Source organism: Mizuhopecten yessoensis, unplaced genomic scaffold (genome assembly GCF_002113885.1).
Source record: "Mizuhopecten yessoensis strain PY_sf001 unplaced genomic scaffold, ASM211388v2 scaffold9133, whole genome shotgun sequence".
Lineage (NCBI taxonomy): Eukaryota > Metazoa > Mollusca > Bivalvia > Pectinida > Pectinidae > Mizuhopecten > Mizuhopecten yessoensis.
The window spans coordinates 229,375-299,553 of record NW_018407895.1 but is presented as its reverse complement, the minus strand read 5'-3'; the positions used below and the strand labels follow the sequence as shown (position 1 = coordinate 299,553).

The following is a 70,179-nucleotide window of genomic DNA, read 5'->3' as shown; positions in this document are numbered from 1 at the left end:
CGCGCTTTCTATACCGACATCAGCTTTTAGGTTTGAACTAAACATAATTCCCGCGTAAACCTTTGTATCAGTCCATTCGATAATCGCGCCTCCTAGAGAACATACAGCTGATGGTTTATTGGCGATTCGTCTCTTATATGAAAATTCCATCAGCGAAGATTTAGCAGAGTTATAATTTAGCCTCCAAAGATTAGCATACGCATTTACGATATCTAGTTGAGCTTGGAGATTCGTGATGCTTCCAGCTAATAAGAGCGTGTCATCAGCTAATACTACGCAGGGGATATGTAGCTTTTGAATCTGTAAACCCTGTTCCGCTTCATCCAGAGCACGTGCGAGACCATTTATCATAACGAGGAATAGCCAGGCTGATAAAGTTCTCCCATGACCGACCCCTTGCTTAACTAGATAGTCTTTGCTAATTTTGCCGTCATACAGTACACGCGAGGTCACGGTTTGAAACGAATTTTGTAGTATTCTCCAAAAAATTTACCATTAAAACCGAGTCTGTACACCTTATGTAATAGCCCGTCTATCCATACACTGTTAAATGCTTTTGCATTGTCCAAGAAGGCAGCAAATACCTTTGTCTTATTTTCGATATAATGACATATCGATTCCTTGACAGTGAACGCTGCCATAATACTTCCACATTCCGCTCTAAATCCCTGTTGTAGTCTATGCGGAAACTGCAGTTAATATATTATCATGGTATAGTAAATATGTGGTGAAAGTTGACAAAGTGACAAAAGTCGAGTGCAATCTAGGATATGGTCAATTATAATAGCATTGATGGGCTTTTTTTTTATTCCACATGTACCATGGGAACGCATTGATTGTTTTATCATAAGTTACAATAATATAAAATGTAATTTTTTATTTTAACTTTAAAGATTCATTTGCATTTTTCGATGACGAGAGTTCAATTTCAGATCAAATTTTGCCGGCACACCGTTCTAAAGTTCTCAACGAATATGGATACTGTGTGTTTTAACGATTATAATCTACTGAAAAATATTAAAATCATCTGTAGACGAGGCAAAACAACTACTTGCTACTTTGACAGTCACACAACAGTAAACAACAATGCAGTTATTGACCATTTAACGTCTGAAATCAACCTTTTTTGGAAAATTGTAACGCAACAATCACGTGACCATGCGTATACAAGTCATGTGGCCTTGCGATATTTGTCAATTATGAGTTATTCCTATATAAAAATAATACGGTTACATATACTATTTTCATAAAATCGTTTAAATCTCGTCATCTCAGGGGTACTCCCTCCCAACATAAATCAACATATATGTGGATGATTTTGTGGCTCTATGGACCTGAATTGTGCCACAAAATCATCCACATTTATGTCCTTAATTAATGATATAGATACAATTCTTTTGTTTCTTGTCAATCATCATGTAATTTACATGTTTTTTTTATGAATCGCGCGTGTATTTCCTTATTTCTACTCTCATACGTAAGTGATTTAATTGAAAGGTCAGTCCAGTTATAACTGTTTATTGACAATGAAATGATATTGACGGAAAAGGGTTCTGGTTATCTAGGTCATATCAGTTCAAAGCAAATATTCAAAGTGTAATTTCAAGTGTAAGGCGAAGCGTCAAAATGACATATACAACAGCGTCATTACAAAATCACCTGACATATTTTATTGTGCTGAAAACACAATTTCACTTTGGTTGTTTATCTAGAGAACATGCAATCAATATGAACAAGTTAATACAAAACACAGATGTATAAAGGAAGGCTACTGAACGATATCTATGATTTATGTAAACAGCATGTTAATGCACGTCTTTTTTGAGAACATCACTGCCGTCGTCTTTTAGTGAATCTTTTGCAACACACGATAAGGGCCATCAACAGGAATTCCACCAGCTCTGACAGGGTAAGAAAACTAGCGCCAAGGAATATCCCCATCTGACCTCCAAGAGTTGCTGAAAACAATATAACGCAATTATACTATATTATGTTTTACCGATTGCTTATCTTATAAGCATCCCTACACAACCGCCCAATTCCTTTAATTGCGCAAGCAAATGTGCATAAAGATTTCTTTTATACTAAATTGATGAGCTGTGTTGCTTAGATAATCATTTCATTTTTGATAAACAAAATACTACACAACCAGATGTGGTAATAGGATTTTGAGCAGTAGGAAATCAAACGGGAAGATTTCTATATTTCAACTAGCACCTGCACTATCATATGTATTTATTGACAGAGTTGCCTTCGTAACTCACAAAACAACGTTTGATTGTGATTAAATATTTACTTTGGCAATATCGCAAACATGTTCCTATTTCATATGATCTTCATAAAACGTGCTTCATATAGCTTAAAACAAGTAGTGATACTATATATCCCACACAAATCATAATAAAGAAACCTCACACTACCATTTTCTGATTATCAGTCCCAACCCCATCCCTTGTTAGTGTTACTGAAGGGAAAATAGTTTGTCCCTCTGTTCTTATCCCTTGTTCAGTATTCCTAATCTGTAATAACGTCCTTTTGCCACAAAACAAAAAATGTCTAGCGCATATTGTTTATACCACCTCACATGGCGCTGTAAACTCGGTACGCAGGTAAATCTTGGAATAACACAATGTCGCCTGCATAAGTACGCCAGTTTGTCTCCTATACTTCTAACTTTGATCCTTATCATTTCACCTTTTCTGTATGTAGGTACATTTGGTATTGACCTTTAGGGGTACAACAATAGCATTGTTCCCTGTCTCGGATGTTGGCCTTTCATTTTTTGAATCTATGGATCATCTTTAGTTATGTTTAGTTTCTCTCCGATATAACAAAACAAAAATCATTGAATATGATTTAGTGAAGCGTAAATTTCTGTTTCTCCTCGATCAGATAAGATCTAGGTATGAATCCAAAATAAACACATCTGTACGCCTTCCTAAAACAAGGTTACGTTAGCAACCTTTTAGAAGGGCAAATGGTGCGGAATCTGTTTACTTTGTTCGACTTGCTTAATTTTTTAACGGATGCTTCTTTCATCACTTACTTTCAAGACGTTGTTTCCTTCGTTCGTATTTTTAATGATTATTGTACATACCTATGACCTTTTCGATGTTATACTCAGGCATGTACTCCACGTTCAAGTAGCTGAGAGTGTCGAAGAAAAAACGTACCTCCATGTAATCTCTCCTGGCGATATAACGGACATATGATAATGAAAAGATATAGAAATGTACAATTACAATATATTATATACTAGAAAATCAAATGATGTCGACAGTGTGGAAAAAAAATATGTCGAATTGTCGGAGCAGTTCGCTCCTTTTTCAAGACATACAAGAGACAAACAAAGACTTTACCTAAAATATACGTATTGCTACAAGTGTAAAAATTAGAGTTAATGTGAGAAAAGTCTACCTTCATTGCGATACTCTTTTTATATATACTTTTATGCAATCATATTAATTGTTTGTTTGCCCAGAAAGTTGCTCTCCTCAATTTTACTATTTCTTTTATTCTAATATTTTTTCCATGATAAGGATATTAATATAGCATTTTATTATTGATGTTCACAAATTGTACGGATTATAGAAGAATAAACATAACACAGCGTTAAAACACGAGAACAAAATATCATAACGCGTATACGACAAATATTTTACAGCGAAAATAACAACTTGAGATAAGATTTCGGAATCTAAGACATACCTCAAATTTTCGAAGCCCGCGTTGTTCAAAAATATTTCATTAATCTTGGAGGGGAAGTACCCGGATGTAACCGATGTGCCGTACACGTTGAACTCACATGGAAGGTCACACTGACACGTCTGCTGGAATGCTATATTTTGTAGGTAGCCACCTAGATAAAGTAAAGGTAGTATCACTTTGTTATGACGGGCTACGCTACTGTGTAGCCTTAAAATCATGACTACAGCTTAACTCTAAAAAAATAGAAGCTCTTCCAGCTTATGGACAATAGTCTGCACTAACTACCTATAAATGCAGTTTACACTCCCAACCTGCGGTTGCTTTCCTCATGGAATATGTCAGTATACAATAAACACATATTGCATGCAATGAATATGATTAACATTCCTATCAACAGTATGAAGTCGCCGCGTCTCCCATCAAACTTCCCACCGAATGGAGGATTTGATACCTACCTCGGTTATGAAGACGATAACATTCAGCATACTCCCGAAATGTACAGGTCCTCTCCGGGCCTGTTAGAAATGTCATAATTATATCAAAAGTACTGTGAAACACATTATTAGACGTTCCTTAATTTACAACAATTAAGTAACAAGTTATTTCAACTTTTATTAAAATTCCTTGAAATCAGAGAAATAATGTGAAATTTGAATATGCTATCATTCTAACTAGTAATTGGACGTGAGCAAGCACATAATTTTAATTTAAACATGGGAACGGTTTTTTGAATACGGGCCCTGATCTTTATAAGTCATCAAAAATGAAGAACATATAGTAAGCCTTTATAGAAGAAATCCAACACTTTGGCGATTGAACAGCACGTGCAGGATACATTAACAGTAAAATGAAACAAAATTGATCGCCAACTGTTTGCAACTGTACATTTTGTTGATGTCAAACTAAACAAAAATAATGAATATGCTGGTAATGCGTTTTTTTTAATTACATGACAGTTACCTGTGTCTATAGGAGCATAGTTAGCCTACCTGTGTCTGTAGGAGCCTGACAGTTAGTTAACCTGTGTCTGTAAGAGCCTGACAGACAGCCTACCTGTGTCTGTAGGAGGCTGACAGTCAGCCTACCTGTGTCTGTAGGAGCCTGACAGGTAGCTTACCTGTGTCTGTAGGAGCCTGACAGTTAGATAACCTGCGTCTGTAGGAGCCTGACAGTTAGCCTGCCTGGGTCTGTAGGAGGCTGACAGTTAGCCTACCTGTGTCTGTAGGAGCCTGACAGGTAGCTTACCTGTGTCTGTAGTAGCCTGACAGTTAGATAACCTGCGTCTGTAGGATCCTGACAGTTAGCCTGCCTGGGTCTGTAGGAGCCTGACAGTTATCCTACCTGTGTCTGTAGGAGCCTGACAGTTAGTTAACCTATGTCTGTAGGAGCCTGACAGTTATCCTACCTGTGTCTGTAGGAGCCTGACAGGTAGCCTACCTGTGTCTGTAGGAGCCTGACAGTAAGCCTACCTATGTATGTAGGAGCCTGACAGTTAGCTTACCTGTGTCTGTAGGAGCCTGACAGTTAGCCTACATGTGTCTGTAGGAGGCTGAAAGTTAGCCTACCTGTGTCTGTAGGAGCCTGACAGGTAGCCTAGCTGTGTCTGTAGGAGCCTGACAGTAAGTTAACCTATGTCTGCAGGAGCCTGACAGTTAGCCTACCTGTGTCTGTAGGAGCCTGACAGTTATCCTACCTGTGTCTGTAGGAGCCTGACAGTAAGTTAACCTATGTCTGTAGGAGCCTGACAGTTAGCCTACCTGTGTCTGTAGGAGCCTGCCAGGTAGCTTACCTGTGTCTGTAGGAGCCTGACAGTTAGTTAACCTATGTATTTAGGAGCATGACAGTTATCCTACCTGTGTCCGTAGGAGCCTGACAGTTAGCCTACCTGTGTCTGTAGGCGCCTGACAGTAAGCCTACTTGTGTATGTAGGAGCCTGACAGTTAGCCTACCTGTGTCTGTAGGCGCCTAACAGTAAGCCTACTTGTGTCTGTAGGAGCCTTACAATTAGCTTACCTGTGTCTGTAGGAGCCTGACAGTAAGCTTACCTGTGTATGTAGGCGCCTGACAGTAAGCTTACTTGGGTCTGTAGGAGCCTGATATTAGCTTACCTGTGTCTGTAGGAGCCTGACAGTTAGCTTACCTGTGTCTGAAAGAGCCTGACAGTCAACTTACCTGTGTCTGTTTGAGCCTGACAGTTAGCCTACCTGTGTCTTCAGGAGCCTGACAGTTAGCTTACCCGAGTCTGTAGGAGCCTGACGGTTAACTTACCTGTGTCTGTAGGAGGCTGACAGTCAATTTAACTGTGTCTGTAGGAGTCTGAAAGTCAACTTACCTGTGTTTGAAGGGGCCAGACAGTTAACTTACCGGTGTCTGTAGGAGGCTGACAGTCAATTTAACTGTGTCTGTAGGAGTCTGACAGTCAACTTACCTGTGTTTGAAGGGGCCAGACAGTTAACTTACCGGTGTCTGTAGGAGCCTGACAGCCACACATCCTGACTAGGTAGCGATATTTACACTCCCTTATACAGGCGTTGCGGCTGTACATGTCATGGTATCTCAAGGGACTCTGAAAACCTTCCACGTCAGTGTCCAGACAGTAGCGACCACCCGCGCATTTGTATGGGTAAGGTAAGTACTTGTACTACAGAACAAGGTAAAATCTGTTGTCATGCTGGTATCAAACGTACTCTAAAATCTTCCGAGTCTTGCCAAGTGCAAAAGCATGACATGCTTTTTTTTTTTATATAATATACCATATACCGGGGCATCAAATGAATGTGAATGGAGAAATTAACACTGGGCGAATATTGATCTCATGGACGAACGGCGAAAATTTCCAAGTATACAGTATAAGATTATGTAAAATATTCACTTATTGTTTACATTATCATTGCACTTTCCAATCCGAAACATTTAATTGACATTGATAGCGCTATGATTGCATTAAGATTATCCTTCGCGTGATTCGTCATGTGCCATTTTCTTGTGTCACATACGCAAATTATGAATTGGCATTTATGTATTTGCATATTACGAAGGCTATAATGCGAAAGCTAGTTTTCTAGAGCGAGTATTAATATGTAAACAGGTTCACAGCCCTGATCTTTAAAGCTAGTGTTTATATTTTTGATCGTTTTCGCTGTATGCCCCTTGATTCCATTTACACTCAAATTATTTGTCAACACCTTGTTCATGTACAATGTATGAATTAAACCACAGAGGTATTAACGTAATCAATATGATAGATAGCATTGATTGCAGTACGATATCCAAACAACAAAACACCACATTTGATTTGTAATAATGCTCTGAAAGGCACTGGATATTTTGTAGTAACACACTACTTATCTATGGCCTTCTACCAACAGCCATAAGTAAAGTAGAAAAAACAAAACAGCGAGAAATGAACTTATGCATGTACCTGAAGGTGAACTTGCGATCAATTTCAACTAAGTAGACGAGTATTAGCTTGCTGAGATGATGCATGACCTACCTTGGTAAGAGTGAGGGAGGCGTAGACCGAGAAACCCGGGGAGGCAAAGAAACCCTGATCGGTGTCGGGTTCCTCGTTAGGGTCATGGACAATTATCTGGTGGAACACATATCAATATAGGATAACAATAATAATAATTCGTTCCTTCGACCTAGCATAGGTATTTTCTAATCGTTTGTTTACAACATATTAGGGCAACAAAGGATCTTTCATGGTACAGACAAACGTCCCTAAAATCGAATTCGGAGACACATAAACATTGAAACCAAACAAGTCGCCTTGTCGGACCTCTGTCAGTTAATATATATGACCCTCTTACCTCAAACCAGCCACCCACATGCATGTATCCATTGCTAAGAGATGTAAGGGGACGTACTGTTTAAGAAAAAAAATGAAAAAGACACTGAGGACTCGAGTACTCCTCAACAAGTTTATAGGCCCCGACTCTTTACTTTTCTCAGGAAGTCCACAATTCGATCATCGTACAGTAACCGGTCAAAACTCTTCACACGTGTAGAAGATTGACCATCAGAACGAAAAAAATAAATAATGTATATATCTGGAAGGAATGTTTCATACTTTCATGCCGTGTATAAATAATAGAATGATTAACGAAAGGTAATTTGGTGACAGCATACAAAATATAGTATGATTAGGTAAATAATCTTTACGCTAGAGACACGACGAAGTTTCCTCGCCATTACGCTTGTTTTCATTTTTAATTTACTTTTAATTATTTCCCTTTGTCGTTCAAACTTGAAATATAAATTACTGTAAACAAAGATACCTTCATTCCAGCTGCTAGGTTATCGTTGTAAACGTACTCGTCTTGGTCTATGTGGGTGTAAAACGCCAGAGACTTTGCACTTCCGGTTGTGCTCGTTACGAGCGGACCATGACTTCTTATGTATTCTTCACTATTAAATGTGAAACACAAGCCGATCTCAGTGAGCGTTGGGGTGAGAACCTCGCTGCAGTTTAACATGACATTTTGCATGTCGACGCATGCGTAGAATAGGTCATTGACAGTGAATGAAACGTTGTGTATCCATTCGTCCGGTAGGGGGAGCGACAAGTTACTATATATTGGGTAGTCATAGTCTAGGGGAGGTACAAAATTTGTCATCCTACTTATCGTAAGAAGGTAATGTTCCATCGCTGCATCAGGTCTCAGTGAAGATCTCTTGTACGGTGATAAATTACAGAATGTGATGGCAGGGAACGGTAGCTGGTTGACAAGTTCCACTTTGATGTTAGACATGGTTGTGTGCTGGGTGTACTTGTTAAATAGGCCGACGCACGTGTATATCAACAACCCAGCCATACAAAGCAACGCTAATATCCAAAGACCCCTGAAATTACATATATATTCTACTTGCATAAAAGCATGAAGTTACCTTTGGATAGAAACACGTTGCTAAGTAATTTCAAACTTATGCTAAATATTTGTACACTGTTATCTTGTATTTTTTATGATTAGGTAGATACTCGTGTATATCATCCTACCAAACAAACAAAAAATCAGCCAACTTCCGGATCGTGATTAATTATAAGGTGCAAGCATGAATGTTTTTTTCTTTTTAAAGCTTTTAAGACATGCTATTATCACTCTGTTAAAATGCATTTATGAATGAATAATAGGTTGTAATGGATGACTGTTTTTAAAACAGAATGTTTTTGCAATCACTGGATGTAATTCGTAAGTACTGAATCATCCAGCTTTTATCAGACAATACTTCCTCAGCTTTGGTTTGGGTAAACGACAAAAGAAATCAGGACAACAGGACAGAGAAGCGATGAATTAAAAGGTGTTTAATTTCTTATTGAGAGCGAGTCATGGTTATCTTTTATGATATATGAAACCACGAACTATGTTTCATAAGTTTCAAAGATACTAAATAACATCTGTCAAATCTGAAAGTAAGACATGTGATTTCAATTCAAAACAATTGGTAATAGACAAAGTAAGCCAAAATATATCACAACACACTATACAGCCATTTCATCCTTCTAGGACTCATCGATGAAGCTAGGGGCCATACTGTTGGAAATTCAAATTGGTCTAAACAACTGTTGAACCGGAAACAGAAGCGCGTATAACCCTTAATTTGACTAATAATATGAAGATAAATACAATACTGAGTAAAGTTTGAGTATAAACACAATACTGATTAAACTTTGTGTATAAATACAATACTGAGTAAAGTTTGTGTATAAATACGATACTGAGTAAAGTTTGAGTATAAACACAATACTGAGTGAAGTTTGTGTATAAATACAATACTGAGTAAAGTTTGAGTATAAACACAATACTGATTAAAGTTTGTGTATAAATACGATACTGAGTAAAGTTTGTGTATAAATACAATACCGAGTAAAGTTTGTGTATAAATACGATACTGAGTAAAGTGTGTGTACTAATACGATACTGAGTAAAGTTTGTGTATAAATACAATACTGAGTAAAGTTTGTGTATAAATACAATACTGAGTAAAGTTTGTGTATTATGAATTGTGCTACTAGTTTCAATGAAAATTAAAAAAAAGAATTATTTGCCCAAGGTTGCATCAAATATATTTTCAAAACAACGCGTGACAAATCATACATGTTACCGGCATGCTTTTGGTGGTATCGAACACCTTTTTCCAGGACATCACAACCCTATTATATTGGGTCTGGGGACTTTGGGGGCCAATATAACATTTGGGTATTGTTTTGTTTGATTAATTGTCTGCTGCCATGCCGAAGTGGAGTTTCATTTTCTTCTTGGAAATTTACACCCGTCCCATAACGGGAAAGTGGGATAGCGACAAGTCTCAATACTTTATATTGATAACGAATCCGAGTCAAATTTGCATTGACCACAACTAAAAGGGAGTATTGCAATATTTTCCCAGTCCTCCTTTAGACTCTCAGCATACCTAACCGTTGGTTTTGTAACTTTTGTGATTTTCAACTGATCTGACCAACCGCCCTGGGTTTTGCTTCATTTTTTAACGGGGAACACGCTAAGTGTGGCAGAAACCCTTCTCTTCAAGAATAAGCCAATGATCGTAACTCATAATTTAATAATTCTATGTAAGAAAAGATCTCCGATCTGCAAAATCTACCCCATCCTACATGTACTACAAACAAAAAACAACATCTTACGAAAAACGGGTTACATTTGTTTTCTACAGGGAGATATTAATGTATCGTTTTTGTAGAGGTTATTGCAATCACTGAAACAGTTATTCCATTTGTAACGATATATGATAAATAACTGGAGTCTTAATGAAGGTCTTAGGAAAGCCAGACAATAAATACTTAACAACAGTTTTGAAGTAACGGCAAAAGGCAGTCTTGGTTTTACACATGAGCTAACATTCAGAACTAATGCAATGTAAACATAATTTGTTCTACCACCAATTAAAACCAGGATTTTTAGTTCAAAAACGTTTTCGACAAATTTCTCATTGAAACAATAGCAATAACAAATAACAGTCTGATGTATGCACTGCAATTATTCCAATGGTTTTATAGGTATGGAAATGTAACGCACAAACCTAATATGATAAGGAGCAGTTAAATATGTAATATAAGAACTTTAGAAAGAATTCAACTTATATTGTTTTAAATGTAAAATATTATTTTTAATACTTACCCTCGAAGTTTGTAATTGCTCATATCAGTTGCATATTTCAGTCCGTGCATGGTCGTGTTTGATCGGAACGAATGCCACAATGTTTGAACGTTTGTGTCTGTAAGATGAGCACCGGACGGCTCATTTGCTCTTCTGTTTACCAGTGAAGGTTTCTCTGATAGTTTGGTAAGCACTGTGTTTGATCTCTGCTCCTTCTGTAAATTGGTATCTAGAGGAGGCCGACTAATCACTGATGTAAACAAACCATCTTCTGAAAGGTAATCCCGCGTCTTCATCTGGTGTTTCTTATTCGTTGAAAAGCTCCGAGTTATGACTGATATTGATGGTTTAACTTTTATTGTTTTCATTTTGCTATTATAAAACTAACATTTCAGCTTATGTTCCAGTATTTGTAATAAAGTAGCCAGTTCGTAACGTAGGGTAACGTTTGGTAACATATGCGAAAAATTCAACTGTCAAAATAGCATATTGGAACCTTTAGTAGCTTTATACTGTGACTTTGGTTACAAGACTATTTTATGTGTTTAAAATATTCATGATGTAATCAATAAACATTGTCTTTTTATATGTTAGATATACTATTGTATACAATTACCAGGCGTATTTGATCCACTGCTTGTTTTAAAACACATACGAAAATAATATTTGTATCGCTCCTTTTTTAAGAGTGACATGTCAAATAAGTCATATAATTATGTCCTCGAAAATACATTGTAGTTACGGAAGGACTGTCATATCATCGTTGGTTTCATACGAGGTTATAAGTGTGGTAGTTCAGTCTATTACACCAATCATTAACAGCTAGGTTCGGTTTGTCCAAGCTTTCTTCACAGAGGAACGTCAATATACCTTAACGCACTAGTTTTGTACAGTAAGAGTCCCAAACGAGGATTGATTGATTTCATATGTAAACTGAACGATGATCCGAGCTGTCTGAACTCTAGAACGGTAAATAGAAAGTTCATCTTAGCAAACATAAATCGGGTTCTAGAATTCCATTGAATAAATGAATATCCGATTCCATCCCGTTGGAAAAATAGTTCACTGGCGTACTATTTCAAAGAACAAAATAGCTAAAATTTCGATTTTCCTAATACAAAGCTAATCCAAGCAAATAAACTAGCATCATCAAGATGAGTCCCAAGTGGCTTTGTGATTACCAATAATGAAGTCGGCCCGTTTATATCAACACTTTACGTAGGATCGATTATCTCTCACAACTAGTTTTATCGATTTTTTATCTTGTAATATTTCAACATCAAAGCTGCTTGAAGATAAATATCTATTTAACATTAGATTTACAATAATTGGCTGTATACCGATAAATATCCACTATTTAACATTAGAGTTACAATAAGTGGTTGTATACCGTACAATGCTGACATCATGTGAACAATCTGCTATATATGGAACACCACTTGAATACAGTCCGGCAAAAATTGTTGCATGGCACGGAAATATTTTAAGAAGATATACTCGTTATTTTTATTTGTGATTCATTCCTAGCGCCTATTTTGTGCATACATAGACGATATAAATCGTGTTCATGCCCAAATTAATAAAAAAAGAATGTACATGTACAAAGAATAAACAAATTACATATACATGCTCAGCATACAAATTCGAAAAGGAGTGTAAATTTTAAAGTTGTATACGCAGAAAATAAGTACATAAATATGGCGTGTCAAGCGTTGCAAAATTTTATGATTTTATATCAAAGCTCGAAATTTTACATTTGCTTTCAATAGTTTATTCGAATACCCCTTATTCGTCGAACAGTTCGATTGGTCCTGATCGAGTTCGTACATATTCTTTGTAAAGTAACACCGTATTCCTCGAACACAAATTTGTTCCCGACTCTTCATGGCCAAAGTATTATTGGCACAGGTGTGACCTGTCACGCCTGACATACATTTTACCTGTGTATCTCATGAGGCACCACACTGCTGTCGACGTGTCTCAATGTTTCAAGGTTTTTATTTATACACTCTGACACACGTTAAGTGCGTAACAAGTGGTCATCATTTCATAAATATCATTATGATCACCATATTACAAATTACAAAATTACATGCGTGTATCTTATACAAATACATACATATGATTAATAGATAGTATAATATTTAACCAATATTTTTACCGTACAAGCTTTATAACTTATTAAAACCTGCCATACATTACACAATGCAAAAGGAAATTTTCTAAGGAATATACAAATATTTTCATACAGTTTAACATGACATATATTAAACATACATTTCATTTTATAAGATGTAGGATTACGTGTATAGTATCCTGGAATAACTTTCCCCTTAATACACTAATTGAGTTGTTTGGACATTTAAACAAGTAATGTAATTCATCCCCAACAGATTCACGACATAGACTACATATTTGTTCTTCCCTAGGTATTCCTATCCATCTCCCAGTTTCAATTGGGATTTTATAGTTTGCAGTTCTAAATCTGCATATTAATATGCTTCCTTTTTATTAAGTTTCAATAAATAGGGTTCGGGACAAAAATTTGATATAAATAAGGAATATGTTTCAACTCTGCTGCTATTTTCTATATCAGCATACCACTTTTGAATATATTGGTCTTCAAGTGTTTGTTGTACTAAAAAAAATCATTTGTTGTCTTACCATTGTATAAACCTGTTGAAATGTCCATAGGAAATTCATACCTATATCATTTAAAAAAATCTCAGAATGTATCCATTTAATATTATACCCCTCTTCATGGTTTTGTAGCATTATTCTATACATATAGCTGGCTATTTTATTATTGTTTGTTATTAATTTATGCTAAAACAAGATCATTCTCACTTTAATTTCTATTTCTAGAGGAAATCTTCTCGTTTCTCCATATACGATAAAGCTAGGAGTACTCTTTGTAATATTAGGTATTCTTTTTTAAAAACTGCAGAAGGATTGTCTCCAATATTTTGATATTTTCATAGCCCCATATCTCAGCAGCATATAATAATATTGGATTAACTAAAGTATCAAATAATTTCAGTTGTAGATCAATAGGCAAACTAATATTTCTTATCTTTCTATATAAAGAAACAATGCTTTTTGTGCTTGCTCAGCAATTTTCTTTTTAGCTTTACCATAGTTACCTTACACATGGGAACCATGATATAGAGGTATGTGTATGAATCTACAATTTCAATTTCACTATCATATAAGGTAAAAGTAAAATTTAGACGTATTTTCCTTTTTTGAAAGATAACAATTTTACTTTTTTGCACATTAATTTTTAGCCTCCGCATTTTACATATGTAAAAAAACACATGAAATATATAGTTCAATTAACGATTGTATTACAAAAATGTTTTCACATGTTGAGTATCCATTTAGAAACCCCGCTTGGTTACCATGTATAAGATTATTTCATTCGATAGTTGGTTAACATTCATTTAATATCGATGTGAAGTGTTTAGCGAGACAAGCCCTACAATTGTCGAGATCATTTACGTCCCCTTTATTTTAATAAATTGGTTTAATTAACCTAATGGTCCATGCTTCTGGGATTATACCTGTGTCGAGAATTACATTAAAAAGTTTTACATATATAGGTAAAACAGTCAGTAGTAGTTTTCAAATATTCATTGAGAATCCCGTCCGTTCCACACGCTTTATTATTATGGAGCTTATTTACCGATTTATTTATGTCTATTTCAGCAATTGTACCGTTTAAGATGATGTCATAAATACTATCTTCTATAACTGGTAGGTCAAAGTCTCGAGGCACAGGCTGCGGTCCACACTCTTTGTGCTTACAGGTGTCGGCTGGTTGTCATATAATTACAGGATTAACGGCAGTCTCATTAAGTAACTGTAACGTTATATAATTACCATGTTGTAGCTTCATTATCATTTTGTGTGCATATTTTTTCCCCATGCGATGTTTTGATTTGGCGGAAGTGTTAATTTACTTGTTTCGGCAAGGCAATATTAAGTGGAATCCGACCAACTTTAAAGATAACCAAACTTAAATACGTCGTGATTGTTAATTTCGTTATCAATCAATAATATGATTACAAGGATTAAAGATTTTCTTCATTTAAGGATGAAATCGACCAAAGCAAGATTTCATCCTTTTATTTCAATCAAAGTTTTTTCCCCTCAATAATTGGAACTTTGAGAAGTCCATTCTGATCGTTTATCCCAGGTTCTGGAGCTTGTGCAAGTCTACGTATTAACGTAATATAAAAAAAATATAGTCCGTCATTGAAAGACCATCATACAACATGATGGTGTACGTTGATATGTCAGATATGTAGAAACAAAACACAAAATCATATTTTAAACGTCATACATGTATTTATTTTTTGTCGATAAATTCATAGGTTATCAAACGTCATCGCGGAAGAACAATGTCTAGACGCGGTGCAGAGGCTCAGCATTTATATAGCGCCCTATATAATTTGTAAAATAACTCGAAGCGATTTGCAATATATGTTGTATTAGTTATAATTGTGAAACAAAAACAAAGGCGTGCAATCACTTATATACGTTTAAGCAAGCAACGTGCACATAATTGAACAAATAAAGGGTAGTATTTACATGACGTCTTTGCAAGGATTTTGTTTTTCCTAGCTCGAAGTGGAGAGCCGCTAAATTTCGAGGTTCTTCATCTTCTGGAATGTGAAGCTGCAGTCATTGAATGTCGAATTAGACAGGAATCTAAACGCAGCTGAAAGGACTAAACATTTGATATGACATTTGGCTGTTCGACTGTAGTTCATATAAGACGGGACCATATGGATCTACCACAGGGGTTCGTTACAAATGTCTGAAATGCTATACTGATCAGATATGGGTTACAGCACACATAAAAGGCAGAATGGGTAGCCGGAGGGAGAACTTCCAGGGCATTACATGACTTGTCACTACCGCTAGCAACCGTGAACTGATAATATTTTGCTGATTGATCGTTTGTGATTGTTTGAACAATTTCTTTTGTTGCTTCAATAAAAAATGTAAAATCTCATCAAGTGGTATCTTTGTTTAAACATGTCAATATTTATCTTCCTTCGAAAAAACATACGCACAGTCAATGTTAATCTGGTCAAAGTCATCGGCAAATGAAACAGCAGGCCCTTCCTAACCGCCCTGGCGATATTATTCATATCATTATACAAGAACGATAAAGTTTTTTTCGGCTGACAATATTATGTATAATCGACTAAACATATCCATTCAAATATTTTGGTATTATGTATATTGTGGGAACTGTTTAACTATCTTGTATGTACAACATAATATCTCATTGTGGTACTTATAGCTTACCATCGCAGGGGCGGGTCTAGGTGAGGGCGTAATGGGCGTACGCCCCCCCCGCCCCCCCCCGCCTCCAAAAAAAAAAAAAAAAAAAAATCGTAATCTGCTAATATTGTATTGAATATGGAACTTCATCATATTCATTAATTAAACACATAAACACCCTGACACTTTAACTATAAAATATACATGCTCCAAGTCAGGAACCGGTACATTAGTGCATTTCACAATTATTTTATGCTTTTTAGCCAAAAAAATGTCCAAAATGTTTTTCGCATCGCTCCGCTCGGCGAAAGATTTCATTCTACGCCCCTCTTTCAAATATACTAGAAACGCCCCTGCATCGTGTACGTACAAGAAAGTATCTTCACACAGCATACTATTGTGTACGTAGTAATAAGTTGTACGTACCAGAATGATATGATTCGCTGTACTTACAAGTATGATAATTTTAAATTAAATTTAAAGGTGACGCGTATGTACCTCCTAAGTTTTACCATTTTAACCAGATAGCTTGGCAAATGTACCACTGTTGGTAATATGCACGCCCTTACATGAGTTAATCAGCGTGGACAAGTGAATTAGTCAACAATTATAAAACGCGAGACTATATAGCTAGTGGCCTTGGGTGTCGCCCTGCCGTTTGTTTAGCAACTTAGTGATGCCAAGAGTAACTCATTAATTAAACAGCAACGATGTTATGGTGTTATTTGTTCTTTTGTACGACAAAGGTACAATGTCTGAAGACTAGATATTGTGCGTCCCTACGTTTATTTTTTGACGGTGGACCTCTCGTATCCCCCTTGCGGGCGGGACGCCAAGTAAGGTAATAATGAACAAGCGCCCTGTACATGTGGATTCATACATTTTTTTCATCACCAGGTTGCCCCTATAATAATACCATCTGACTTCTTAAACACGCTGTTGATAGAGAAATTGAACCGAAACTGTAATTTTCTTTCCAGTACACAAAAAAAGTCTTTGGGCCATACTTAAAATATGTTATTTTCTTCATGATAATTAAACATAAAAATAATCCTCAGAACACGGGAAATCGCTTCTGAGACGTTCTACAAAACAGATTTTTTTGGGGCAGATCCCCCAAACCCCCCTTACGGGAGGGGGAATACCCCCTCCCGTACCCTCCCCCTTCTCGCTACGCGCTCGGGGTGCNCATTGAGTCCAACTTGAGTAGGAATCGTTTTGATATTTTGTAAAATTAACGTAGCCGATTACAGTATGGCGAACTATATCAAAACACAGGTACTAGCCTCGTCTGTCAATACACCTTAAATATGATCTAATAGGTGTATTGACAGACGAGGCTAGTACCTGTGATCAAAACGACAAGTACGTTACACGTGCAACTTTTAATTTTATTACTTTTAATACCTAAGTCTTTATGTTTTCATATAATAAAATAATAATAAATTTTATTTATTTTACAACAATTATGAAACAAGTTATTCAACTTATATTAATCACTCTTGTTGGCCCGGATGTTAGCGTGCGGGGGTCTTTGTGTGGGAGGAAACCGCAGTACCCGGAGAAAACCCACTATTGATCTGGACCCTACCAGTTCGAGTAAACGGGGTTTTACCATTGGCATTAAATATTGAAAATATATGTCCAATATGTTAAATTTGTATTCAGTAGGCTTCATGTTTAATATGGATGTAACCGATTTGCGTTCATACCGGCATGACAATTAAAAAAAAACGCCGTTCAATCAAGTGGCCACCCAAGGGACCGGCAGACATTGGCCGCTTAAGACAGGTGGCTGCTAAAACCAGACTCACCCGAAAATCACAACCAGGTTTTCATACATCCACGGGTTATAATGACATTATCCCGGCAATATAGGTTGCTATGTTATTGTAAATGTTTATCCCATCATCAACAGGGGTAGGATTTCATACTTGAATATAAATGCATAATCAATAGAATACAAATGCGTTTTGGTAATTAATTTCTTGAAATGATGAATTTATTTTTGTTTGGCTACACAAGTGTTTCACATACGTTTTGCGCTAGCAGAAAACCACCAGTACTGAAATCTACATGTAGATCTACTTTTAATGAAAATCTGCATTGCGATGTATTCTGATCGATGTGATTCAAATAATTTTCTAATGAAATTATCTATCAGTATTTAGTTAATTCATCACTTATAAATAAATCACTCAATAAATCTAGAACTTTGCAAAAATCTTTGAGCTTTCAACTTAGCGTAACGATTAATCATGTACTTGATTCATACACAAAACCCTTACATGATGAGAATGTGTATATAGTATGAAACTGGATTAATCCCCCTTGTTTAAAAAAAAACAGTCTGCCTTACTGCTTATTGAATTGCACCAAATTAAATTAAACATATAAATTGGAGCTCCCTCCACTATTTATTGAGTTATGCCCCTTCATTTAAAATTGTGTTCGAAAGAGCTATTCCTAAAGTTCTTCATACAGGCAGGGGATATTAGGCTGTCATTCAGGCACCAGTTCTAGCAATCCAATGCTAAAAATTAATTTCCAAAGCCACTTATCAGTCAGGCTAATAATTTGAAACTTTACTAATAGTCCATGTGTAAATTTCACTTTTCCAAGTTTGAATAAGTCAATCAGGCTTGCAGTTTTTAGAACTATTATTTCAGCTGGAGTTACTAGTCTCAGTTTATCGAGGTACCCTTTATATTTCCAAACTCTGAATACCAAAACTCCTCTTATCTTTTTTCATCATCATATTGTTTGAATTTTCTGTTTTTGGCGTTATGATTTTTCCTGTTCGCATCAAATAAGTCTAAGGATCTCTCGAAATGTGGTAATGAAGACTTGGACCTGTTATATCAGCACGTAGCACTATAGACAAGAGAAAACATGTGTATGAAAAGATGAAGGAAACGAAATTCGCAAAACCCCTCCATCTTTTATAAGCAAGGAAGGAAGATGTTGGGAATAAATGTGCACTCCTGGAGAAAGACGCATTAGCTGAACATTGCCCTAGGGCTTCCATGAGTTACTTATTGGGGTTTATTCAACAGTATTTTGCTAATGATATTCATGATTTGCCTGTTTCATTTGGAACTTACACTTGCCGTTCATACCACAGTAGTGCACATATTTTGTTAATAAAAAATCATACTTAACTTCCTTACGAAATAGACTAGGTCTTGAAAAATAGGAGACATTCATGCTCACGAGGCGAGTAGTACACGTCAAAGATGTAGGTTTAACAATATGCAGAGACTTTGGGGGAAACAAGGAAGGGAGGCTATACAAGTATGGCTGTCAAATATTGTTATGGGACTGTTTTAACTTCAAATCAACGATTTAATTGATGTGATCTTTAACAAAACTGCGATACAGAAACAAATAAACGACTCATTAAATTAATTATGGTACCATCAAAACTAATGCTTAGTAAACCTGTCCAAATCACAAATGCTTAATTAGCACTTCAGTTGTCAAGGAGGACGTTCAGAAAAGCATGTATAAAGAGATATGTTCACACAGTTTTATAAATTCTTGATATTGCACACATATTGAAGCAAATGGAAGTCTGTTTTTTTAGGTCCCAATTAATAAAACTCGATGTAAATTTCGTAGGAAACCAGCGATGCTATTTTGTCTGCTTCCGTTACTGGTATGAAACTGAGCTCATTGAATGTTGTGTCAACATCCTTCTTTGAAATGGAGAAAAACAAAGACAGCAAATATTATTGTAAGATGCTCTGAAGCTAATAGTTTATCAGGATAAACTTACTATTCCTTTTAGGCTACTTTGAATTTTGCTATTTTGGTCTATGTTGAATCATACGCTTATGGTTTAACTGTATAAAGTTTTTGTAGCTCAAAATTCCTTTCTGGCATAAGTTAAAATTTGACATTTTCGTCTATGTTGTATTTTGAATCCCATTGCATTGCTTCATCGCAAAGCCCATGGACCTTAGTATACCCCCGCAGCAAATTTAGGCGGTATGCTGGAAACAGCTTATCTGTTAATAGATAATTTTTGTCCAGACAATTCCATCTAAAGTTACGGACCTTTTTCAACGAATGCTTCCAGACATGATAACTACCACCTGATGTTGTGCATTCAGGCATTAATTTTGCCTATCCTTTTTAAAGGAATTAGGGTCCCTTTTAAAAAAGAAAAACATTATCAGAGATATTTATTGTAATTACCTCCGTGAAGTCGTGCACCTAAGTCGTATTTTGTTCATTTCTGACCCTTAATACAGAGTGTTTGCCCTAAAATAATCCTTGTGTGGACAACTCTTCCTTAACTATTGTCCGCTTTCACCAAAACGGGTTCCTCTGGGCTAACAAAATTTGGCATGCAAGTATGTTTTGGCATGGCGAAGGAGTACATGAAGTATATCATTGTGACCTTTATGCTAAAATAAGTGTACACCTCAGTAAATAAAGAAATCATAACTGGTGGCCTCCTCGATACTCCAGGGTTACGATCACCTTCACTCTCTGTACTCCTAGAATATGTCATAGGGAGGAAACCGGAGTACCCGCAGTATACCCATGTGGATGGGCCAGGTGATCCCGTGCCTTTTCCAGTCGATCTGGGAATGGAGCCTCGACCGCCTTGGTAAAATGCCAATGTATCCACTTTGCCATCTGACCACCCAAGGACTATTGGTCAATAAAGGTTAAACATATTTGAGCCAAAACATGTATACGCCCCTAAATCCGCAACAAATAACCGTCGCTTGGCCTCATACTGAATGCAATTATCAATTAATATCCATTGTTGCAATATAAACATTATATTTAGAGTGTAAATATAAGCACGAGTGCGGGGCACAGGGGCTCGTTAGGCTTAGCCGTGGGTGTAGACATTTTGAATGAACCCATGTGGTCTGTCAAACAACTTTAGTTGTCCATCCACAGGTATCTGCCTCTCGAATTAAATAGGGGGAATATATGAAAGCCAAAGAGGTATAGTGTATGTTTATATCTTTGTTGTAGACCGAACGGATTTGAAGCTCATTTCCTTATCATCGACCATTTTACCTTTTAATTTCTGATGGTTTATTTCAATATGATTTCTTAAAGTACGCATGAAAATCAGAAAATACAATGTCCGATATATGACTAGACCGCAAGTAGGTTACTCGTATGGTAGACAAAGCGAAACCCGAACCTAGATTTCAGTTGGGTCCCAATATCGTGAAACATTCTTAGATTTACATTTGTCTTAAGCAAACATTTTAGATATGCTGTTGATGAGAGAAATGGTGATTAACATAGATATGTTTAAAACACTAATACCTTATGTACTCAACAATACACGAGCATATGTCATCCTATAGTAAACCTTTGTTTTGTGAATAATTTTGTTGAACTCACTCATGTGTGACTCTTCCAGTCTACCCATAGGACTTTTCACCACACAGAACGTGTTACTTGATGTAACGTGATGTAAAACCCATCTGTAGGTTATCATAATAGTCCTCTCAGCTATCACATTTTATCAAAGTTAGTCAATGTAGACTGTCGACTTTTAAACTTATAACCAGATTATTTAAATAATAATTATATATTCCACCGTAATGCACGCACATAAGTTGATTATTTTTTATTCTACCACGTCAAATGTAACTCATTGTAAAGTTTTGCTGTCTTATAAGGCGACATGACCTAGATAATTCGATATGCAAATTAGACGCTGTTCTTTTGCGCGTGCAAGATTAATCACGTGATCGTGTTGCCTCGTTTTAACTTGATCAATGTCGCGCCACCATTTATCAGTGCGTAGGGTTGGGATTCCTTGGAAGTGCCAGTGATGAAACATCATCCGATAGGCCTGACATGAGTTGGCATATTTAGTTGGTTGCCATGACGGGATGGAAAGTCGCGGACTGGCTGATCATGACGCGACCTTTACCTTCACCGGACAGCTGTGGTTTGCAACCGCTGTTCAGACCGATGCTACTTTTTGCAACATTATTCTTCACACACGGTATCTACACTAAAGGCGAATGCTCGACATCACTTTGATTTTTTGAAAGCAGACGACGTTTTGCAGAACAGAAACAACTGAACACGTGTGACGTCAGATACGATGTTTATTTCAATCTATCAAACATTGGCACGCTATCGACATCGTTCGTCAAAACATGAAATCAACACTTGACAGTACATACACACACTGCACACATCGTGAAATGTACGGCACTACCCAGTGAAGTAAAAACAGAGGTAATTAATAATTTACCATTTTGTCTTCAGACTTGTACATTTTAAATGTCAATAATTAATAAACCATTTTCACTGCACGGACCCACATACTTTAGGTCTATAAATCCGTGTTATCTTTTGAATGGCAGGCCTGTTAAATATTTTGATCCCGCCTGACAGTTATGCTATTTTTGTTAATTCATGATAAAATACGGGGAGGTTGTTGGAACAGCATGCGTGCGCACTATTTCACGTGCATTGGTTATTGGCACGTGCATGATATATCGCTCAATAATGCACTCTTTTCAACCAGTGAAAACCGTCGTTACATCACAGACGTGGTAGAATATCACATATTCGATCAATTCCTCGATGTAACGGCACTTTTATTTGATTAATGATCATGTATTATTGGACAATTGACCATGCGCGTGTAATGTTTATTCTAACAGCCCATGCACGTGGAAAGCTCTTCCAAAAAACTCCTCCGACATTCTAAACTAGCGAGTCACGGACTGGTTTTTTTTGTCGCACGATGGTACACGCATATGGTTTTGTATGTATTTGAAATTTTGCAAGCGGACTAACAAAGTTCCTATTCAACCCCTTTATCTACTTTAAACCTGTCAGGATCACGGTCAAAATGTTTCATGGAACTAACTGCGAAGGTGACATGAAATAGCGTTTGCAATCTGTGAAATGCTGATTTCATTTGTTGACAAGAAATAATGTCGATAGTTTTGCAGTTTTGAATGATCAAATTAAACACCTGATACAAAATGTGACGTCAGTGTTTATTTTTGTCGTCTGTCGATCAAATGGCAAAACAAACATTCAACATATACTTGGTTAAATTGTCAAAATAGGACAACTGCCCATACGGTCAGAAAAGACAAAAGTGCCTGCTTGTTGTGAAATGAAGATATATTTGAACCACATGCGGTATACTTGCACACTCAAAAGAACAGTCTAATCTAAATAAGTTAACTGTCTTGTCATTATAGGTGCATGGACACAGAGGAAGACGCGAACAATACTTTGATAATATTTTACTTGATAGAATAGAATACTTGAAAATATAATTCGCGCACGAAAATGTTGGGAAAATAATCAATTCATGCCGAAGGGGACTTCATTTGTTGTTATGTTTTATGTTCTCAATCTCGTCATAAATTCCACCATATTACAAGAATATACGTTGCTTATGTCCTAATCAATTACTGAACTCTAGATATTTAATATAATATCTTCATTCATTTGTCTAATTGCGCGTAACATTTTCTGCAGGTTTGGAGAAGGATTAGGTCTTCTACTAGGAAGGCATCGAAGAAATCAAAATTAACCTGCTGTCCCCATTGCATCATTTTGGATCTTTATATTTTCTCTCATCTTTCCAACAACCTTTTTGTTTCCTATCGCCTTCCTTGGTAATACGTCACTTTTCGCCTTAGTGTTGAGTGTTTTCCTTAATGAAGTGGGAATCGGTTCAGTCCTCCGTCCCTGTATGTTAGAAGTTTTGATTAAAACTATTTTGTATGTGACTGAAACGAACTGTCTGTCTGTTTTTTTATATTGAGGTTGGTTTGCTTTATTTGTGTTTTATTTCCTATTAACAACAATGTGGTGGAGGGTTAATTATAGAAGGTGGCCAGGCGCCTTAACTACTCGGCCATCGCGGATCATTAAACAATCTAACACCTATGTTTTGGCTTAGCCAGTCACGTATGACGTCAATATTCATGACGATATTTGTAATTGGCTACGACAAAGCAGAACACGTATTAAGCTTTGTTTCATGATATTAAAAGCTTTGTAAGGAGGTCATAGGCCAATCAGACCATAAATAAATATCGATCACTATGACGAACTTTTCACCATAGGTCAAGATGACGGTCAGTAAAGATCTTAAATAAAATCATCAATATACATGTAGATCAATGTTGCATATCTTTATTTACACAGTTCATAATAATATACACCTGTAAAGTTGTATCAAAGGTCAATATATTGTATACCAAAGTAATAAAGGAAACATCATTATTATCGATTTAAAGTGGGTTTTATTCCCCATTTTCATAACTTTTAACAAAACTACATTAAACAAAAGGCAAATAATAAGCCTCAAAGGTCAAAATTATTATTAATATCGATCAATGAATATGGCGAAAAATTTAAGAGTCACAGCTACTGGGATAAACTTGGCTTTTAGTCCATATATATATATATATACAGTGTTGATCTACAATAAACACGGATGTTTATGTAGACAAACAGTTGTCTTCTAAGGGTTCCTCAGAATAGTCTCCGACTCTCAGGCTGCTGACGACAGTGTTTAATGAAGTATACATTATATGTTTAGTGTCTACATGCTGCTTGTTTTGGACCCTTTCAATAGTATCTCTGCCCACTTATGTATGAAGGCTATTGTCATTTTCAAAAGAGATAATTTTAGGTAGAATATGGTTTTATGCAATCAAGATTTCTCAAGACTTTATTTTTAAAAGGATTTTATCACCATGAACACAGTGTATTCAGCTAAATGCGATACTTGAATAAAGCAGTGCTATACAAATCTGCTATTTCACACAAAAGCTTAACCGTGCGTACTGAACTCAAAATATTGAGGGCATTTCTATACCTTCTAAAACTGAAACAAGGGAGGTAAAAAAGCTGGCAAGTTTCGCCATATTTATAATTATTACTTTTACGCCAAATGTAGAATTAGAAGCTAGATCTCCAAACATGACCAACATTATACATCTGGGAGAGGGACATAATATGCTTGATTTGACCGGGAACGAGGAAATATATATCACATGTTTTACATATTAAGAAAGGTTATTTACATAAGAAGTATATAATAAGCAGCATCGATACATAAATATAATTTGTAGAAAAAGCAATACTTTGAATCCTCCGAAATTTTATGATGAGCTAAAAGCAGTGTTATTACCTGATATCGTTACACTGAATCACAGTATAAGCTTATCAAGTCCGTCCACGGAAATCTCGTTACTTGATATATATGTTTATGTACATTACACATTTATTAGGAGCTTTGTATCCAAATTTAAAGAGAACGAATGTTATATATATGGGTTACAGGACTAAAATGGTACAACTAATGTTCTACGAGAACAAAAATTGATACCCAAATAACAAAATACTAAATACATCACAAACGCATTTATTTATAGTATTCTATGTATGCACTAGTTAGAAAATGTATATGAAAAAATGAATCACATCTACTTGATTGGATATCAAACATATTCTCGTCAATGGGAAAAGACTTGCTGGTATTCGGTGGATATCAAACATATTCTCGTCAATGGGAAAAGGATTGCTGGTATTCGATGGATATTAAACATATTCTCGTCAATGGGAAAAGACTTGCTGGTATTCGAACATATCTATTTGTCCATAGCTTTGTAGCTAGAAGATATTCAGGCAAGGGTGACATTAAATACTAGCTTGAATAAAAGTATCTGTTGTAGTCAAAAGTATCTGTTGTAGTCAACAGTATCTGTTGTAGTCAAAAGTATCTGTTGTAGTCAAAAGTATCTGTTGTAGTCAAAAGTATCTGTTGTAGTCAAATGTACATGTATATGTTGAAGTCAAAAGTATCTGTTGTAGTCAACAGTATATGTTGTAGTCAAAAGTGTATATTGTAGTCAAATGTACATGTATATGTTGAAGTCAAAAGTATCTGTTGTAGTCAACAGTATATGTTGTAGTCAAAAGTGTATATTGTAGTCAAAAGTGTATATTGTAGTCAAAAGTATATGTTGTAGTCAAACGTATCTGTTGTAGTCAAAAGTATATGTTGTAGTCAAAAGTATCTGTTGTAGTCAAAAGTATCTGTTGTAGTCAAATGTACATGTATATGTTGAAGTCAAAAGTATCTGTTGTAGTCAACAGTATATGTTGTAGTCAAAAGTGTATATTGTAGTCAAATGTATATGTATATGTTGAAGTCAAAAGTATCTGTTGTAGTCAACAGTATATGTTGTAGTCAAAAGTGTATATTGTAGTCAAAAGTATATGTTGTAGTCAAAAGTATCTGTTGTAGTCAAAAGTATATGTTGTAGTCAAAAGTATCTGTTGTAGTCAAAAGTATCTGTTGTAGTCAAAAGTATCTGTTGTAGTCAAAAGTATCTGTTGTAGTCAAAAGTATCTGTTGTAGTCAAAAGTATCTGTTGTAGTCAAATGTACATGTATATGTTGAAGTCAAAAGTATCTGTTGTAGTCAACAGTATATGTTGTAGTCAAAAGTGTATATTGTAGTCAAAAGTATATATTGTAGTCAAAAGTATATGTTGTAGTCAAACGTATCTGTTGTAGTCAAAAGTATATGTTGTAGTCAAAAGTATCTGTTGTAGTCAAAAGTATCTGTTGTAGTCAAAAGTATATGTTGTAGTCAAAAGTATATGTTGTAGTCAAAAGTATCTGTTGTAGTCAAAAGTATATGTTGTAGTCAAAAGTATATGTTGTAGTCAAAAGTATATGTTGTAGTCAAAAGTATCTGTTGTAGTCAACAGTATATGTTGTAGTCAAAAGTATATATTGTAGTCAAAAGTATATATTGTAGTCAAAAGTATATGTTGTAGTCAAAAGTATCTGTTGTAGTCAACAGTATATGTTGTAGTCAAAAGTATATATTGTAGTCAAAAGTATATATTGTAGTCAAAAGTATATGTTGTAGTCAAAAGTATCTGTTGTAGTCAAAAGTATATGTTGTAGTCAAAAGTATATATTGTAGTCAAAAGTATATGTTGTAGTCAAAAGTATCTGTTGTAGTCAACAGTATATGTTGTAGTCAAAAGTATATATTGTAGTCAAAAGTATATATTGTAGTCAAAAGTATATGTTGTAGTCAAAAGTATCTGTTGTAGTCAAAAGTATATGTTGTAGTCAAAAGTATATATTGTAGTCAAAAGTATATGTTGTAGTCAAAAGTATCTGTTGTAGTCAACAGTATATGTTGTAGTCAAAAGTATATATTGTAGTCAAAAGTATATATTGTAGTCAAAAGTATATGTTGTAGTCAAAAGTATCTGTTGTAGTCAAAAGTATATGTTGTAGTCAAAAGTATATATTGTAGTCAAAAGTATATGTTGTAGTCAAAAGTATCTGTTGTAGTCAACAGTATATGTTGTAGTCAAAAGTGTATATTGTAGTCAAAAGTATATATTGTAGTCAAAAGTATATGTTGTAGTCAAAAGTATCTGTTGTAGTCAAAAGTATATGTTGTAGTCAAAAGTGTATATTGTAGTCAAAAGTATATGTTGTAGTCAAAAGTATCTGTTGTAGTCAACAGTATCTGTTGTAGTCAAAAGTACATGTATATGTTGTAGTCAAAAGTATCTGTTGTAGTCAACAGTATATGTTGTAGTCAAAAGTGTATATTGTAGTCAAAAGTGTATATTGTAGTCAAAAGTATATGTTGTAGTCAAACGTATCTGTTGTAGTCAAAAGTATCTGTTGTAGTCAAAAGTACATGTATATGTTGTAGTCAAAAGTATCTGTTGTAGTCAACAGTATATGTTGTAGTCAAAAGTGTATATTGTAGTCAAAAGTGTATATTGTAGTCAAAAGTATATGTTGTAGTCAAAAGTATCTGTTGTAGTCAAAAGTATCTGTTGTAGTCAAAAGTACATGTATATGTTGTAGTCAAAAGTATCTGTTGTAGTCAACAGTATATGTTGTAGTCAAAAGTGTATATTGTAGTCAAAAGTGTATATTGTAGTCAAAAGTATATGTTGTAGTCAAACGTATCTGTTGTAGTCAAAAGTATCTGTTGTAGTCAAAAGTACATGTATATGTTGTAGTCAAAAGTATCTGTTGTAGTCAACAGTATATGTTGTAGTCAAAAGTGTATATTGTAGTCAAAAGTGTATATTGTAGTCAAAAGTATATGTTGTAGTCAAAAGTATCTGTTGTAGTCAAAAGTATCTGTTGTAGTCAAAAGTACATGTATATGTTGTAGTCAAAAGTATCTGTTGTAGTCAACAGTATATGTTGTAGTCAAAAGTGTATATTGTAGTCAAAAGTATATATTGTAGTCAAAAGTATATGTTGTAGTCAAAAGTATCTGTTGTAGTCAAAAGTATATGTTGTAGTCAAAAGTATATATTGTAGTCAAAAGTATATGTTGTAGTCAAAAGTATCTGTTGTAGTCAACAGTATATGTTGTAGTCAAAAGTATATGTTGTAGTCAAATGTACATGTATATGTTGAAGTCAAAAGTATCTGTTGTAGTCAACAGTATATGTTGTAGTCAAAAGTATATATTGTAGTCAAAAGTATATGTTGTAGTCAATAGTACATGTATATGTTGTAGTCAAAAGTATCTGTTGTAGTCAACAGTATATGTTGAAGTCAAAAGTGTATATTGTAGTCAAAAGTATATGTTCTAGTCAAAAGTATCTGTTGTAGTCAGCAGTATCTGTTGTAGTCAAATGTACATGTATATGTTGTAGCCAAAAGTATCTGTTGTAGTCAACAGTATATGTTGAAGTCAAAAGTGTATATTGTAGTCAAAAGTATATGTTCTAGTCAAAAGTATCTGTTGTAGTCAGCAGTATCTGTTGTAGTCAAATGTACATGTATATGTTGAAGTCAAAAGTATCTGTTGTAGTCAACAGAATATGTTGTAGTCAAAAGTATATACTGTAGTTAAAAGTATATATTGTAGTCAAAAGTATATGTTGTAGTCAAACGTATCTGTTGTAGTCAAAAGTATCTGTTGTAGTCAACAGTATATGTTGTAGTCAAAAGTATATATTGTAGTCAAAAGTATATATTGTAGTCAACAGTATTTGTTGTAGTCAAAAGTATATATTGAAGTCAAAAGTATCTGTTGTAGTCAACAGTATATGTTGTAGTCAAAAGTACATGTATATGTTGTAGTCAAACGTATATGCTGTAGTCAAAAGTATCTGTTGTAGTCAAAAGTGTATATTGTAGTCAAAAGTGTATATTGTAGTCAAAAGTATATGTTGTAGTCAACAGTATCTGTTGTAGTCAAAAGTATCTGTTGTAGTCAAAAGTACATGTATATGTTGTAGTCAAAAGTATCTGTTGTAGTCAACAGTATATGTTGTAGTCAAAAGTGTATATTGTAGTCAAAAGTGTATATTGTAGTCAAAAGTATATGTTGTAGTCAAAAGTATCTGTTGTAGTCAAAAGTATCTGTTGTAGTCAAAAGTACATGTATATGTTGTAGTCAAAAGTATCTGTTGTAGTCAACAGTATATGTTGTAGTCAAAAGTGTATATTGTAGTCAAAAGTGTATATTGTAGTCAAAAGTATATGTTGTAGTCAAAAGTATCTGTTGTAGTCAAAAGTATATGTTGTAGTCAAAAGTGTATATTGTAGTCAAAAGTATATGTTGTAGTCAAAAGTATCTGTTGTAGTCAACAGTATCTGTTGTAGTCAAAAGTACATGTATATGTTGTAGTCAAAAGTATCTGTTGTAGTCAACAGTATATGTTGTAGTCAAAAGTGTATATTGTAGTCAAAAGTGTATATTGTAGTCAAAAGTATATGTTGTAGTCAAAAGTATCTGTTGTAGTCAAAAGTATATGTTGTAGTCAAAAGTGTATATTGTAGTCAAAAGTATATGTTGTAGTCAAAAGTATCTGTTGTAGTCAACAGTATCTGTTGTAGTCAAAAGTACATGTATATGTTGTAGTCAAAAGTATCTGTTGTAGTCAACAGTATATGTTGTAGTCAAAAGTGTATATTGTAGTCAAAAGTGTATATTGTAGTCAAAAGTATATGTTGTAGTCAAAAGTATCTGTTGTAGTCAAAAGTATCTGTTGTAGTCAAAAGTACATGTATATGTTGTAGTCAAAAGTATCTGTTGTAGTCAACAGTATATGTTGTAGTCAAAAGTGTATATTGTAGTCAAAAGTATATATTGTAGTCAAAAATATATGTTGTAGTCAAAAGCATCTGTTGTAGTCAAAAGTACATGTATATGTTGTAGTCAACAGTATCTGTTGTAGTCAACAGTATATGTTGTAGTCAAAAGTATATATTGTAGTCAAAAGTGTATATTGTAGTCAAAAGTATATATTGAAGTCAAAAGTATCTGTTGTAGTCAACTGTATCTGTTGTAGTCAAAAGTACATGTATATGTTGTAGTCAACAGTATCTGTTGTAGTCAACAGTATATATTGTAGTCAAAAGTATATATTGTAGTCAACAGTATATGTTGTAGTCAAAAGTGTATATTGTAGTCAAAAGTATATGTTGTAGTCAAAAGTATCTGTTGTAGTCAACAGTATCTGTTGTAGTCAAAAGTACATGTATATGTTGTAGTCAAAAGTATCTGTTGTAGTCAACAGTATATGTTGTAGTCAAAAGTATATATTGTAGTCAAAAGTATATATTGTAGTCAAAAGTATATGTTGTAGTCAAAAGTATCTGTTTTAGTCAAAAGTATATATTGTAGTCAAAAGTATATATTGTAGTCAAAAGTATCTGTTGTAGTCAAAAGCTGTAATTGTATAATCTCGTTAAAGGCTTTTGTCGGAACGCCACCGATGAACCCTATTTGGGGAAAAACAAGGACCCTATGGAGCAGAAACAATTTTTACGCTGACTTAGTTTGGATTTGTACATCATGTTTAACTACTTTAGTACATCATGACGTCGTATTTCTTATAACATTATTAAAGACCATAGTACACCATACAATGCTATAACTGAGTGGTATCTGAGGACTTGCTTTGTTTACTCGTGTTCCATTCATAGTAACTTCTGCCAGAAAACGGTTTGTCACGTGACTGGTCTTATAAGCGATGGATACACACACACATCCTATCTGTTTCTTTACCCAAAACATTAATAACATCCATTGTAACAGTATATATGACGTAATGAGAATGTTATGTTGCTACATAGACAGGAAATCGAAATGGAGACGATGACATATGTAGAATGATGATAGAAAACATGTTTTTTGCGAAAAATTCACAGATATTTCTGGGCATCTTAAGTTGGTTTACAAGGAGACTTGTTCCATATTTATCACTTTCTGTTGATGATTCTCTTGCAGCACACAAGAAGGGCCATCAACAGGAATTCCACCAGCTCTGACAGGGTTAGAAGACTGGCGCCCAGGAATATCCCCATCTGACCTCCAAGAGTTGCTTTGAAAATAAATATTCATAGATATATATTCACTCGGTCAACAGAAAATATTGATTTTAATGTTTACGGATGCAATATAGTTATTGCTTCGAAACAACGAGTAGCAAAGCCGAACAATAACTTCCGCTTTTTAGAACCTTTCTGTTTTCTTTCCTCTTAATAAAGAATAAATTGAATAAAACATGTATATTTTCACAATAGATGTCTCTATGTTCCTCCGTTTATAGTGTACTTTAGTACGGATACCCCAAAATCTCAATGAAAAAGCATAGACATAGCTAGCCTAACGCTAGTTATGTGAAACGAAACTGCAACTACAACTTACCAAGGAAAATGATTTTTTTTCATTTAAAAATATTATTTATGACATTTTCCCACAGCTTCATCAAGTAAAAAAGCAGTAAGCAAAATACCATAACATCAATTTACAAGGACGTTATATAAATTAATTTAATACGAAAAGTCAACAGCAAAGATGAAGGAAGAAAACATTAAATACTTATATCAATAGCAGCATGGCACTGATTTAGTGTAAAATGAAAATGAGTTGTCATACAGGGTCGTATTAAGAGATGATTGAAAGTGTAAGATATCATTATTGTGTTTCCGATAAGATGAATTTCGCGGTTTTGGTATAAGTACAGTGCGAGAACACCTTTAAGAGTCTGCACTTTAACTAGTAGTAGAAGAATAAGAATTTATACAATAACTAGTAGTGCAAATACTTATGGCACCTGTTTTAGTATACCTATACAGGATACAGCAGAGTTTTCGGTTAAACATGGTCGATACTTTACTCTAGGTCTTATTGCAGTAGCCATTGATTCTTACAAAACAAATCAACTCAACAATATCCTGTGGCTTCTATGTGTTTATTTGATACATGAAATGAAACTGATTTATATAAAAAAAAAATGATTATTATAAACTCGTTACTATCAGACGATCGGCATTCTCTGTATTATATGAATCAACCAAAATCTGTTGTCCAAATGACACTTATTACACAACTAGAGGTATATTTTCGTAACAATTTTTAGCACTCAGGACCTATGAAAGAGCTGGAGGTAAAACTGGTTGTTATGGGATAACAAGCGATGCCTGTTCCTTGTGTGGCACCCATAAGTCTGCCACCCTCACGGATGAATATTATTGGAGGAATACTACAGTACATACCAACTATTTTTTCCACGTCATACTCCGGTTGGTACTCGACCTTCAGATAACTCAGGGTGTCGAAGAAAATTCTCACCTCCATGAAACTTGTCCTGTTGAAAACAAGTGGTTATGTACGACTTAGGATTCACCATTCGACACGTCTCGATATTTCTGAGAGCTGACGTTACACGCTCGGCACATTGTGGCTTAGTGAGAATGTTTTCAGTGGTTTAGAGTCGAGACATCGATCATTTGCACTCTTTCAGTTCGCTTGAAACAGACATTTCCGAAAGCTCGCAAAATCAGTTTTCAATTGCTGTTTGTGTTCAAAACAAACCTATCATTTACGTGGTAATATATCTTAATATGATACAGCATTGGAGTCAATAAATGCTGCAATAGGTATATAACTATATAGGATAGAAACAATCGATAAATTTGAGTTGATGTTTATGCTCTGTGCGGTTTGTATAAGATCACACAGTATATTGACAACTAATTTAGTTATTGCTACTAAAATATTTTATTAAAGAAAACGGATTGATAAAAGAACTTGATTTCACCGTTGAATAACGTCATTTGAAATTCAAAATGCACGTTTTTCCTGAAAATTACTATATGTACAGAAAGTGTTAGCATTGTTATGTACAGATTTACTATATATGTACAGATAAGGTATGGGAAAAAAATGGTATTATACTTGCGTGTTTGTTATTTAAGCCATGAATGCTTTAGCAAATGTTGTTTTGGTCCTATAACACACATTGCTATTGTTGACAAACGAGATATAGCCCAGTAGGATTTTATGTAAGTAATATCAATATGTAATTAATAACATTAATTATTGATATTTATATCTTGATAGAGTAGTTATGCTTTATGAAGTTATTTCGAACACTATTTTATACAGTAAATTAAGTGTTGACAACCATGAAAGTGATGACGTCACAAAAGAGATTAATTACGTTACAATAGGCAATGTTGCTACAGTCTCACAACAACATTTGCCTCCCCGGTGCATGGCAATGGAAGGATTTATTTATGTGGTATAAAACTAGAATTTTGTTTATAAAAAACGTTTATAATTTGGATAAAACAGTTGTTTGATGTTATGCGTAAGTTGATACTGTTTACCTCATATCCTTGTATCCCATTTGAGTGAAGAAGTCTATGTTGGGCTTGGACGGGAAGTAGGCCGTGGTGACGGAGGCGCTGTACATGTTAAACACACATGGAATAGCACAATGACACTCCTTCTGTAAGGTCATGTTCCGTGTGTAGAAATCTGACGAGAAAAGAAACACATAGAAAGTTTTAGGTACATTCCACAAAGCAAAACCGTAACGGGTAAATATAGTTACGTTTGAATAGTAAAATAGAAAGGTTCTGGGTTTTTTTTAAATCCAGTAATTCAACATATCATCTGGTTGGTACGTGTTTCAGTAAGGACAGCAATTCTCCGATGGTAATGTATATGAATATGTTACGTGTTATACCCTAAGCCTACATATCTTTTAAATTAATTGCTACATGATATAAATATTTGTTCTCCCTGTATGCACCCTGCAGTTCGAGGATTGTGGAAAAATACAGCTGCTGTTACTTTTTGCATATTGTAAGAGGCAGCTAATGGTTGAACCCCCTGCAGAATTGGGGAGTTCTTTTGTGCCCTCAGGTAGGAACACAAAAGCAGCCAAAGTAAATCCTAACAAACTTTTTGTTTCCTTGTACCTTATTTGAAAACATCTCCCTTTTCCTCGTTTGTGTTGATTGTTCACCAAGTTTGGGAAGACAATGCGTTCTGTCAACATGCCGGAGCATACCAAAATCCTATAAAATCTAGTTCTTATTCCCTGCTAAACGGTCAACATGTATGGTTCCGGATCAACTGGTTCACCCGTTGTCAGTATAATGTGACTGGGTGGATTACCGTGCCGGGTACCTTCGGCATGGTATTTCAGTGATGTAGCACTATACAGTTGGCATCAGATCTAGATCTGCTATATTACTAAGAGGTAAATACATCAACATACCGCCTCTGGCAATCATGCACACATGCATTGATACATAACGCTTGACTTGAAGTTAGCGTGAACTGATTATATGACGTTAACCGAAACCAAAATCCGGTTCACATCTTCACAATAAATAAATGAAAATCTTAAGTTGTTCTTTTTAATAGGAACATCTGGTTTATTACTTAACATGAAGTAACTAAGAAAATTTCCAAGATAAAAGTACTTATTGCGTGCGACAGAAACGCCTTGTGACGTTAGGATTACAGTGACTTGATAAAGATGATATTTAACTGCCGTTTCTGAAATGTTATCGTCGAGTCCATTTTACCAATCAATGATCCCCTCGTGATATATAATCCGATGAATGATAATGAAGGACGATTGATGTTATATAATATATCACAACATGCTGTAAATATTTCTTCATAAATAAGTTTATTTTATTTTTACATGTCATCGAGATATACTAAAATTACAGTAGGTAATGCAATGCTGTATAATATCATTTGGGAATAGCGTAGTAGACCTACCTGCATATACATCATAACATTGCGCATGCTCCCTAAACGTGCAGATTCTCTCTGTTCCTGCAATGGTTAAAGATAAAGGAAGTGTTATAAGTGAATGTCATTAATAGGGAACATAGGATAAATGTACAACATACAGGATCTTAAATATCTGACGTAATTTATATTTATACCGAAATCTATTATTTATGCAATTTTACAATTTCTTATTTAACCGTATCGAATCACTTATTTGTCTGAAAGATGGTACACTGCTCTGATAAATCGTAACATGGCCGTGAAATACATTTGTGTACTGCACGGTCACATGACCAATATATTTGCAGTCCAAAAGGAAGTAGATTTCAAGCGTTTTATTGTCACTGATTGCTCTGTTTTCTAGTGACCGCTGGCTGTCAAATGGCAGTTGGGATTTCTTTCCGCTATGAGTCGGAAGAACTTTTAGTAGAGTATTACATCATAAACACGCATACACGTATCAGTGTTCTGTGAGGATTGTAAGCGAGTTGATAAAGTTACAGTTTCGACATTATTGTTAAACATGTAATGAAATAACTATCAAATGTTTGTTCGTGGAATAGCGAAATTCATTTCACCTACGGATCTGGTAGCTGACCATGTGTCACATTACAGAAGTTCAAAGGCCAAATGCAATATTACACATGGTCAACAACGACATTACCCCTAACGAGTTCGTATTACAGGGTGACAGGCCAACGTCAAGATCATTGTAAATACCTCGAACGTGTTCGTGTTCCATGATGTTAAGCCATTGTCAAGGTTGTCATTATAATTAACTGTTTTTATGATTTATCAATTTCGCCATTTTATTCCGGAATGCTCTTCACATTGTAATCAAACTTCATCTATCGATGAAGGGAACCAAGGTCAACGTCACTTTCCATTTTGTTAAAAAACTCTTTGTCGTAGATAGTTTTTTTTTATCAAACTTAATATATTCAGCATGAGAATACCTCAAGAACAAGTTTCTGTGTTAGATCACGGTCAACGTTACTATTTTATATTATTTTGTCATCATTTTAGCAACCTAATCCCTATTTCAAACACCGCACACAAGGGAATCTGTGTCTGTTGTGATGCCTTGTTTTTAGTCTGGCTTAAGAGTATTCCTGCTCACCAGCATGTTATAACCGGCCGTTTATCTGACACTGCTGACATATTGTACTTAATTATTGACACCATTCATTGTTAAACATTCCTTTTACACGGAATCATTTAGTGAGATGTTATCCTGGTTTTGTTTATGAGGGTCATTTATATACAGAACAAAGACAGAGCGGACGTCATCAATATAAGACGACAGACACGCGGAACCTGCTTTAAGTCTATAATATTGAGCTAAGACGTGAAGTTATTGATGAAACAAAGAGGTCATCAATGCAGATATAGTTTAAGTATGTTGAAATAAATGCAGACGACATCGTTGTTCACCTAGTGGTATTATTTCCATCCGTGTTTACAGTATACGCTGGTAAGAATTTAAGTGTTAGTTCATGGTTACCCAGTGGCAACCAAACGAGGCTAATATCAAGAAATGTAAAATGTTTAATATGTCTAAGACAAAACTTTTACAAGGACATATTCTGGAAAGTGAAATTTTACTCCATTACATCTACACATTCACAGCCAAACGTACGTGACCAGGAAACGATATCACATATATACATGTATATACTTACCGATGTCAGCCAAAAGTATTTACCGATGTCGGTATTCACTTGGCATCCTAGAGTTTTAACTGATGCCAGTTTTTATCTGGCAGCCAAAAGTACTTGCCGATTTCAGATTTTACATTGCAGCAATAAGCTATTACCGATGTCATTGTTCACCTGCCAGGCTACACGTGTTCACTAATGTCTATGTTTATGCGTACCTACCGATGTCAGCGGGCGCCTGGTAGTCGGAGGTTCTAACCGATGTCAATGAGCGCCTGGTAGACATACATATTTACATATGTCAGTTGGCGCCTGGCAGTCACATATTCTAACCGATGTTAGTGGGCGTCTGGCAGTCACAGGTTCTAACCGATGTCAATGAACGCCTGGTAGCAATACATATTTATATATGTCAGTTGGCGCCTGGCAGTCACATATTCTAACCGATGTCAGTGGGCGCCTGGCAGTCACAGGTTCTAACCGATATCAATTAGCACCTGGTAGCCATATATATTTACATATTTCAGTTGGCGCCTGGCAGTCACATATTCTAACCGATGTCAGTGGGCGCCTGGCAGTCACAGGTTCTAACCGATGTCAATGAGTGTCTGGTAGCCATATATATTTACATATGTCAGTTGGCGCCTGGCAGTCACATATTCTAACCGATGTCAGTGGGCGCCTGGCAGTCACAGGTTCTAACCGATATCAATGAGCGCCTGGTAGCCATATATATTTACATATGTCAGTTGGCGCCTGGCAGTCACATATTCTTACCGATGTCAGTGGGCGCCTGGCAGTCACATATTCTTACCGATGTTAGTGGGCGTCTGGCAGTCACAGGTTCTAACCGATGTCAATGAGCGCCTGGTAGCAATACATATTTGTATATGTCAGTTGGCGCCTGGCAGTCACATATTCTAACCGATGTCAGTGGGGGCCTGGCAGTCACATATTCTTACCGAAGTTAGTGGGCGTCTGGCAGTCACAGGTTCTAACCGATGTCAGTGAGTGTCTGGTAGCCATATATATTTACATATGTGAGTTGGCGCCTGGCAGTCACATATTCTAAGCGATGTCAGTGGGCGCCTGGCAGTCACATGTTCTAACCGATATCAATGAGCGACTGATAGCCATATATATTTACATATGTCAGTGGGCGCCTGGCAGTCACAGGTTCTAACCGATGTCAATGAGTGTCTGGTAGCCATATATATTTACATATGTGAGTTGGCGCCTGGCAGTCACATATTATTACCGATGTCAGTGGGCGCCTGGCAGCCACAGGTTCTAACCGATATCAATGAGCGACTGATAGCCATATATATTTACATATGTCAGTGGGCGCCTGGCAGTCACAGGATCTAACCGATATCAATGACCGCCTGGTAGCCATATATATTTACATATGTCAGTGGGCGCCTGGCAGTCACATGTTCTAACCGATATCAATGAGCGACTGATAGCCATATATATTTACATATGTCAGTTCGCGCCTGGCAGTCACATATTCTTACCGATATCAGTCGGCGCCTGGCAGTCACATATTCTTATCGATGTCAGTGGGGGCCTGGCAGTCACAGGTTCTAACCGATATTAATGAGCGCCTGGTAGCCATATATATTTCCATATGTCAGTTGGCGCCTGGCAGTCACATATCCTTACCGATATCAGTGGGCGCCTGGCAGTCACATATTATTACCGATGTTAGTGGGCGCCTGGCAGTCCCATATTCTTACCGATGTCAGTGGGCCCCTGGCAGTCCCATGTTCTAACCGATGTCAGTGGGCGCCTGGCAGCCACAGGTTCTAACCGATATCAATGAGCGACTGATAGCCATATATATTTACATATGTCAGTGGGCGCCTGGCAGTCACATGTTCTAACCGATATCAATGAGCGACTGATAGCCATATATATTTACATATGTCAGTTCGCGCCTGGCAGTCACATATTCTTACCGATATCAGTCGGCGCCTGGCAGTCACATATTCTAACCGATGTCAGTGGGCGCCTGGCAGTCACAGGTTCTAACCGATGTCGGAGGGGCCCTGGTAGCCACAATGACTTACCGATCTCAGAGGTCGCCTGGCAGCCACAAGTAGTTAAATATGTCAGTGCGCGCCTGACAGTCACAAATACTTACAGATGTCAGTTGGCGCATGACAGTCACATGCTCTTACCAATGTCGGAGGGGCCTTAACAGCCATAAGTACTCACCAATGTCAGTCGGCGCCTGGCAGCCACAGGTACTGACCAAGTAGCGATATTTACACTCCCTCAGACAGGCTTTACGACTGTACGTGTCGTGATATTCCAGCGGGTTCTTAAAGTCGGAGGATTCGGTGTCGAGGCAGTAGCCACCCCCACTGGACTGGTACGGGTACGGCATGTACTTGTACTGGTGACAGAGATATTTAGGTCAATACATGTTCCACTTAATACATAATGTTCTTGTGCCAAATGTCCATAGGGGTTAATAAATTAACACAATCTACATGTATAAGATTGTATGTCAGATGCCATCTTGTGAGTTACAAAATAATCATACTTTATGTCTTTATAATAATTTGGGATGCTCCTATATACCCCTTACATGAAGAAATTGCATTCAAAGGGCTATGAACTCAACGGGATCATTGTCAGTTTGTCACTTCTCCTCCTATCTCACACTCTGTTTCAATATCTTTGCTGGTATGAATGCAAGTCGGTCACGTTCACCCCAGCATGAATATCAAACAAAATGCATTTGTTTCCGGTAAACATTCCCATCATCGTGATGAATGCACATATTTATTTCAATATCGATTGACATTATTAAAAACACGTGATTACATTAACATCTGAACTGTCTCGTGACGGTTTTTCCAAACGAAGAAAGTATTGAACAACGTGGGTGTAAGTCATGGGTAGTCATGTGTTTAGATTACTATCTATCCTTTTAGCGTATTTCGTAATCATGATGGTTCCGGTTGGCCGTGCTCCCACCATTGTTTCCTCTAGCTGTCGAGTGGTGTCTACTAACTGCCTCTATTTCGTCAGACGTGTATTTCACAATAATCAATTACTAATGAGGTGCTTTATCAGGGAGGTCAATCCATATATACTTGTAAACAAACAGTAACACGCATAGACGGATTTGGTTTATCTTAACACACAGATTTACATACGTATACAGATATCGGCACTCTAACATAACCAGAACAACTACATGATAGCACACGGGTACATTAGCATAATAGCACACAGTCACATAATAACACGCACACACATTTACATAAAAATATACAGGAATAGTTATATAAAAACTAGAACACAAAAGGAGTTATATAACAATAAACAGGCACATTTACAGTACAGTAGCACGTGAACTAATGTCATGATAACAGATACATAATTATTACATTGTCTTTCAGGTTATGGTAAGAATACAATATATGTATTTATCGCATAATGTACTGTGTTATCCAGTGATTGTTTTTTTTTTGCGTATTAACCCATGTAATATGACCTATCAGCCCTATGATTGGTTTTAAATTTTAATTGTTTCAATTTTGACGTCACGCCTAGGACAAGTATTTATTCGTGACATATGTGCGATACAATGTATGTAACTATATTAATCCAGTTAACATTACCTGTGACGTACGTCATTGAAAGTTACCATAGTAGTAGTATCATTGTAATATACTGTTGCTATGATTTCACTGTATCGGAACCTTACGATGTTGGTGTATTTCAGTGTAAAATACTGTCTCTTATTATATGTCATTTTGTAGTACTGCACGATTAATGAGTTATCACGTTTGCCATTGTACAATATGCATCATATTTCATTTGACTATTATTGTATACATGTATCATTGTAAATTTGTAATATACTGTACTATTTGTATGTCTACTCTCCGAAGTGTCTTACACAAGGAATAAAACAATCGGAATCTGAATCTGAAGTACATGACGTCACAAACTTACGCACTGGAGTCGAAAAAATGGCTTTTTACATTTCAAGGTTGCATGACAATTGTCGTTTTAAACGAATATATGCAACAAATCTTGATTACGTGATAAAAAGGATCTAACACTCGTTTTCATTCATATGAAATTTATGAAACTCGTCACGAATTGTTCATTTTAGCTCTTCAGAGGCTCACTAAATTGAAAAATTCTAAGACTCGTTTCATAAATCTCATATTAAATGGAAACTCATGAAAGATCCTATATATATCACTCTGTATTATTTATAAATATTATACAACATTAATAAAGTGTTCTTTATAATCTAAAATCTTTCTAACATTATATAGTGTCGTGTTAGATTAAGGAATGATATACAATATTTCCATACCGTCTTCTATATACAATATATACATAATAATCAATAGGCGATTATACTATTCAAAAGTACACATCTTCAACATGTATATATAACGGTTATTGACAGGATCGCAAGCCAGAGGTATCAAATGCAGACAGGTTGGGATTTACATCGTTTAAATGGTGGGAGGTTATTCAATAAAATGGCTGCTATATTTTGAAACACGAAATGATGCGTATCTGTTTCATCTAGTACGTATGTTGTGTGTGTGTATCAGAGCCTCGTACTGAGACGTGTGTCGTACTGATGACCAAAGACAGGAATACAATACTGGTGTAATATACTCTTTCTTTCGATTAAAGGTAACAAGTCGATCTGGTGTATTCTGGTGTATCTGAAAACAGCCAGGTACTTTATCAAATGCAGCCAAAGTATTCAGAATCGATAGTAACATGTGTTCACAATGGACCATCTATGACCAAGTATTAAACAAAGCGTGGCGGAATCGAGTCATTCGGCATCGATTTTTGTGGACAACTCGTACACATTTTACACCTTTGTGTGCATACGCTTCGCTTGTCATTTGTCTGATGAAGGTGGCATTGTACTTATCATTCTAGTCATCGAAACGTCACATACAAAATGTTACTGGTTGTGTAAAAAGAACTTTTCATAATGTTCACAATGGAGTTTTAAACTGTAGCTTCAGAACTGTTGTCTTTTTGCCCCCGTGTGTGTTTGTTCAGCATATGGGCTATCATCATAGCCATTCTTTTGTCATCTGACATGTTCCAAGACTATGGCGTTTGATTTTGTAACAATAAACCTAAACTGAAATACTTTGTAATTTACTTTATGTTAAATCTTCTTTAATACTTCAGTAACAATATGATTTTTATTGAACACGTGTTGGAAAGGTCTCTATTGACATAATGTACCTGCCTGTCCTATACAAACAAAAGACTAACGTTTACGCTACCAGAATAGGTACAAGAACAGAAATGGTTCGCATAAAACTAAATTTGTGTATTTACCTCTGATTATTATTATTCTCTTTATTTCCTCCTTTAAGAAGATTTTACAAACAGAATAATGTAATTATAATGATATATAAGATAATAGATACAAAATCAAATAGATGGTAAGGCAAAAATTATTGCACAACATAATAAGTTAACATAATAGAAATAAGTTAATCAATTTGAGTACAGTTTACAAAAGAATACATAATTAATAATGTTAAGAATGATATACCCAAAAGTATTGAATAATCATTCGAAGTATACATTAAGCATTTTTGAAATATGATTGACTGATGCCATACGAAATTCTGTTAACTCTAATGTATTCAGTTCATACGTTATATTGCCACCAATCAGTAGGTGAAATAATTCATAGTCTGAATGAGAGTGTAAATATACACTAAACATAAGTTCACATGTATTAATGACTTGACACCATAACTGATCTCGTAAGTCTTCAGTACAATCACATTGTAAAACTATGTGGGTATATATATCGTTATACATTTGTCCACATTTATGACATAATTCAGTTTTTTCTGAATGTCTTAGAGATACAATCAATTTCATTATACTATGTATGGCTTCTCTGTTTTGAGGAAATTTTATTAACAATTTCCACAATATATGAGGAGCCAAATTATCATGAACAAATATAAATCTGCAGAAATCGCGGTCACCACTCATTCTCTCCTTCCATCCTTTTTCTTCATATAACTGTACATTATGCTTTACTTTCGCTTTCCATATACTTTTCACTGGAAATATTCCATTTGATAAACATTCTTGTACTAATTTGTATAAATCATATTTCTTTAGTACCCTAATTACTTCATTCATAAATCCATTATTATACACATTGGTCCCTATAACTGCCATACAAAGACGAGTAAAAAACACAAGATAAGATATACAGTTTTTCTCCAAGTTGCATAATCTTCCAAACAATAATAATTTCTTGGTATCTATGTATGCTTCTAAACTTAACCAACCCAGAAGGCCTGTGCACATATCTGTACGGGTTCTTGTATGGAACCCCTGAATTGACTTTAAAATGAAACGTTGTGCTCTTTCTAACATTAAAATTTCGGTTTTTTGAAGACACCATAATTCACACCCATATAGGGCTGAAGCATATACTTTTGATTTCAGTATTTTACTAATCGTTAAAGGATTTAATGCACATGGATGAGCACCACTTTTAATTAAACTCATGACACCACTCTTAAGCTTATTACATGCGCGTACTGTACGTTCCATACTATTAAAATTATAGTTCAACATCACGCCAACATGTGTTATATCCTCAACTTCTGGAAGAAGATGCCCATATAGATATAATTTCGTACTAAGATTTCGCTTCTTTTTTCTAGAGAAATACACTATTTTACTTTTAACTGCAGAAAATGTGAAACGCCACTTTCTGCTATACGCTTCGCACATCTCGAGCATGTATTGTAAGCTTTTACGCTGTGTACTAACCAGACATATATCATCTGCTTGTGTTGGTATATTAATTCTTAAATCGGCAATAAGTGCACCCTTCCCACATTTTTCAATACTGTCTAATAAACTGTTTATGAATACAAGATACATTTTGGCAGACAACGCACTCCCCTGTAAAATCCCCCTCTCCATACGGATCCATCTTGAACTTAAACCATTAAATATAACACTACTTCTTATATCTGTGTATATTGATTTCAAAATATGCCATGTCTTTGAAGTGATACCGATCTCATTTAGCTTATACAACAAACCATCATGCCATACGGTGTCAAATGCCTTGTTACTATCTAAAAAGGCCACATAAACATCTTCTTCTCTTTCTAAATTATAATGTATACATTCTTGCAGATTAAATGCAGTTAACAAACTGCATAGTCCTTTTTGATATGCTGACTGTTGCTTATTCGGAAAGTTGTTACAATTAAGAACTGAATCTAATCTTTTAGCTAAAATCATTTCAAAAACTTTAAAAATGNACATCGCATTAACAATTTCAGACATATCTGTGCTCACTCAAGAAAATTTCGCGTGGCTGCCATTCCCTCATTCGGATCCCTTCGGGCCAGAACGAATCATCGCTGATAATATCTGCGTCCTCCGCTACTATGTTCAATTGCGCTGATGCCGTGTTCTTCCATCGTTTCTCAAAATACCTTAACAAAGTAACGCGCACATTAGCTTCCTCAAGATAGCTTCGCATGGCAGCTTCTGAGGATATTTGTCGGTTTATTCCATGTACGTAGAATCGCCTGATTCTCCTTCTTTGTTGCTGCTGGAATCCCACAAATCGCTTTGCCATCGGATTACACACAGATGTTGGGAAATGGACCTTTATCGGGTGTTGAGTTGTCGTTTCAGCTGATATATAAGATGGATTCTCAGTATCCACGGAACGCTTCTCATTTAGAGACTCCGATTGTAACATGTCGCTCCAAGTTTTTTGTCGCGTGTCGTTTCCTTGGCAGAGTCCTCTAGCGTTCCGATCGGTTTTAGGATCTAACGTGTCTGTGAAATAATTCGCTGTTTTTGTGCTTTCCAAGTTATCCACCTGGTTTATCTGATTGTTCGATGATGCACTCAACACACTGAATCTGTTAAACGTCTTTACGGCTGGTTCTGTCTGACTCTCCTCGATAAGATCCACACTCCTGTTGGTCATGTTGTGTTCACTCTTTCTTTGTATGTCCTTCCTTAATTTGTCAACTTGTTTCTTTATACCAACTACCGATGCTGCACATGTCTTTAATGATTCCCTTGTCTCACTCAGGTCTGATTCGTAACATTTTGTGTAGTTAGTCACGCGGTCTGATACCAGTTTCATTGTCTTTTTAACACTTTCAACACCATTCAATTGTTCGTTATCGTATCTTTTTGCCATGTTCTTAAAGTCTGTTGTGGCTTCTACCGTCTCCTTAATATCCATTTTCATCTTTACAATCTGTTTCATCGTTTGTTCCACTTGTCTTTTGTTTTCACGTAGTTCATCCTCAATACATTTGATCGTTGAACAGCTTTTCTTTCGGATCCTCCCATTTTCAGTTTTCAAGGAATTTATTTCCGTCCTATCCTCGGTCTGCTTTAGTTTCAGTTCGCTGACAGTTTCTTGCAATGCTTCATAGGATTGCTGTGCTTTTTCACGTGAAATCTTGATCTCTGCTACCTCCGTTTGCAGTTGCTTCAAGTCTTCTTTATACTTTAACGCCCTGTTTTTAGCATTTTCTTTCTCTTTCATTAAACCATCGATTCTTGATGTAAGTGTTTCTATTTTCTCGTTGTGGTCACTTTTCACAAAGTACATATCGCGTTTCAAGACTGCTATGGTTTCCTGTAGCACACTAAATCCTGCCAATTCGCTAGCACCGCGATTTCTATTACTGTAAGAAAGTGATTGAGTCGACGAAATGTTGGAGGATTTTGAAGGGGTTATATATAAGCATGTTTAAATGTTGTTTTCTGGTCCTTATATCCAAATAATATTAAAAGTGTATATACAATTGTAGTTCAGTATGGTATACATAAAAGCAATATATTTTGTTGCAATTGGCACATCTACTATTAGAAATAAATATAAGCTTTATAGCCTGTAATATGGTGTACCAGTTTGGGTACTCATCATGACTGAAGAACGAACGAAATCTCAGTCCGAGTTTAGCGTATTATTTTTAAAAACAAATTACTTAGAGTCAAAACTTTTCCTGAAAGTGAATCAATTAACTTTCCAGATAAAAATCAGGACTTTTAAATATAACTGAAAAACTGTCAAAATTGTGCTAATTGTGGAAGCGTGGCGTTTCAAGAGAGTAATTATATACAAATTGGCATTAGTGTATACCTTGGTAAGTTGTAGAGAGGCATAGGACGAGAATCCCGGGGAGGTGAAGAAACCTTTGTCGGTATCGGGCTCCTCGTCTGGATCATGGACAACTATCTGTTAGAAAAACAAAAAACGTCAGAGCAACTGGTCCGTTTATCTTATATATTGCTTGGTAGGTAGAAACAGGTACAAGATATAAGATACATGAATTATTAAGTCGCAAACAGGTAAACAAAAATAGTAGTTCATGTGAGCAATTACTGCGACAAACATAGGTAAAATATCACACATTAGAATATCACATATAAAGGGAGGTAACCACTGAAACGATATTCACAAAACTAATTAAAAACTTGTGAAAATACAACATGTATAAATCATAACGAAAAAGGGAACGGTAGCAAACAGATAAATGTGACATTATATTCTATTACTAAACGGAATAAATTTGTAGTACTTTAAATAACCTTTCTTTTCAAAAGTTGTCAGGAAAAGATTTTAAAATATCATTTCTATGATAGTCTGAGTAAGTACAAAGTTGCCCAATTGAATCTTAAACAGATAGAACCTACTTTTCTGTATACAAATAGTTTTATTACCTCCGTTGTTTACGATCTTGTCGGTGAAGGATACAGTGTACTCTCTTTGACACACAGTTTTCCAATCATTATGTAATAAAATTATAAAAAAAATCGTTCTAATAGTTCGAGTATTATTGCAGCTTGATACATTAATTCAGTAAAAACCCTTCTCAAAATGTGAACACTGTGATATTGTATCAAACATAGTAAGTCTATGCAGGAATCCAACAAAATAACGATTTTCTAAGTTCCTGTTCCATATGCCACATCTTCTATAAAGAGCTCTGTGGTTATATAGGTCAAAAGAATGAAACCCCGTCTTCCGAAACATGTGTTGAAATATAGCCAATGAGAACAGTGCCAATAAACCATTTTATAACGTTACATAGTGATAACTTTGCCTGAAACAGATACTTAAACCGCAGAGGTAGGACTCGCCATTGTGATTATAAAGTACATACATATACAACTTTTAATACACCAGCGCCAAGTTCAAAATGTACATGTAATTTGCGCGCGAATATTTCAAATAGGTTACAGACATCCTCACAAGACATTTTGTTTAACTTTGGCAAAATGGTGTTTACAGGACAATATCCACATCAATACATTCAATACTAAAACAAAGATTACCTTCATTCCTGCCGCCATGTTGTCATTGTACACGTACTCGTCTTGGTTGACATGGATGTAAAACGCAAGCGACTTGGTACTTCCGGTTATAGTTGTGATCAAGGCTTCATGTTCCCTGATATATTCTTTACTGTTGAAGGTGTAACAAAGGCCGATGTCGGTCAGAGTTGGAGTGAGAACCGTCATACAATTGTTCATAACGTCTTTCATGTCAACACATGCCCCGAACATGTCCAATATGCTATATGATACGTTGTGAAGCCATCCTTCCGGTAGGGGGAGCGACAGGTTACTATACCAAGGGTGGTCGTAGTCTATAGGAGACACAAAATCTTTCATTCTGCTTAATGTTAGAAGATAATGCTCCATCACAGGGTCGGGTTTCAGGCCTGATTTCTTGTACGGTGACAAATTACAGAATGTGATGGCAGGGAACGGCAGCTGGTTGACGAGTTCCACTTTGATGTTAGACATAGTTGTGTGCTGGGTGTACTTCTTAAATAAGTCGACGCACGTGTATATCAACAAACCGCCCATACACAGTAACGCTATCACCCATATGACCCTACAATCAAATATATCGTACATTGTATTAAAAAAGACATAATTCAAAGTTGAAACTAACTTCTTTCTCGAGTGTTTTAAAGTCATATCACACGCGCCGTTTCGCTTTCCTAACGCCAATATTGATAGATATTATTTTTTTCTGATGTAAGTAGTATCCGACGGATAAAGGAATCAATTCTTCTCATTACAGAAGAGTAGATACCATTTGCCAATACCAGGTTATAGATTGCCGAACTTCGATTCGCTGTTGGATAATCACAAACCACGTGAACAGTAACAGAGACAAAATACAACGGCAAAATGAGAACCAAATTTTCTAAACAACGGGAATTTCTCTGAAAGCAAAATAGAAATAAAGACATTGGGATCTTTAAACGAAAGGAGAGCCCATTGGACCAAATTATTCGTCACAAAAACATAAAATGTCATAATCTTCTTTAAAAAAACTAAACCATGTTATCTGTAAATACTGAATTACAAATCTTATTATAAAAATCTCACCAAAATTGTCAAAACAGGGGCAGAACTTACGCTTGGAGTTTGTACTTTTTAGAACTCGAGCATAACGTACCCTCGAAGCTTGTACTTGTCAGAACACTGGAAGAACTGACCTGCGCAGTTTGCACTTGTCATACAATGGGCAAAACTTACCCTCGGAGTTTGTACTTGTCAGACCATAGACAGAACTTACACTCAGGGCTTGTACTTGGAAGAACACGGACAGAACTCACCCTCAGAGTTTGTACTTGTTAGAGAACAGGTATAACTCACCCTCAGAGCTTGTACTTGTCAGAACACAGATATAACTTACACTCAGAGCTTGTACTTATCAGAACACAGGTATAATTTACACACAGAGCTTGTACTTGTCAGAACACAGATATAACTTACACACAGAGATTGTACTTGTCAGAACACAGATATAACTTACACTCAGAGCTTGTACTCGTCAGAACACAGGTATAACTTACACTCAGAGGTTGTACTTTTCAGAACACAGATATAACCTACACACAGAGCTTGTACTTGTCAGAACACAGATATAACTTACAATCAGAGCTTGTACTTGTCAGAACACAGGTATAACTCACACTCAGAGTTTGTACTTGACAGAACACATATATAACTTACACTCAGAGCTTGTACTTATCAGAACACAGGTATAATTTACACACAGAGCTTGTACTTGTGAGAACACAGATATAACTTACACACAGAGCTTGTACTTGTCAGAACACAGATATAACTTACAATCAGAGCTTGTACTTGTCAGAACACAGGTATAACTTACACTCGGAGCAGGTACTTTTCATAACACAGATATAACTTGCACTCAAAGTTTGGACTTGTCAGAACACGGGTATAACTTACCCTCGGAGATTGTACTTGTCAGAACACAGATAGAACTTACACTCAGAGATTGTACTTGTCAGAACACATATATAACTTACACTCAGAGCTTGTACTCGTCAGAACACAGGTATAACTTACACTCAGAGTTTGTACTTGTCAGAACACAGGTATAACTTACACTCGGAGCATGTACTTTTCATAACACAGATATAACTTGCACTCAAAGTTTGTACTTGTCAGAACACGGGTATAACTTACACTCGGAGATTGTACTTGTCAGAACACAGGTATAACTTACACTCAGAGTTTGTACTTGACAGAACACATATATAACTTACACTCAGAGCTTGTACTTGTCAGAACACAGGTATAACTTACACTCAGAGTTTGTACTTGTCAGAACACANTGACTCGCATATTTCAGTCCATGCATGGTCGTGTTTGATCTGAAGGAATGCCATAAAGTTTGGACATTCGTGTCGGGTAGGAAAGGACTGGACTTTCCTTCTGAAGCATTTTCCTGAAGAGGTGGTTTCTCAGATGTCGGGGCTACTATCACCTCCGTACCATACTCGAGAGATATCAAGGTTGTCTGTGGAGGCGGGTGAGGAGGCGACATCACAGAGTAAACAGGAGGCTCGTCTGACGTCATGGACGGTTTCTTGGAAAGCTTTTTTTGCGAACTTAACTTCCTAACGATGGTATTCACTGACGGTTTTACTTTTATCTTTTTCATGGTTAGTAATTTTTGTCACACTTCTTTAAAAACACGTCACAACCATTCATGTCATCTCAAAGAAATGTATAAAGTAATTCTGCTGTTTAATAACAATTTCCTGTGCACCATATAACACTTGTAAAATTGTTTGTGGTGTTAGTGTGGACACTTAAGTGACTTCCAGCGAGTCAGTCTGTGAGAACACCTCAATGCGACGGGGCGTCTGTACGGATACAGCAGCCACCAGGAACTGAGAACTATCCTCGACACAGATCAATACTGTTGACTGGTGACAGAGCTGCGCTTGATCCATTATCGTCCGGGTGTTCACAGAACAATTAATTAATGTAAACATATAAACGGGTAGCGTTTCACTTCACGTATTAACATCAATTATATTTCCCCAGAGCATGCCCATTATTATTGTATTAAGTAACATTTGAAAACAATAAACAACTCCCAAACGAATCTATTCACAAAGGAAATGTTAATGAATTCCGTACCCTAAATAACCTGATCTCCCGCTACATGACGTCATGATGCAAAACGTATTCATTGTACTTAGGTTAAGAGTGATAAATAACGACGGAAACCCCATGTCGTGTTACCAAAAGTGCTAACAAAAATCGCCAGCTGAGTACGTCTCTAGTGTTCTATACAATTGTAAAAAACTTGCAGAAGGGCTGGTTACGTTTAGCATGATCTATAAAAAACAACTTGCAGAACGACTTGATCTCATCTGCATTCTGTAGAAGGAACTTGTTACATCTCCAGTGTGGTGTAAAATACCGCCTACTTTGTCAGAAAGACTAGTTATGTTTCCGGTGTTCTGGGGAGGGATTCCACGGCGTCTTTCTTGTATGTTTGTTTGTCTTTTTCTCTACAGCAGATTTTAAACTATGACCTAGAGAAATAGCATTTTATAATTCATATTTTGTTTTGTTTTGGCAACTGCAACAATAAGTTAAAGTGTCTTGTAAGTAACTAACGTGTCTTATAAAGTCACATGCCAAATTTAAGGGTCTTAGTGAGAATTATATGTACAGACGCTTAAGTGTAAGACCAACAAAACTACAACCTATCGTCTCAAAATGAGTCTATAACCGCCTCAACAAATCTATTTGACTCGGATTTCAACTAGATTTCTCACAACATGCTTTCTCGATCCCAGATAAAATCTATCCTGGTTGACCTTGAGTCTACATTCTATCCTTGAGTGTTATTTTATTTTATATATTTTACTTGTGTTTTTACACTATCGTATATTTCCTAGTGTGTTAACACTGGAATATTTTCCTTTCCTTGTGTGTTAACATTGTGGGACATTTCCCTTATGTGTGAACACTGTGGAGCATCTTCCTTGTGTGTTAACACTGTGGACTATTTTGTTGTTGTGTTAACACTGTGAACTATTTTGTTGTTGTGTTAACACTGTGGAGTATTTTGTTGTTGTGTTAACACTGGGGACTATTTTGTTGTCGTGTTAACACTGTGGACTATTTTGTTGTTGTGTTAACACTGTGGATTATTTTGTTGTTGTGTTAACAATGTGGAGTATTTTGTTGTTGTGTTAACACTGGGGACTATTTTGTTGTAGTGTTAACACTGTGGACTATTTTGTTGTTGTCTTAACTCTGTGGAGTATTTTGTTATTGTGTTAACACTGTGGACTATTTTGTTGTTGTGTGAACACTGTGGACTATTTTGTTGTTGTCTTAACTCTGTGGAGTATTTTGTTATTGTGTTAACACTGTGGACTATTTTGTTGTTGTCTTAACTCTGTGGAGTATTTTGTTGTTGTGTTAACGCTGTGGACTATTTTGCTGTTGTGTTAACACTGTGGACTATTTTGTTTGCGTGTTAACACTGTGGAGTATTTTGTTGTTGTATTAACACTGTGGAGTATTTTGTTGTTGTGTTAACGAGTATTTTGTTGTTGTGTTAACACTGTGGATTATTTTGTTGTTGTGTTAACACTGTGGAGGATTTTGTTGTCGTGTTAACACTGTGGATTATTTTGTTGTTGTGTTAACAATGTGGAGTATTTTGTTGTTGTGTTAACACTGGGGACTATTTTGTTGTAGTGTTAACACTGTGGACTATTTTGTTGTTGTGTTCACACTGTGGACTATTTTGTTGTTGTGTTAACACAGTGGACTATTTTGTTGGCGTGTTAACACTGTGGAGTAGTTTGTTGTTGTGTTAACACTGTGGAGTATTTTGGTGTTGTGTTAACACTGTGGACTATTTTGTTGTTGAGTTAACACTGTGGACTATTTTGTTGTTGTGTTAACTCTGTGGAGTATTTTGTTGTTGTGTAAACTCTGTGGACTATTTTGTTGTTGTGTTAACACTGTGGATTATTTTGTTGTTGTGTTAACAATGTGGAGTATTTTGTTGTTGTGTTAACACTGGGGACTATTTTGTTGTCGTGTTAACACTGTGGACTATTTTGTTGTTGTGATAACACTGTGGACTATTTTGTTGTTGTCTTAACTCTGTGGAGTATTTTGTTATTGTGTTAACACTGTGGACTATTTTGTTGTTGAGTTAACACTGTGGACTATTTTGTTGTTGTGTGAACACTGTGGAGTATTTTGCTGTTGTGTTTACACGGTGGACTATTTTGTTGTTGTGTTAACACTGTGAACTATTTTGTTGTTGTGTTAACACTGTGGAGTATTTTGGTGTTGTGTTAACACTGTGGACTATTTTGTTGTTGTGTGAACACTGTGGATTATTTTGTTGTTGTGTTTACACTGTGGACTATTTCGTTGTTGTGTTAACACTGTGGAGTATTTTGTCGTTGTGTTAACACTGGGGACTATTTTGTTGTCGTGTTAACACTGTGGAGTATTTTGTTGTTGTGGGAACACTGTGGAGTATTTTGTTGTTGTATTAACACTGTGGAGTATTTTGTTGTTGTGTTAACACTGGGGACTATTTTGTTGTAGTGTTAACACTGTGGACTATTTTGTTGTTGTGTTAACGCTGTGGACTATTTTGTTGTTGTGTTAACACTGTGGACTATTTTGTTGTTGTCTTAACTCTGTGGAGTATTTTGTTGTTGTGTTAACACTGTGGAGTATTTTGTTGTTGTGTTAACACTGTGGACTATTTTCTGTATATTTTGTTCCTGTGTATTCACATTGCTGAATATTGTGTTTGTGTGATAACACTTTGGAACGTGTCGTCTTTGTATGTTGATGTTATGGTATGTTTTATTCTTTTGTATGACCGATGCAGTATATATTGTCCTTTTACATTGATGTTTGTGTAAAATTTTGTGCATGCGTTTTTACGCTGCGGTTTATTTTGTCGTTATAGTTTTACGCTACCGTATGGTTGTTCCTTTGGTGTTGAAAGATCTCTAGGATTTCAATTGCTATCATCCAGGGCTATCGTGCTATGTATTAATATACCCTGTATGTATTGTTTATTATATTTAGATGTGTGTTATATATTGTGATGCCGATTTAGTGATGACAGAATTTCACAAAAGAATCGTTCTTGTGAAGTCAATTTGTTTATTATATTCGATGACATTGTTTTCTCAATGTAAATATTTGTAAATCCTTCAAAGTTAGTACACATGGTAATGTACCATTACCGATATACCATACTGACGATCTCTTCTCAAATGTTATTTTATCTGACTTGTTTTAGAAGTAATGGTAAAACGTTTGTTCCGATCACCCTGTATGTATATCACATTAAGTGTATGGTTCCTGGTTAATGGTCTACACGCCACACAACCATACACAGTTTACCGTGGTAGCCACGCCGTGTTGGTCATCGCGTACAGCTCATTAGATATAGTGATTATCTGATATAGGGTAGCTCGGCAGGTATTTACTCCGAGAAGCAGGTGAGTGAATACATCAATAATAACGGCGGATCTACACCAATCAACTATAACCTCAACCAACACCCCCATTGGGCCATCCCTGATTCTATTAATTGTGTGACGTCACTAAGTCTGTAATAGTCTCGTGATGTTGATATTACTGCCTGATGGAATTAGTCACACTTCTTTTCCATTTAATTAATATTTTTATTTACCACAATTTTTTTCGTATTGCCAATGAATTTCTTGTATCACCACAATTTTGATTTATATTTTTTAAGAAGAAATTCGTGGACATTAGATAAACATAATATGAACCTGGCCCATATTCACTACTGCATATGTTATAACAGCAATCCACATACGTACATCATCATCTTGGTCGTTGACGTTTTCGACAGGATCTACAAAAACAGTCTGCTGGAGACATTTGCAATCGAACTCAACAAACACAGCAGTAACCAAGATCTCTAATATCTCCACGATTTCATTCACTGTATATTTTACCTTAGTCTATATCATGGGTTTCACAAAATGTTCTTCAAAATAATTTAAAACTAAAAATGTGTATCGCCGTTCACCGTTCATAAAAAGGGATGCTCTCACAACAAGAAACTGACAGTGTTCCTTCAGTCTGATAAGAATAATGTATAGAGTGAAAAGTCAATAGAATGATAGAAAGTTTGAGAAAAAGAAATTCAAGATAGAACAAAAGATGTTTTGAGTTCCTAAAGTCAAATTCCCCTGAAATCCTGTTTTGGAGCTCAATGGTTTAATAGGTCTTAGAACTCTTTTTACGAATGGCTTATGTGTCTCTACTAAAACGTTGTAAATGTGATTTTTTATGATAAAACGCTGCATACAATGATTTTGATATAAAACGCTGTTTATACGGATTTGTATGATAATGCGTTGTTTGTAAGGATTTTGAAAACAAAACGTTGTTTATAAGATTTTTTTTATAAAAAAGCGTTGTTCATAAGGACTTGTTTGCTAAATCATTATTTGTCAGTATATTTTGCATGATAAAACGCTGTATATAAGGATTTTTATAATAAGACGTTTATAAGTATGTTTATGATCAAACGTTGTGTATGAGTTTTTTATGACAAAATAATGTGAATAAGGATTTTAATGATACAACGTTTTATTTAAGGATTTTCGTGATAAAGAATTGTATATCAAGATTTTTATGATAAAATTTCGTGAATAAGGTTTTATGAAGTTTGGAATCTAATACAACTAAAGCAAAGTTTTTTTGGGTTTTTTTTTATTTCACAAAGATTTTGTTGAATACTGTAGCTTATTCAAATTCAAAAGTTTTATTGCAGAATTATATTCAGCTAAATGTAGTATTTCTTCTCTCGAACATATCGATTTTGCAGATAAGTATCAAGCAATCAGATAGTTGTCTGCATTATACACAAAGATGATTGCGGTTGAAACAGTAGGGTCAATAAATACAGACTTGTAAAGGGTCTTCATTTTGAGTTTCAAGATGCAAACTCATCAAAGAACGATTGACCTGTTCGATACTATTATTCACTATTATTAAACACAAAATCCTCTCGTTTTCCCCATGTATGGTGAGGTCACTACCAAAGGAATTAAGTATCTTGAGGTTCTGACGAACAGTGGTCGTCGGTTTTGAGCGAATTGTGTTTCAGAGTATTTATGATATTAATGGAAATTAGCTCATACGTAAGCAAATTAGACTTTCATAAAATCTCGAGTTTCCGTTTGTCACATTTGTATGAAGCCATAAATACGGTCAGCCTGAAAGAGTCGAATTAGTACCACATCATCAATATCTTACGAAAACTCCATACATTGTACTAGTTCCCAAAGGCCGCTGGGAGCAATCTTCGTTGAATGCTATTGCGACGTTCGCACGGAGAAAGGAACTTATGCTTCCTACATCTGATCATTTTCCTGACATGAAGGCAATTAACTGGAGCTGTAGAATTCCCATAAGATCTTCAAACATATCGGTTGGATCCCATACAAACTATTTCTGACGTCATTTGCACTTCAATTCACATTGAATCTCATCTTTAATATAATCAGGCGAACGCAAGTCAAAGACAACGGTACAATCTGAAGCTAGGATTTGATATATAGAAACTTTCATGTTTCATAAGGTCTTGTGAATCTTCTATTCGTGTACTCTTTTCGTATCTATTTGTGCTCCTGTTAGGCCCTTGTATGCGTATGTTATTGACTGATTTAGGTTTTTGTTTTGTTTCAAGAGAGGTTGATCATGCAATGCTATATTGACATTATGCTATAGTAAAAACTCAGTGTGATAATAGTACAATATGGTTGTCTTTGATACCCACGTTTACTACTTACACAAAGTTGAGTCTACCAATGTATTATCATACCTTACGTTCATAGTAAAACATAACCAGGTCTATCCTAATGACGTAACGAACCGTTGTATTGCATCATCCAAATACATACAATTCCGATGCAATTCAAGCAGTTCTGATGAAATAGTATGCTCATTAAATAAATTGATGTCATGATGATCAAATAGGGGATGAAAGGCATTTTTTAAATGTTCATGCCAGTATAAACGAAAATCGGTTACATCCATGTTCAAAATGTATGTAACCGATGTGCGTTCATACCGGCGTGAACATTTTTAAAAAAAGTCGTTCAATTCATATCTTTACATTTTTACTATAGAACAATTGTTTAATTTTATTTAATTATTCTTAAATAATGACTTTATTTACTGCGTTTTATATATGCGTCCTGCTTTTAACGACATTGGCGGAACAGCCAGCCCTATTTCAATAAAATTGGTGCCAATAATAAACCGCCAATAATAACCTGCGTTTGACGCAAGGACACTATCCATGTCATCCAAATAAATGTAGAACGAAGCATTTCTGATAAACTTTTATCAAAAAGGTTTTTTTAAATATCCTTACCTAAACTCTCCTGAACATAAATTCAAGAAGTCTTCTACATCCATTTTTTTATTCAGAAAATTTTGCTTAACACCTTACCAACATCATTATGATTGCGGTGCTACATAACGAACACCTAAAACACAAAATGTCGATAGATAAATAATTTTAAAGATACCGGGGAAAACGTTATGGTCGCGAACATATTGTCATCTGGAAGATGCACGTAACCCACACACACAAATGTTTCTTTACATATCTCTTGTGCGATAAAATGTCAACGTTTCTGATTATGCTGTGTGCCTTTTGGTTTCGTTGTTATTGCCCTGATTCTTATGTTGAGAACGTGGTATTACTTGGATTTTTTCTAGATGTACATATCGGGTGTAAGTTGATGTCACAGAAGCAGTTTCCCCTTTCGGAACACATGGCCCTTTTCCCTTTTTTTTTCAAGTGCTTCGGTGTTAACCGTCGTGTCCTCAAGTCAATAGTCCAGATATTTTATCATCAACCATGCCTGATGTCCTATGATCAATCTCTCCACCCATCCTGAAGTCAACCATTACAAGTCAGCTAATGTACATGTATCATATGGTGTCGTTTATAATTGATTAGAAATTTGAAATATGTCCAATGTGGTTCTGAATCATTCCATCACCGCATTCACACGAGGCGACTGTAACTACACCGTACGACTAATTAACTCAGCGACAATACAACACTTAATGACAATCGACGTTTCAATAAGTTTTGACAAATTTCCATTGTATGTTGCTGTTTGTTGTTGAGTAACAGTGTATGAAAATACGTCATCTAAAGAATTTAAGGATACTTAATTTTCTAAATTGAATTCTGATCTTTCTCTTTCATTGATTTTTATGACAAGGACCGTTACATTTATTTAGTTATGATTTACGATTATCAGTGTTAAAGGTAATATTGTATCGCCTAACATTTTCCGGATTGACAGGTTAATAGCGTATTGTGTTTGCTATCAAAAGTATTTCAATAAAAGTGTCGTGAGAACAGTGACATCTCTACCGAAACAGCAGACGACCCAGTGAATTTCTGTATAGATACGCATGATTATATATTGTCTGCATAAATCATTTAAAGATGGGTGGATGCTTGACAAACGTTTTATGTAATTTGTTCATGACACGCATTGGCGTGTTGCAACATTCCCTTTGAATGCTGGGATGGGACAGACATTTACTGACTTTTATAATTACTGCATTACTGACGTGGAGGATATTGCCACCTACCCAGTTAGCCCTGAAATCGGACAGACCTTTACTGACTTTGGTGAAGTCAGATATATGACTTTTCAGTGACAGAAAGGTAAAGAATATACAAATAGTGAGGCGACTGTAACTACACCGTACAACTAATTAACTCAGCGACAATAAAACACTTAATGACAAACGACGTTTCTATAAGTTTTGACAAATTTCCATTGTATATTGCTGTTTGTTGTTGGGTAACAGTGTATGAAAATACGTCATCTAGAGAATTTAAGGATACTTAATTTTCTAAATTGAATTCTGATCTTTCTCTTACATTGATTTTAATGACACCTACCCAGTTAGCCCTGAAATCGGAAAGACCTTTACTGACTTTGGTGAAGTCAGATATATGACTTTTCAATGACAGAAAGGTAAAGAATATACAAATAGTGTAATAACAGAGAAATGACAATGTACCGAAAGTTTGTAGTTCTCGGTTCCAGTACATGTGTTATTCTCTCTAGCTAGTGAGAAAGATAAGGGATTCAGGATTGGCCTTTACACACGATGCATGTGATTTTCAGTTTTGTGTACCTATTTTAAATGTTTAAACTCGTTCACGAGACTTGTTAGCTCAGGCATTACTTCTGTTATCCAGTCCACACTTCATGCGTATCCTCGGTTACCGTCACTTTCTGATCCTACAGTATTTATCTATTATATAAGTTCATGCTTGTTTTAAAAACTGGTATTATATCTATGTCGTCTTCTTTATTTCCGGTTTCCATACCACCTGGCTGCCAAGCCTTCAGGCACTGTACCTTTGGTGACGTGACACATGTGCTGTACAGCCAGCCTTCATGTTTATGTTCGGTCTTCAGGCGTGGAACATGTGGCAATATAAGCGATTCAATATAGTTCAAATGGGCAAAATGTTACACACTAAATTGTAATTTGATGACAGTGAGACGTGACTTGTGTTTAGTAAAAGAAGCAATAAGACATTATTTTTGTAAAGTATGAAGAATGATGAGACATGATTTATGTTTTGTACTGGGAATGAGGAGACATGATTTATGTTTTGTAATGGAAATGATGAGACATGATTTATGTTTTGTAATGGGAATAGTAAGACATGATTTATGTTTTGTAATGGAAATAGTAAGATAAGATTTATGTTTTGTACTGGGAATACTGGGACATGATTTATGTTTTGTATTGGGAATAGTAAGACATGATTTATGTTTTGTATTGGGCATGGCGAGACATGATTTATGTTTTGTACTGGGAATGGCGAGACATGATTTATGTTTTGTATTGGGAATAGTGAGGCATGATTTATGTTTTGTATTGGGAATAGTGGGACATGATTTATGTTTTGAATTGGGAATAGTGGGACATGATTTATGTTTTGTATTGGTAATAGTAAGACATGATTTATGTTTTGTAATGGAAATGATGAGACATGATTTATGTTTTGTACTGGGAATAGTGGGACATGATTTATGTTTTGTACTAGGAATAGTGGGACATGATTTATGTTTTGAATTGGGAATAGTGGGACATGATTTATGTTTTGTATTGGGAATGATGAGACATGATTTATGTTTTGTATTGGGAAAAGTAAGACATGATTTATGATTTGTAATGGAAATGATGAGACATGATTTATATTTTGTATTGGGCATGGCGAGACATGATTTATGTTTTGTATTGGGAATAGTGAGACATGATTTATGTTTTATATTGGGAATGGCGAGACATGATTTATGTTTTGTATTGGAAATAGTGAGACATGATTTCTGTTTTGTACTGGGAATAGTAGGACATGATTTATGTTTTGTATTAGGAAAAGTAGGACATGATTTATGATTTGTGATGGAAATGATGAGACATGATTTATGTTTTGTATTGGGAATGGCGAGACATGATTTATGTTTTGTATTGGAAATAGTGAGACATGATTTCTGTTTTGTACTGGGAATAGTAGGACATGATTTATGTTTTGTATTAGGAAAAGTAAGACATGATTTATGATTGGTGATGGAAATGATGAGACATGATTTATGTTTTGTATTGGGAATAGTGGGACATGATTTATGTTTTGTACTGGGAATAGTGGGACATGATTTATGTTTTGTAATGGGAATAGTGGGACATGATGTATGTTTTGCATTGGGAATAGTAAGACATGATTTATGTTTTGTATTAGGAAAAGTAAGACATGATTTATGATTTGTGATGGAAATGATAAGACATGATTTATGTTTTGTATTGGGCATGGCGAGACATGATTTATGTTTTGTATTGGGAATAGTAAGACATGATTTATGTGTTGTATTAGGAAAAGTAAGACATGATTTATGATTTGTGAAGGAAATGATGAGACATGATTTATGTTTTGTATTGGTCATGGCGAGACATGATTTATGTTTTGTATTGGGAATGGCGAGACATGATTTATGTTTTGTATTGGGAATGATCAGACATGATTTATGTTTTGTATTGGGAATGATCAGACATGATTTATGTTTTGTATTGGGAATAGTGAGACATGATTTATGTTTTGTACTGGGAATAGTGCGACATGATTTATGTTTTGTAATGGGAATAGTGGGAGATGATGTATGTTTTGCATTGGGAATAGTAAGACATGATTTATGTGTTGTATTAGGAAAAGTAAGACATGATTTATGATTTGTGATGGAAATGATAAGACATGATTTATGTTTTGTATTGGGCATGGCGAGACATGATTTATGTTTTGCATTGGGAATAGTGGGACATGATTTATGTTTAGTATTGGGAATAGTAAGACATGATTTATGTGTTGTATTAGGAAAAGTAAGACATGATTTATGATTTGTGAAGGAAATGATGAGACATGATTTATGTTTTGCATTGGAAATAGTGAGACATGATTTCTGGTTTGTACTGGGAATAGTGGGACATGATTTATGTTTTGAATTGGGAATAGTGGGACATGATTTATGTTTAGTATTGGGAATAGTGGGACATGATTTATGTTTAGTATTGGGAATAGTGGGACATGATTTATGTTTTGTACTGGGAATAGTGGGACATGATTTATGTTTAGTATTGGGAATAGTGGGACATGATTTATGTTTTGTATTCGGAAAAGTAAGACATGATTTATGATTTATAATGGAAATGATGAGACATGATTTATGTTTTGCATTGGAAATAGTAAGACATGATTTATGTTTTGTATTGGGAATAGTGGGACATGATTTATGTTTTGAATTGGGAATAGTGGGACATGATTTATGTTTTGTATTGGGAATGATCAGACATGATTTATGTTTTGTATTGGGAATAGTGGGACATGATTTATGTTTTGTATTGGGAATAGTAAGACATGATTTATGTTTTGTAATGGAAATGATGAGACATGATTATGTTTTGTAATGGGAATAGTAAGACATGATTTATGTTTTGTATTAGGAAAAGTAAGACATGATTTATGATTTATAATGGAAATGATGAGACATGATTTATGTTTTGCATTGGAAATAGTAAGACATGATTTATGTTTTGTATTGGGAATAGTGGGACATGATTTATGTTTTGAATTGGGAATAGTGGGACATGATTTATGTTTTGTATTGGGAATGATCAGACATGATTTATGTTTTGTATTGGGAATGATCAGACATGATTTATGTTTTGTATTGGGAATAGTGGGACATGATTTATGTTTTGTATTGGGAATAGTAAGACATGATTTATGTTTTGTATTAGGAAAAGTAAGACATGATTTATTATTTGTAATGGAAATGATGAGACATTATTTCTGTTTTGTACTGGGAATGATGAGACATGATTTATGTTTTGTACTGGGAATGATGAGACATGATTTATGTTTTGTACTGGGAATAATGAGACATGATTTATGTATTGTACTGGGAAGGATGAGACATGATTTATGTTTTGTACTGGGAATGATGAGACATGATTTATGTTTTGTACTGGGAATGATGAGACATGATTTATGTTTTGTACTGGGAATAGTGAGACATGATTTATGATTTGTAATGGAAATGATGAGACATGATTTATGTTTTGTATTGGGAATGGCGAGACATGATTTATATTTCAAAAGTAAGAACGGTGAAACGTGATCTATTTTTACTATACAAAATATGAAACGTAATTTATTTTTCGATAAGGAATGGGGATATTTATGTTTTGTATTGGAAAAAGACGTGATCTTTGTTTTGTATTGGAAATAGACGTGATTTATGTTTTGTAATGGAAATGGTTAGACTTGAATTATGTTTTGTATTGGGAATGTGAGACGTGATTAATGTCTTGCATTGGGAATGGTGGTGAGATGTGATTTGTGTTTATCATGAGGAATGGTGAGACATTAGTTTTGTTTATCATATGAAATGATAAGACATAGTTCATATTTAGAAAGAGGAATGTTGAGAAGTGATTTATGTTTATCATAAGGAATGGTGAGACGCGATTAATGTTTATCATAAGGAATGGTGAGACGTGATTAATGTTTATCATAAGGAATGGTGAGACAGTTCATATTTAGAAAGAGGAATATTGAGACGTGATTTATGTTTATCATAAGGAATGGTGAGATGTGATTTATGTTTATCATAAGGAATGGTGAGACGTGATTAATGTTTATCATAAGGAATGGTGAGACAGTTCATATTTAGAATGATGAATGTTGAGACGTGATTTATGTTTATCATAAATAATGGTGAGACGTGATTAATGTTTATCATAAGGAATGATGAGACATAGTTCATATTCAAAATGATGAATGTTGAGACGTGTTTTATGTTTATCATAAAGAATGGTGAGACGTGATTAATGTTTATCATAAGGAATGGTGAGACGTGATTAATGTTTATCATAAGGAATGGTGAGACATGATTTATGTTTATCATAAGTAATGGTGAGACATAGTTCATATTTAGAATGATGAATGTTGAGACGTGATTTATGTTTATCATAAGGAATGGTGAGATGTGATTTTTGTTTATCATAAGGAATGATGAGACCTAGTTCATATTTAGAAAGAGGAATGTTGAGACGTGATTTATGTTTATCATAAGGAATGATGAGACCTAGTTCATATTTAGAAAGAGGAATGTTGAGACGTGATTTATGTTTAGTATTGATAATAGTTGGACGTGATTTATATTTTGTAATGGAAATGGTGAGACGTGACTTGTGTTTATCATAAGGAATGATGAGACGTGATTTGTTTCAAGTGTGAGGACTATTTTGACGTGATTAGTGTTTAGCATAAGGAATGGTTTGACGTGGTTGTCTTAATTATGAAATAGGAGGAAATCAGGACTGTTGAATAGTGCGGCATTATTTATGTGAAGTATGAAAAGCGATTTGCTTTTGTTATCGGAACGACGGGAAATGGTTGTACATAATGAAACTAATGAAGAAACAGTATCAGAATTAAATATTTCGGTTAACATAATAAAGAAACCAGTTGATATAAAGGCTGAGTGTTTGTGAGAGTTTCTAAATTGAGCTAGTTGGAAAACATGTAATAAAGGTTGGACGTAACACATACACAGGTGACTACACAGTTAAAATTGTGTATGTGATACAGTTGGTTCCAAATGAGTTACACAGCATATGAGATAGCTGTTTCGTGCTTCTTAGATTCATCGGTGATGCTAAAGGTCAAAATGGATGAAACTCAAGTTGTTTGAATTGTTGAAACAGAAGAGGATGTACGTAAAACTCATTAATTTATTAATTTCAAAATTTAGAGAAGTATTGGTAAGTTTCAAATTAAATAACTGTAAAAGTATTTATGTTGTAGGGACCACGAAACCAAATCAAAAATAGATTGTGGGTTTTTCCCTTTTGGTGAGAAGATTTGATAGGAAGGTGAATGCCTCGGGGTCTGTTGGTTGGATATTTAGGTGGCAGAAGTTTCAAAAGTTGTATGTGTGGGTTGAGCAATACATATAGATGTAATATGCATAAAAAAAAATCTGCTTTTGTCTGGGTGAGTTTGTTAAGTGTGTAGTTTGTTGTAAATTTTGGTCGATTTTTGGTGCCGAATTCAATACAAGATGGCGGCCCCCATATAAAAAAAGTTCAAATAGGCAGAATTTTTAAATATTTCATTTACAGTTGTGTGAGATGATATTCTTCAAAATGAGGGCAGGTAAACCAGTGTTGATAACCCCATTTAACCAGAACAGTGGTAAACGTTAACACTATCGTCTATGGAAAATCATTTGGTTCTGCGGTCCCTATAAACTTTGCCGCTACTCATGATATACAAAGTAACTGTGGCTATCAATGTTACGGCAAACCTCGAGCAATAGTCAACCAGCGTGAAACTTATATACATTGCATGTAATGTATTGGTGGATCCAATACAAGGAACATTTATTCACAGAAGAACTGTGTAGACATGTCAACCTTTTTGAGAGTAGACTTTATACTTATTTATTATATAGGTTTTCTAGCTTGTATCGATTAGGACACCGTAGTAAGTAGGGATTAGTTACGATAATACACTTCATTGACGAGGTCCATTTCATTCCATTTAGAGATCGCATTACCAATGATAAGCCAGCAGCCTTTACAGAAAGGAGTCGCTTGAACCATTGGGTACACATCTATTGTCCGGAACACTGTTCAAACAACGATATTGCAATTACAGTTGATTGATCGATGACGTCGATAATAACGTGATCCCAGTATTTGTAAATAGTGCGTAGTACACTAATCAATAATGTTACTTATATTAAGTGACAGTATGAGAACACATCACCTATATTTAATGTACAATCATGGACTTTTGCAATGCTAAAAATGGTGTGTTATGAACCTGAACAAGTGATGTCGTCCGAGACAAATCTGAAGTAAATTATTTTATTCAGGTTCACATTCACATCCTATTGACAACCGCAAGAGTCTATTGGGATTGAAAAAAACACAAAGATTTCAGTCAGACAACACCGAAACAATCAGGCACGCTAATGACAAATGTCAGAAACCTCGGCCTACAAATCTTACACAGAAGCAGTGTACTTCCCCATGAGGTAATAATAATGCCGACAATAAACATTCTTTGGCCTGCGAAGTAAGTTTTTAAATGGTATGGGGTCACCTGCTCGACTGTGTGGTTTTGTGCCGGATACTTCGGTTTTCTTACATCAAGATCTTCTGCGCGCTACCATCCTAGTCCATTATATTTATCATTGATTATAATTATTAATATAAAAGGGTACAACCTGTTTAATTAATAGTGTTAAACACATACAGATCAGTTATTTTTCACCTCTTATGTACTATCTATTTTTATAAGATATTTTAACTTATTTTCTCCTACTCAGATAACTAATATTTTATCTGAACTGTTAATTAGCTTTTCGATTTATTTTAATTTCATTAAACCTGTCCACTCATTTTCTCTATCTCTGACAGCTGAAGTCTTATTAAAGAAATGCTCCTCAACAACCTGCGGCGTTGGCATGTTACATACAGTCGATTCGGTATTCTAGAGTGTGCTTCTAATATCATGATATCCGTGCGAGATGTCGACCATGTCGGACAAACATAAATGATTGTATTGATTGCATTGGGACATACATTTTCATTGAGCGATGTGTGATATTTGATATAATCTTTAACTCGGGTTTGACCTACATCTACATGGACGGTGTTGTCAATGAAGCAGTCATACTTTCCCTCCCGGAACACCTACTCTGATTACCTTGTCAGCCTTTATGCTGTCTGTTTTGGATTTAATGTCTTTGCAATAGTTATGGTAATATGATGACGGGATTACTTTGTGACTACATCTGCTTACGTCGTTACACGTGCTGTATGCATTCAGTACACGCGTACTCGGTTATGCCTCGGCTAGAGAGCGTGTACAGTACATTGACTGTCTGTCATTACAACTGTAGTACATGTATGTATGAAGTCCTTTATTTTGTTTTATAATAATCACATTTTGATTTATTGGTAAACATTACTAATGTTATTGACTTACTAATGGCAAAATTATAGAGGTTAACTTGAGTGTCAATTATACAGTTCAATTTGTGTGTCGATGCATTTATCAAATTACTGCGGTATTTGAACAATATGTTGAACTAAGTGCCCGACTGTTCTAGGTTTACTAGGTTTGATTTGTTAACAAGCGTCAAATAAACAGCTAATTATTATCAAATGTTTGGATGTATAAAGTGAGAATACGTTTAACAAATAAGGGAGAAATGGGTCATACTTTTCGATAACATTGATTTTTTTAATTCTTGCACTTAATCAACAATATTTGCTCATAACCCATTTCAAATAATCTTTGAACATAACCAATATTTTAAACTCGGTTTTAACGTGTTTTAAATATAATGGAATATTAAACCAGAATTGGCCTGCATTATCCCGCTACGTGATTGCAGGAGCTGACTTTTCGGAACAACATGCAGATTTTTTTGATTTTTTTCTATTTTATTTTTATTTTCTTTGTGACCGAAAAGACACTTAAATTGATCATCATGTGCAAGATTCCTCTTTTCAAATATGGATGCGACGTAAGAGTCGTTGGCCCATACAATCCCTGATGAAGGCCAAGTTATTCAGCTTTATTTATCGGAAAGAATTTGCTTAAGTGATTGTTTTGAGGTAATATTTATCAAATATCAACCATTATATTCAATTATAATAAAAATGGGTATTAGTAGTCGTTTCCCTTAATTTGATTATTAATTTGATAATACCAACAATTCATTTTTAAACATGTCTTTCCTTAATTCGTATTTTAGTTAGTGATGAAACACTTATCGTATTGAGCCGCCAGGTGTAGCATACTGTAAAGTAGGAAGTGCTAACACCAGGTCTGAGATTTAAACAATCGCTTGTTCTGTGACTCATGGTAAAGATGCGCTGAAACATAAACAAACATACAAAGCAGTAGAAAGGCGAAGGCCTAACAACCTGCATAAGCTTTCGAATATGAAATATTTGATAGAAGCATTGCATCTTACTAACAAAGGATACATGTCTGCATGTTGTCATTACTATGCGTGTTGGTATATATCGACCGCATCTTTCGTATTTTTACCGGTGGCCATGGATCCGCCCTGGCTGGTAAGTTTAATTATTTTGCTTATTTAAATGAACTTTGAACGAAATATAATGTCTTTGGTGTGATATGTGTAATAATTTGTTTGCAAATCAAGCAAAAAAAATCCTCAATACTTGCACCTATTGAAAAATGCTAGTACGTTATTTGAAACATGTCGTTCACAGTATTCTACTGTATATAAACTATCGGTCTTGGTAGAGAACATTTGATCAAAAACAACATCGAATTTACGTAAACCAGTCGTTCTCTTAAACGATAATAAAAAGGTTGAATGTCACGCATAAACCACATATATCAATATATATCGAGCTTAAAAAGGTTCCCACTGGGCAGTTTCGTGACAACATCACCTCAATAAAATGTATTGTAGCATGACATTCGGAGTTGTAACATCCCTTAGTTGACAACTGTAGTTAAGTGCGTGTTAGATCTGCGTGACGATTGATAACGGCAGTTTAACCACTCTGTGATTGCCATGGCCACCCTCATGACATCGTTGGGAAATATGATGTTTGTTTTTTATGATTTATGAAACGTAGGTCGGTACATCTGATAGAGCTCATTAGTTTGTGCCTTGATGTTTCATTCAACTCTTCCTAAGAGGATGTGGCATTGATAAGATTGGATGTAGATTTAAGTGACAGTTGTTGTCGAGGAAGCTGAAGACGCATACCGGAACATCTGTTCCAATTCCTTTTTGTGTTTTTTAAGTGTCTCCATATAATTTTCCCTTTTTTCAAAACTTTCTCTTATTAAAAAGAATTGAGCTAAAATAACAGATTTGTTGACATGTACTTTAATGCAAATACTGCATAAATTACTTGTTGATATTAAATACAATTAAATCCTTTATTTACATAATGTGTTTTACTTGCAGAAAAGAAAAAGAAAAATTAATATGATATTTTGTTTAAACCCCAAATGATAATCGGATCAACGAAAAACACTCCCTATAATAAGCAGATAAAAAGTATGTCTCTATGGAGCTTTAACGTTAGTAGGAAGCGAGTTTTTAACAGTTTTTAGAAAATATTTTGAAATGTTTCTCGAAAATTGTACAGTAGTATTAGGAAAGAGCAAATAGCTATTCGCTCGTTCGTTTCTAAAGTGATAAGTTCATATAAAATAAAAAAGAACTAGAAAAATGAACGCATGAAAACAAATGTATGTACGTATGCATGTATGCATGTATGTATGTATGTATGTATGTATGTATGTATGTATGTATGTATGTATGTATGTATGTATGTATGTATGTATGTATGTATGTATGTATGTATGTATGTATGTATGTATGTATGTATGTATGTATGTATGTATGTATGTATGTATGTATGTATGTATGTATGTATGTATGTATGTATGTATGTATGTATGTATGTATGTATGTATGTATGTATGTATGTATGTATGTATGTATGTATGTATGTATGTATGTATGTATGTATGTATGTATGTATGTATGTATGTATGTATGTATGTATGTATGTATGTATGTATGTATGTATGTTAAAATGTCGAGTGAACTAGCCCCTGTCCCAAGGGAGATCTGCAAAACAGTTCGTGTTTCGCGGATTTCGTTTGGGGTAGAATTAATTAACTCTCTTGAAACGTCTTTTCTTTTGTGTGAATCTATAACTTTTTAAATCTTATTATAATGAGGTCAACATCACTTTTTTATTATACTGCTATTTTATATGTCTATGTTCTGGATTCATGTATGTATGGATGTATGTATATTTTCTCCTAGCGTACTCCTCCATTTTCTCATGCCAAGTGCATTTTCTATCCTCCTGATCCATCTATTGTTCGTCATGCTCTCCAACCTTTTGACAACTTTACTTTTCATTTTTAGCTTCACAACTTTCACCCTATTGCAAATATATTTTTCCTCAAATACTGCACTGCATTATACTCTCCTACTCAAAACTCTGTTGGTCTTAGTACGAAATGGTTCACAATGCACCCTTTCTGGAAGATATTACTCATGTTTCTCCAAAGATTATCCTCTGTAACTTAAATGCCGATCTGCCCTAATTTGTATTGTATCCGGATAGGCCTTTTTTACAATCGTTGTTATACTGTATTTTGTAACAATACATGTATGTCTGGAGCTATGCTTGTAGACATCTTTTTTTGTGCTATTTATACTTTATGTATTACCGCTATTGGTGAATGTCCTACTTACTCCGATTAAGTTACAAACACTTTTTACTGATATGAATGTACCTAATGAAGTTAGGAGTGTTGTATCTCTCTCTACCACGCTATGTATCACTTTGTTAATAATCAGACTATTGCTCCCTCTCTCTTGTGATGTTGAGAGTAACCCTGGGCCAAGTGAGTCGGAATCAGATCATGTTCTTCTAATTTTACAACTTTATTTAATGACGCCAACTATTCTTTTGTGCATATGAATGTCCAAAGTTTGGAACAAAAACTTGATATTCTTTTCAGTAAACTACATAATATAACTATCCTGTCCTTTACCGAAACGTGACTTAGTCCTGACGAGATAACTTTTGATTTAGACTTTCCTGGTTTTACATCCCCTTATTGTTACTGCCGATAGGCAAGGAGGAGGAGTGTCAGTATATGTAAGCAATGAAATTTCCTCTTTTTGCTTTTACTGCAAAACCTAAATATTGTGCTGACGATCTTAAAAGTTCATGTGCTGTCTGTCTCTTAACCTCCCAATACCTTCTATATAATTATACATGTATCTGTCAAGTGATGAAAACTATCTCCATGCTGTGAAGCTCTGTTTGCTTAATGTCTCATCAATTCTCCAACAAAATAACACCAAAACATTTGTGATTGGCGAAAAATTGGCTCACTTTTTAGGAAGTGGCCGCAATTTTTTATTCATATTCTGAAAAATTTGGATAAAAACTTCTTTTACTAATTCTTAATCTTAGTAACACATGATTTCGAAAAAATCCAATTATTTCTTCAAACAAATTAAAATGTCTATAAAATATAAGCAAAGGTGAGCGGAAGAAAAAACCATCCGACAATAGTATACATATATGCAATGACAATAGTATACATATATGCAATGACAATAGTATAAATATATGCAGTGTCTGACAAGGACTCTAGTCACTGATCTTTGAGAATGTACATTCATATATCATTTGATAAATTTAAACAAGTAAATACAAACAAAAAACAGGGCGG

General features: G+C 35.2%; 2 protein-coding genes across 2 annotated transcripts; both read right to left on the bottom strand.

Moving 5' to 3' along the window:
- Positions 1-3,355: 3,355 nt before the first annotated feature.
- On the bottom strand, positions 3,356-8,462 carry LOC110457435 (acid-sensing ion channel 1-like). Its single transcript, XM_021508722.1, has 6 exons — positions 7,989-8,462; positions 7,202-7,297; positions 6,169-6,349; positions 4,164-4,223; positions 3,709-3,859; positions 3,356-3,359 (listed from the first exon to the last, which is right to left on the bottom strand). The coding sequence occupies exons 1-6, from the start codon at positions 8,460-8,462 to the stop codon at positions 3,356-3,358; spliced, it is 966 nt and encodes a 321-aa protein (XP_021364397.1).
- A 22,349-nt stretch (positions 8,463-30,811) lies between these two features.
- Positions 30,812-47,720, bottom strand: LOC110457410 (acid-sensing ion channel 1C-like). Its single transcript, XM_021508672.1, has 7 exons — positions 47,247-47,720; positions 46,051-46,146; positions 39,090-39,270; positions 35,197-35,253; positions 33,783-33,933; positions 32,667-32,758; positions 30,812-31,489 (listed from the first exon to the last, which is right to left on the bottom strand). The coding sequence occupies exons 1-7, from the start codon at positions 47,718-47,720 to the stop codon at positions 31,368-31,370; spliced, it is 1,173 nt and encodes a 390-aa protein (XP_021364347.1). The 3' UTR covers positions 30,812-31,367.
- Positions 47,721-70,179: the final 22,459 nt, after the last annotated feature.

Excerpts from the sequence above, each read along its gene's own strand:
- LOC110457410 (XM_021508672.1), bottom strand. The coding sequence starts at position 47,720 with ATGTCTAACATCAAAGTGGAACTCGTCAACCAGCTGCCGTTCCCTGCC. Across the intron at positions 39,271-46,050 it reads CCTCTCTACAACTTACCAAG|TACAAGTACATGCCGTACCC; the intron begins GTATACACTAAT and ends CTCTGTCACCAG. Across the intron at positions 32,759-33,782 it reads ATGGGATACAAGGATATGAG|GACAAGTTTCATGGAGGTGA; the intron begins GTAAACAGTATC and ends TGTTTTCAACAG.
- LOC110457435 (XM_021508722.1), bottom strand. The coding sequence starts at position 8,462 with ATGTCTAACATCAAAGTGGAACTTGTCAACCAGCTACCGTTCCCTGCC. Across the intron at positions 6,350-7,201 it reads CCTCCCTCACTCTTACCAAG|TACAAGTACTTACCTTACCC; the intron begins GTAGGTCATGCA and ends CTTGTTCTGTAG. Across the intron at positions 4,224-6,168 it reads TCAGGCTCCTACAGACACCG|GCCCGGAGAGGACCTGTACA; the intron begins GTAAGTTAACTG and ends CATTTCTAACAG.